Source organism: Haematobia irritans, chromosome 5, assembly GCF_050003625.1.
Source record: "Haematobia irritans isolate KBUSLIRL chromosome 5, ASM5000362v1, whole genome shotgun sequence".
NCBI classification, from domain to species: domain Eukaryota; kingdom Metazoa; phylum Arthropoda; class Insecta; order Diptera; family Muscidae; genus Haematobia; species Haematobia irritans.
Genome location: NC_134401.1, coordinates 124,446,067 through 124,518,155, shown reverse-complemented (window position 1 = coordinate 124,518,155; position 72,089 = coordinate 124,446,067). Strand labels below are relative to the sequence as shown.

Below are 72,089 nucleotides of genomic sequence, written 5' to 3'. Positions count from 1 at the left end.
CATAGAAATATTGCTCTAAGACCCCATAAAGTATATATATATTCTGGGTAGCTGTGAAATTCTGAGTCGATCTAAGCATGTCCGTCCGTCCGTCTGTTGAAATCACGCGAACTTCCGAACGAAACAAGCTATCGACTTGAAACTTGGCACAAGTAGTTTTTATTGAAGTAGGTCGGATGGTTTGCAAATGGGCCATATCGATTCACTTTTACGTATAGCCCCCATATAAACGGACCCCCCAGATTTGGCTTGCGGAGCCTCTAAGAGAAACATATTTCATCCGAACTGGCTAAAATTTGGTACATGGTGTTGGTATATGGTACCTAATAACCATGCAAAAATTGGTCCACATCGGTCCATAATTATATATAGCCCCCATATAAAGCGATCCCCGGATTTGACCTCCGGAGCAGCTTGGAGGAGCAAAATTCATACGATCCGGTTAAAATTTGGTACGAGGTGTAAGTATATGGTATCTAACAACCATGCAAAAATTGGTCCATATCAGTCCATAATTATATATAGGCCCCATATAAACCGACCCCCAGATTTGAACTCCGGTGCCCCTTGGAAGGGCAAAATTCATCCGATCCGGCTGAAATTTGGTACATGATGCATGATGTTGGTATATGGTATCTAACAACCTTGCAAAAATTGGTCCATATCGGTCCATAATTATATATAACTCCCATATAAACCGATCCTCAGATTTGGCTTGCGGAGCTTCTAAGAGCAGCATATTTCATCCAATCTGGCTAAAATTTGGTACATGGTGTTTGTATATGGTCCCTAATAATCATGCAAAAATTGGTCCACATCGGTCCATAATTATAAATAGCCCCCATAAAAACCGATCCCCAGATTTGACCTCCGGAGCCTCTTGGAGGAGCAAAATTCATCCGATTCGGCTGAAATTTGGTACGAGCTGTAAGTATATGGTATCTAACAACCATGCAAAAATTGGTCCATATCAGTCCATAATTATATATAGGCCCCATATAAACCGACCCCCAGATTTGAACTCCGGTGCCCCTTGGAAGGGCAAAATTCATCCGATCCGGCTGAAATTTGGTACATGATGCATGATGTTGGTATATGGTATCTAACAGCCTTGCAAAAATTGGTCCATATCGGTCCATAATTATATATAACTCCCATATAAACCGATCCCCAGATTTGGCTTGCGGAGCCTCATAGAGAAGCAAATTTCATCTGATCCGGCTGAAATTTGGTACATGATGTTGGTATATGGTCTCTAACAGCCATGCAAAAATTGGTCCACATCGGTCTATAATTATATATAGCCCCCATATAAACCGATCCCCAGATTTGGCTTGCGGAGCCTTAAGAGAAGAAAATTTCATCCGATCCGGTAGAAAGTTGGTACGTAGTGTTAGTATATGGTCTCTAACAATCATGCCAGAATTGGTCCATAATTATATATAGCCCTTATATAAACCGATCCCCAGATTTGAGCCGGAGCTCAATTCATCCGATCCGGTTGAAACTTAGTACGTGGTGTTAGTATATGGTCTCTAACAACCATGCAAAAATTGGTCCATATCGGTTCTTAATTATATATAGCCCCCATATAAACCGATGCCCAGATTTGGCCTCCGGAGCCTCTTGAAGGAGCAAAATTCATCCGATGTGGTTGAAATATGGTACATTTCGCTAGTGTATGGCCGATAACAACCATGCCAAAATTGGTCCGCATCGATCTATATTATATATAGCCCCAAATAAACCGATCCCCAAACACAGAAAAATCACGATTACCACTCGGGCCAAAAATAATCTACCAAAATTTTATTGCCATAGAAAATTTTGTCAAAATGTTATTTCTATAGAAAATTTTGTCAAAATTTTATTTGTATAGAAAATGTTGTCAATATTTTATGTCTTTAGGAAATTTTGTCAAAATATAATTTCTATACAAAATTTTGTTAAAAATTTATTTCTATAGAAAATTTTGTCAAAATTTTATTTCTATAGAAAATTTATGAAGCATTTCATAGTTGGAGAGGAACAGTTTGCAAAATCTTCCAAAACATCAAGAATTCTACCAATCTACCAAACAGTAAAAAAATCTGCCATATAAAGCGACCTCGATATTTGAATTCTGGCTCTATAATTACCGCACAAAAGTTCATATCGGTTCGTAATTATTTCTTCCCTATATATACCGGTCAAGAACTGAATATATACGTATTTAATCGACCTTTCTTTTGTCTACTATATATCCCGTACACTCTTAGAAAAATATGTTTTTCATATGTTCTGATATAAACAAAGTGTGTTTCGGGCACAATTTTAAAACACAATATATTTAAGTGCAAACATGTAATGTTCCTAAACTAACACTAAATGTTTGGGACATCTATGTTAATATGTTAGAATATATTATGTTTGGGGCATAAATGTTTCATAAAAATCATATGTGTGAATGCAAACATATATAAATTTACAAATTTCGACTAAACATACATATGTTGTGATATTTTATCCAAAGCGACAGAGAGAGTATAGAGAAAGAAATAGAGATGGAAACCGGGAGAGTTGACGAAAGATATCAACATAACATAGCGAAAGAATCAAAAGAGAATAATTTCTGTGAAACCGCTGGTATGTTGTTTCGGAAAACTGTTTTATGATAAGGCCAAAAATTTGATATGCTAAGTCTAAATATTATTTAATTTTAATAAAGAGAATGGACATTCGGAACCAAGAGAATAGACATTTGAAAAAAAAGCCTGTGTTTTCGCCTTGAGAGCAGCATTTTATGTATGTGTGGACATGTGTTTTGTTTATCATTTTGGCATTATGGGCACAATTTTTTTCTTGGTTCGTTTAAAGAAATCAGGGGTCTTCATAAAAATAACGAAAGGGCACTATACTCTTTTTAGAGTTGGGACAGTAAAATGAAATAAGGAGGAAATAGTGAAAAATTACACAGTAAAATGTATAAAAACAAAGTTTAGTTCCTCTTTATTAATAAGTAGTCCAAGAGGAGTTGACGGACACCTTCAAATATAAAAGCGGGCATTAAGTTCGAGTTTTGCAACTAAAACAATTTAAAAAGTTTATTTTCTTTAAAATGAATTAATTATTAAAGAAAAATAAAAGGCATTTTAGACCGATGGTGTTAAATGCTAGTAAAAAACTGTTCACGTCTAAATAAATTTATGTTTATATTATAAAATTATTTATGTATGTTTATACTCGACTCCACGTTCTTCTTTTGTTAGTTTTTGAATTCCTTCCAAATTTTAAAGTTTTGTACCAAAAACAGTTTTTTGTTACAAAATTGTTATTTTTGCAATAAAAAAATAATATTTTATCCAAAAATCAGTCAATTTCGTTTATATCAAGCACTGTTAATGACTATAAATCTTTAATAACCCACATTTCGAAGTTTCATTATAAAAATTTAATATAGTATAAATATAAATGTGTAAATTAAAAAAAAAGAAAAAAGTGTTCGGTCGGAGCAGGGATTGAACCCACGACCCTTTGCATGCAAGGCAGACATGCTAACCACTGCTCCACGTGGCAAACAAATGTAAGTTTCTGTTAAATAATGTTATGTTTGCATGGGCTCGTGGGCGCTGCAAACTATGCTATATAAATGTAACTTATAACGAGAATTATCTGCTGGTGACCATGACAGCTACGTAGCCCAGTGGATAGTGTGTTGGCTTACAAACTGTATGGTACTCGGTTCGATTCTCCGTGCAGGCGAAAGGTAAAATTTAAAAAAATTATGAAAGTGAATAATTTCTTCAACATTATTTGTATTACAGAAAAAGGTGCCAAGAATTAAAATATTTCGTGGAAGTGAAAATAACGAGTATGTTAGGGAATGAGCACAATCGTCTTTGGGAAAAATTCTTCCAAGCATATAATATTTTTGGGCTCAAAATGCTTCCAAACATATAATATGTTCACATAAAACAAACATATTAATGTTTCGGCAGTATCCAATAATATATGTGCTTCCTGCAAAATATGTTTGGAACATATGTTAAAGAAGCGATTTTTTTTGAGGGTGTATAGACTAACTTACAATTTAGATGATGTTATGCAGTTTTAAGATGCCTTGCCATCGGCTGCAATCCAAGTAATTTAATTGTGGATGACCATCTTTAGTAGAAGTTTCTACGCAATCCATGGTGGATGGTATATAAAATTCGGCCTGGCCGTATATACTTATTTCTTTTTTATTACAAAAGTTTCCATTGTTTTGCCAAAAACATACAAATGAATAGCAAGACATTTTTTTTTCAATTCTTTTTTTTTTCATTGTAATTTCACTCACTGTATATAAAGGGTGGTTAAATTGTAAGGTCCGATGTTGAATGTGAACCACACCTAAATGCCAAGTTTTTTTCCGAATTTTATTTGACATTTCTCTATTTCAGACTTACTCAATTTTAACCATGGAGAGATACACAATCCAACAACGTGTTAAATGGTTCCAAGAAATGGCAACAGTGGATGATCAATTTTCGAAGAAAATCATTTTCAGTGATGAGGCACATTTTCACCTCTGTGGTTTCGTCAATAAACAGAATTGCCGCATTTGGGCGAATGAGAATCCAAGAGTGATTGTCGAAAAACCAATATACCCATAAAGAGTGACTGTTTGGTGCGGTTTATGGGCTGGCGGCATCATCGGGCCGTATTTTTTCCAATATGAGGCCGGTCAGGCAGTTACTGTGAATGGTTTTCGCTATCGTGAGATGATAACGAACTTTTTATGGCCCGAATTGGAAGATATGGATGTGGACGATATATGGTTTCAGCAGGACGGTGCCACTTGCCACACAGCTAACGAAACAAAAGCTCTTTTGCGCAACAAATTCAATGGCCGTGTTATCTCACGTAATGGCGATGTCAATTGGCCGCCAAGATCATGTGATTTGACACCGTTGGACTTTTTTCTTTGGGGTTATTTGAAAGGTGTACGTCGGTAAGCCAGCAACAATTCAAGAGCTAAAGGATGAGATAATTCGGCACACTAGCAGCATAGAACCTCCATTATGCCTCAGCGTCATCGAAAATTTGGACCATCGGATGAAGGTGTGCCACCGAGGTCGCGGCGCGCATTTGGCCGATATTTTGTTCCATACATAATTGAGTAATACCAATATATCATAATAAAATAAAATTACAATAATTTCCTAATTAGTTTGTGTTTTATTCAAAATCAACATCGGCCCAAACCACCCTTTAGTTCTTATATAAACCGATCCCCAGATTGGGCTTGCGGATCCTCTTGAAGGTGCAAATTTCATCCGATCCGGTTTAAATAGGGTACGTGGTGTTAATATACGGCCTCCAAAAGATTTAATATAGCCCTAATATAAACACATCCCCAAATTTGATTTTCCACGCTTCCTGCAAGTGCAAATTTCCTCCGAACCGGTTTATAGGTTCATAATTATTTATAGACTCCTCTATATAAATCGAATCTGCGTCCATATGCATAAAGACCAACCAATTAAATTAATCTATGGTGGAGGGTATATACGGTTCGGTCTGGCCGAACTTACGGCTGTATATATTTGTTTGTAATTTGAAAACTAATATAAACCTCTCTTTCAGGGTCTCTTGGCTGCCATCCCTTTGGCCTATATATTACCCGGCCTGGCGTTCATACAATTGGATCCAAATCCTTTGACAAGTCGTGAAAAGTTACCTGCTTTGGGCCTAGTGGTCTTCGGTGCTTTAGTTACTATTTTAGGAGCTGCTGTACTCCTGCCCAGTCTCAGTGAAGATTGTAGGGCTGATATTGTGATGGGCTATTGTAAACAAGCCACCTCAAGTGATAATGTTACCTTAACGAATTAAAGTATCTGATATTAATATACATATACAATACACAACCACAGACAAACTCATACACATTATAATGATGATATTATTATACATTAAACATGGAGCAGAAAAATATGATTAAGCGAATATTGTCTGTAAGGGGTAAGATATAAAATTTCAAGGAGAATATATAACATCCCCATATCATAGAACTAATTTTCTAACATAATTTACCTAATTATCAAGATCATTTTCAGGGTGATCAAAAAAAAATTATTAGAATGAAATATTCTGTGATTTCCTTTAAAAATGTTTTATTTAAAATTTTATGATAATCCTTATTATTTCCTTCTCTCCTTGTAGCTATTCCCTGTAAAACAAAGAAGCTTTAACATATTTATATTTCAGAAATGTTTAATTTAATTTACAAGAAGATCTTGCAAATAATATAAAAATTTAAAGAAGAAGATTTACTTTTTAGCTAATTAAATTTTTGACTATTCTACTCACTTGAATGGTTTGGTAAATATTTGCAAGTTTTTCAATTAATCATAAAATTGCTCCTGAGTAATCCCATTTACCGATGTAATATTCTAGTCATACATAAATTATGTAGCAACTTGTTATATATGCAATACCAAAAAACCCCAAAATGAGCCAATCAATCAAACCAAAATTTAAAACATCCATAATCTTAAGATTTTACTGTAAAACTCGTAATCAAAACTAAAAGCAAAACTAAATACAGCAATTTGATCAAACCAAAAGGTATAGTTATTAAGGAATTTGCAAAGAATGTTACCTAAAATTAAAGGAGAAACGAAAAAAGTTAACAGGCTGGTATTGTCCAGATCGATAGGCAGGTATCTTTAGGATTTTAAAATGATATGTTTAGGATTTGATGAATAAACTATAATCTAAATAAGGAAAAAAGAAAAATACATGATAATTCATCGTTAAGTATTTAATTTAAGTTAAAATATAAGTAAAAGAGAAAATTTAATTTCGAAGAATTGATTTTTCCCCAGAAGCTGTATAAGCAAATATGATGGCATGGGAAACACAGTGAAAAAAATATTTCATACTCACCAATATTAGTCTCAGACCACATAAAGTATATATATTCTGGGTCGTGGTGAAACTCTGAGTCAATCTAGCGATGTCAGTCTGTGGAAATCACGCTAACATCCGAATGACACAAGCTATCGACCTGAAACTTGGCACAAGTAGTTGTTATTGATATAGGTCGGATATTGCATACGAGCCATATCGAACCACTTTAAGGCATAGCCCCCATAAAAACCGACACCCAGATTTGGCTGCGGATCCTCTTGGAGCAGCAAATTTCATTCGATGCGGTTGAAATTTGGTAGCTTTAGTATATGACCTCTAACACGTATTCAAAACTTGGTCCATATCGGTCCATAATTATATATAGCCCCCATATAAAGCAATCATAAGGTTTGGCTTGCGGAGCCTCTTAAAGGAGAAAGTTTCATCCGATCCGTTTGAAATTTAGTTCGTAGTACTAGGCCTCTAGGTTAGGTTAGGTGGCAGCCCAATGTATCAGGCTCACTTAGACTATTCAGTCCATTGTGATGCCACATTGGTGAACTTCTCTCTCCATGAGCGTAGCTTATTTGTGAAAGAAGAATACATGAGGATTAATCCGTTTTTGAACACATTTCAAATACTATTTCTTCTAAAGGGTGGTTAAAATTTCAAGGGCCGATGTTGATTTTGAATAAAACACAAACTATTTAGGAAATTATTGTAATTTTATTTTATTCTGATATATTGGTATTACTCAATTATGTATGGAACAAAATATCGGCCAAATGGACGCCGCGACCTCGGTGACACTCCTTCATCCGATGGTCCAAATTTTCGATGACGCTGAGGCATAATGGAGGTTCTATGCCGTTAATGTGCCGAATTATCTCATCCTTTAGCTCTTGAATTGTTGCTGGCTTATCGACGTACACATTTTCTTTCAAATAACCCCAAAGAAAAAAGTCCAACGGTGTCAAATCACATGATCTTGGCGGCCAATTGACATCGCCATTACGTGAGATAACACGGCCATTGAATTTGTTGCGCAAAAGAGCCATTGTTTCGTTAGCTGTGTGGCAAGTGTCACCGTCCTGCTGAAACCACATATCGTCCACATCCATATCTTCCAATACGGTCCATAAAAAGTTCGTTATCATTTCACGATAGCGAACACCATTCACAGTAACTGCCTGGCCGGCCTCATTTTTGAAAAAATACGGCCCGATGATGCCGCCAGCCCATAAACCGCTCCAAACAGTCACTCTTTGTGGGTGCATTGGTTTTTCGACAATCACTCTTGGATTCTCAATCGCCCACATGCGGCAATTCTGTTTATTGAAGAATCTACTGAGGTGAAAATGTGCCTCATCACTGAAGATGATTTTCTTCGAAAATTGATCCTCCACTGTTGGCATTTCTTGGAACCATTCTGCCCATTCACGACGTCCATGGTTAAAATTGAGTAAGTCTGAAATAGAGAAATGTCAAATAAAATTCGGAAAAAAACTTGGCGTTTAGGTGTGGTTCACATTCAACATCGGCCCTTACATTTTGAAATGGGTGGTAATTGAGAGCAGGTGCATACTACGAAAAAAAAAATAAGATCCAATGAAACCGCCGAACTATAAAGAAATTCTGAACTATTTGGTGGGAAATAGGAATTTAGTAAATCTTTACGCTTTAGTTCTTTATTTATTTATTATTATCTTATTTAATAATTTCCCCCTTTCAGTTCCATAAAATCATAAAAAACTTTCATCTTATATTGGAGAAATTTCATTTAAAACATAATGATTTCCATGATCTAAAATACAATAAAATTGGCTTTAGAGCCCTGATGGGTTCACTTTTTTGTTCGTGTATCCATTTTTTGTATGAGGCCCATGACATGTATCATAATATTAAGGATAGTTCTTCAAATTCGGTCCCTTCTACGCTTTTGTCGTGTATTCTTTTTTTATAATTTTCTATTGAATCCTTCTTTATTCATTAGTGTAAAATATGAATATAACATAACATTCAACCTAGGTCTTTTTTTATGTTCATAAATCACACAATCATTGGCATATCTAATCTACTTCTGGAAATCTTCTTTTACTTCATATAACAAACCAAAACAATTCAAATTGTCAAACTGTCTTTTAACATTGAAATATTAATTTATTATTTGAAAGATCTCATTTTGTTATAAATAATCCAGTTGTAAAAGAAATATATAAATGCTCATTGAATCTGCACAGATTTATTTATGTTGTTAGTACTTTTCATCTATAAAAAAATAAATAAATTAAATATACACCTGAAATGTATGTATATCTATCCATCTTTACTCTCAGATAAGTTTAATTAAAACAGAATAATAAATTTCACACATACATAGAAAATACAAAAAAACAATACAATCTCAAATACACACAAGTAAATATGAAGATATCTACTTGATATGAACTATGAACACAAATCAAACTGACCAAAACAATGAAGACAACTTTTTGTAAAATATTTAAAGATAAAATAATTTGTAGCAATATAAATGGAATTAAAATTTTGAATATATAATATAAAACAAAAAAACCTGATAAACTAAATTGAATAGAAAATCTTAGACCAGATGAATGACAAAAACGCATTTGGAAAGTCCATAAAGAGTAAGACTTCTTGTTATAAATCTATGTTATAAGTTGGGAGGGCAAATAGAATGAATCTTTAGCAAAATAGATGGATGGAAAATACTTTAAGAAAATAAAAAGAGTTCCTTTATACAAAAAGGACATTGGTAATAGAAAAAAAAAAATAAAATGAATACATTTTGATTTATATGATAAAAGAAAAGCTTGATTCATGATTTAAAGATAGAAGGAGCAAATTTTACAAAAGAGTATAATGTCAAATTTTTTACGATTATTATTATGCATCATTTTTTGACTAACACTGAAAAACAGATTGTCTAGTTCGAAAAAAAAATGTCTTTACGCTAATTAATTTAATATTGATTCCGAGCCATAGCAGTGGCGACTTAAATAAGGATATACCAGGTATACCGGTATGAAATGACCTTTATTTTCATGTGGCACCCATTTTCTGCGCTTTCGGATCTTTCCCAAACACAAAAAAGAGATGTTTCTAATTTAATCACGAAATTAATTGATCCAATTATTTTTATACCCTCCACCATAGGATGGGGGGTATATTAACTTTGTCATTCCGTTTGTAACACATCGAAATATTGCTCTAAGACCCCATAAAGTATATATATTCTGGGTCGTGGTGAAATTCTGAGTCGATCTAAGCATGTCCGTCCGTCTGTTGAAATCACGCTAACTTCCGAACGAAACAAGCTATCGACTTGAAACTTGGCACCAGTAGTTGTTATTGATGTAGGTCGGATGGTATTGAAAATGGGCCATATCGGACCACTTTTACGTATAGCCCCCATATAAACAGACGCTCAGATTTGGCTTCCGGAGCCTCTTGGAGGAGCAAAATTCATCCCATCCGGTTGGTATTTGGTACAGGGTGTTTGTATATGGTCTCTCATAACCATGCAAAAATTGGTCCAAATCGGTCCATAATTATATATAGCCCCCATATAAACCGATCCCAAGATTTGGCTCGCGTAGCCTCTAAGAGAAGTAAATTTTATCCGATCCGGCTAAAATTTGGTACATGGTGCTAGTGTATGGTCTTTAACAAACATGCAAAAATTGGTCCACATCGGTCCATAATTATATATAGCCGCCATATAAACCGATCCCCAGATTTGGCTTGCGGAGCCTCTAAGAGAAGCAAATTTAATCCGATCCGGCTGAAACTTGGTACATGGCGTTAGTATACGGTCTCTAACAACCATGCAAAAATTTGTCCAAATCGGTCCATAATTATATATAGCCCCCATATAAACCGATCCCCAGATTTGGCTTGCGTAACCTCTACGAGAAGCAAATTTTATCCGATCCGGCTGAAATTTGGTATATGGTGTAAGTTCACATCGGACCATAATTATATATAGCCCCCATATAATCCGATCCCCCGATTTGTCTTGCGGTGCCTCTAAGAGAAGCAAATTTTATCCGATCCGGTTGATATTTGGTACAGGGTGTTTGTATATGGTCTCTCATAACCATGCAAAAATTGGTCCAAATCGGTCCATAATAATATATAGCCCCCATATAAACCGATCCCCAGATTTGGTTTGCGTAGCCTCTAAGAGAAGTAAATTTTATCCGATCCGGCTAAAATTTGGTACATGGTGCTAGTGTATGGTCTTTAACAAACATACAAAAATTGGTCCACATCGGTCCATAATTATATATAGCCGCCATATAAACCGATCCCCAGATTTGGCTTGCGGAGCCTCTAAGAGAAGCAAATTTAATCCGATCCGGCTGAAACTTGGTACATGGCGTTAGTATACGGTCTCTAACAACCATGCAAAAATTTGTCCAAATCGGTCCATAATTATATATAGCCCCCATATAAACCGATCCCCAGATTTGGCTTGCGTAACCTCTACGAGAAGCAAATTTTATCCGATCCGGCTGAAATTTGGTATATGGTGTAAGTTCACATCGGACCATAATTATATATAGCCCCCATATAATCCGATCCCCCGATTTGTCTTGCGGTGCCTCTAAGAGAAGCAAATTTTATCCGATCCGGTTGATATTTGGTACAGGGTGTTTGTATATGGTCTCTCATAACCATGCAAAAATTGGTCCAAATCGGTCCATAATTATATATAGCCCCCATATAAACCGATCCCAAGATTTGGCTCGCGTAGCCTCTAAGAGAAGTAAATTTTATCCGATCCGGCTAAAATTTGGTACATGGTGCTAGTGTATGGTCTTTAACAAACATGCAAAAATTGGTCCACATCGGTCCATAATTATATATAGCCGCCATATAAACCGATCCCCAGATTTGGCTTGCGGAGCCTCTAAGAGAAGCAAATTTAATCCGATCCGGCTGAAACTTGGTACATGGCGTTAGTATACGGTCTCTAACAACCATGCAAAAATTTGTCCAAATCGGTCCATAATTATATATAGCCCCCATATAAACCGATCCCCAGATTTGGCTTGCGTAACCTCTACGAGAAGCAAATTTTATCCGATCCGGCTGAAATTTGGTATATGGTGTAAGTTCACATCGGACCATAATTATATATAGCCCCCATATAATCCGATCCCCCGATTTGTCTTGCGGTGCCTCTAAGAGAAGCAAATTTTATCCGATCCGGTTGATATTTGGTACAGGGTGTTTGTATATGATCTCTAACAACTATGCAAAAATTGGTCCAAATCGGTCCATAATTATATATAGCCCCCATATAAACCGATTCCCAGATTTGGCTTGCGTAGCCTCTAAGAGACGCAAATTTTATCCGATCCGGCTAAAATTTGGTACATGTTGTCTCTAACAACCGTGCAAAAATTGGTCCACATCGGTCCATAAGTATTTATAGCCCCCATATAAACCGATCCCCAGATTTGACCTTCGGAGCCCCATGGAAGAATAAAATTCCCCCGATCCGATTGAAATTTGGTACGTGGTGTTAGTATATGGTCTCTAGCAACCATGCATAAATTGGTCCACACCGGTCTTAATATATATATATTTCCCCCATTTAAACCGATCCCCAGATTTGACCTCCGGAGCTATTGGTGGAGCAAAATTCATCCGACCCGGTTGAAATTTGGTACGTGGTGAAATTTGGTATATTGCGCTAGTATATGGCCGCTAACAACCATGGCAAAATTGGTCCATATCGGTCTATAGTTATATATATAACCGATCCCCAAAAATAATCTACCAAAATTTCTATAGAAAATTTTGTCAAATTTTTTTTACTATAGAAAATTTTGTCAAAATTTTATTACTATACCCAACAAAACTTATGATTACTGGTGGTACCTTCAACTGTTGTGGAAGTGGAAAATCTTACTCAGACTTCACATCATTGTTGTTGTTGCCATCAATCCCTATAGTTGCTTTCTTTGCTGTTTTGTGGGTTGTTGAAACTTCGTTTGGCTTAATTTAAAATTGCTGCATTGTTGTTGCTGGGTGTAATTGGAATTCGGTACTTGCTATTCTTTTGGGTACAAAAACTAATAATTTAGCTCATATTTAAGTAGGAAGAATTCCCCGGTCCTTCATTGGATTTTATTTCTATAGCAAATGTTGTCAAAATTTTATTTCTATAGAATTTTTTGTCAAACTGAATTATTTACATATTTTATCGGCCTTTTTTTGTTTAATATATACCGTGTATGGACTAACTTACAACTGAGAAGACGGTGTTAAGAAGTTTTAAGATACCTTGCCATCGGCAAATGTTACCGCAATCCAAGTAATTCGATTGTGGATGACAGTCTTTGGTACAAGTTTCTATGCAATCCATGGTGGAGGGTACATAAGATTCGGCCTGGCCGAACTTACGGCCGCATATACTTGTTTTAATTGAAATGTCTTCAATCACAGAAATGATTGTTTCAAATAAAATATTAATTGATATTAATAATTTTTGTGATTTATGATTTTTGTTTTAATTAAAAAAAATGTTGAATCAATTACATTTTTAATTGAATGTTTTCTAAAACTCAATTAAGACTTTAATTGGAACAATTTCCGTGAAGTAGCTTTTCTGCGCATAGCTTTTAAACGGTCAGAAATTGTTTGTTGTGCAACATTTAACATTGCTGCCATTTGCTTTTGACTCAAAGTGTCATCTCCATCCAATTCGGCGTCTTCAAACTTTTTTGATGCTGGACGACCATCATTCTTTATTTCTCACATCAAAATTATTATTTCTGAACCGTTGAAACCATCTTTTGTGTGTTCTTCTGATTGAGCATGATCACCGTCCCAGCAAAAAAAGCGTCGCCAAAAAAGTAATGAAAATGTTCTTTTTGGATCCGGAAGTGGTGCAAAATTGACGCAGAAGCGATGAATTTAACATGTGCTTGTCATAGGACAGAAGTCCTCCATTTCAACAGCCGTTGCACTGAATTTGCATCAATTCTTTAGGTGTGATCCAAATTCAATGTTTTGGATGTAAAGGGTGATTTGTTAAGAGCTTGATAACTTTTTTTTTTTAAAAAACGCATAAAATTTGCAAAATCTCATCGGTTCTTTATTTGAAACGTTAGATTGGTCCATGACATTTACTTTTTGAAGATAATTTCATTTAAATGTTGACCGCGGCTGCGTCTTAGGTGGTCCATTCGGAAAGTCCAATTTTGGGCAACTTTTTCGAGCATTTCGGCCGGAATAGCCCGAATTTCTTCGGAAATCTTGTCTTCCAAAGCTGGAATAGTTGCTGGCTTATTTCTGTAGACTTTAGACTTGACGTAGCCCCACAAAAAATAGTCTAAAGGCGTCAAATCGCATGATCTTGGTGGCCAACTTACCGGTCCATTTCTTGAGATGAATTGTTCTCCGAAGTTTTCCCTCAAAATGGCCATAGAATCGCGAGCTGTGTGGCATGTAGCGCCATCTTGTTGAAACCACATGTCAACCAAGTTCAGTTCTTCCATTTTTGGCAACAAAAAGTTTGTTAGCATCGAACGATAGCGATCGCCATTCACCGTAACGTTGCGTCCAACAGCATCTTTGAAAAAATACGGTCCAATGATTCCACCAGCGTACAAACCACACCAAACAGTGCATTTTTCGGGATGCATGGGCAGTTCTTGAACGGCTTCTGGTTGCTCTTCACTCCAAATGCGGCAATTTTGCTTATTTACGTAGCCATTCAACCAGAAATGAGCCTCATCGCTGAACAAAATTTGTCGATAAAAAAGCGGATTTTCTGCCAACTTTTCTAGGGCCCATTCACTGAAAATTCGACGTTGTGGCAGATCGTTCGTCTATTCATGATGAAATGTCAAAGCATACTGAGCATCTTTCTCTTTGACACCATGTCTGAAATCCCACGTGATCTGTCAAATACTAATGCATGAAAATCCTAACCTCAAAAGAATCACCCTTTATATTAAAAAATTCTGTGATATTTTGTGAAATAAATAATTTTTATAATTTTTTTATAATTTTAATTGGATTGTAACGCTTGTCGGAAACGTTTGACCTCAAATATTTTCAAAAATTCACAATTTTTTCAGATTGGATTTAGCATTTTTTTCGGCAAAATTTAAATGATTTGTACCATTTTATGAATTCTTACTCTGGTTTTAACCTATTTGAAACAAAAAAAAACTTTAAATTACCTATTAAAAGTATGAAAAGATATAAAAAATTGAATTAAAAGAACTTCCTGGGTAGTTAAAATAAAGAACATCATTGGGAGTGCATCTTCTGGAAGTGCTTTTAAAGTTGTGCATTTGGAAGAACTTCCAAATTTTTTTGCTGGGATATGCATCGACTGGCATTCGATACGATTCTGCAGTACTTTTCTTCAGATGAAAACATAAAATTAATGCTTTCCGCAAATTCGAAATTTTTAACACGATGGAAAAATATGATGTTATCTGTTCAATACTAAATATTATTCACAGATGTCATATCAAACAAACAGTAAAAACAAAAATAAGGATTCGTTCACAACAAACGTTCCCCAGAAAAAAAAAGGATCACCAAAGAAGTAGTGAAAATGTTCTTTTTGGATCCGGAAGTGGATCAAAATTGACGCAGAAGCGATGAATTTAACATGGACTTGTCATAGGACGGATGTTCACCATTTCAACAGCCGTTGCACTGAATTTACATCACTGCTTAAGGTGCGATGCGAATTCAATGTTTTGGATGTGAAATTAAAAATATTGTAATATTTTGCCAAAAAAAAAAAAAATATTTTTTTATGATTTTTAATTTGAATCCAGTGTTGTGGATGTTAATTAAGAAATTTTGTGATATTTTGACGAATAAATAATTTTTTAAATTTTTAATGCATTAAAAAGTTTGTCTGGAACGTTTGACATGAAATATATTCAAATATTCGCAATTTTTCTAGAAAGCATTTTTTCGGCAAAATTTGACAATTTTGCACTATTTAATTCTTAATCTGTTTTTAACCTATTTGAAACAATAAAATATTAAATTTCCTATTAAAAATATTAAAAAAGCGAGTTATACAAAAATTGACTCAAATGAACTTTCTGTGCACTTAAAATAAAGAACATCTTTGGGAGGGTATTTTTGGAAGTGCTTTTAAAGTTGTGCCTTTAGGAGAACTTCCAAATTTTTTTTTGCTGGGTCGCTATCGAGACATTTTTATCTTGACGCTCACTTCATACCGGTATACCTGGTATTTTCTTAAATTTAAATTTTGCGTAAATCATTTGGCTGTAAACTTCTTCCTTATAATAATTGAATTGGTCCATGCTGTAGCTTATTTCAGATTCAGTTGGATCGACCTTTTGATATACACACCTATAATTTTACCATATTCTCAATATTTTCCAAGATTAGGACTTAAAAAAGGAGGTTTGCTCTAAACATTCAAAAAGTTTACCAATTCTATTTGATAAAATTATATTGTACTCTTCATTTGAAAATATTCTCCTTCTAAAGAAAATCTATAGTAATTCCAAAAATGAATTAAATGAAATTTTTAAATATAAATGTAAGTTAATGGACATTAAGATGCAACAAATTTCATTCGCTGGGAAAATATTGCACTATTAAAAAAACAAAAATGTCTCTAAAAAATAACCTTGGCAATATATAAATTTATTTAGTTTACTCTTTGATAAATATATTAAAGCTTTTGTAATAATTTATTTTGACAACAATATTGATTTGTTTTTTAAAAACTTATAGCAAGTTTCATTGAAACTTCTAAAGGGAAAAAAATTAACCAGACAATTTTTATTTTTGAAAAATTTATTATTATATCAAGAAGTTTTTATTTTAGGAAATTTTGCTATAACGATTTTCTAAATATTACTTTTCTATAACGAGCTTAGAACTAAACATATCAAAATATTATCTGTAAAAATCTCTAAACGCAATTGGCAAAGCCTATAATTAAAATCCATTTGAAATTATATGGAATCTGAGGAAATCATTTTGTAAAATGCATTTATTTAACCATACAATTTTGCAATAATTGATATACTGTACACTAATAGAAAAAGTTTCGTTATATTAACGAAATGGGTCGTTAAAAGTCAGTCAATGAAACAAATTCGTTAATACAACGAATTGTTTCGTTAATATAACGAATTTTCTGCCAATCAACGTAACATTTCGTACTATTAACGAATATTTTCATTGTATTAAAGAAATGTTTCGTTATATCAATGAAAAATTTTCGTTGGCTGACTTTTAATGAAATTTTCTTTGCGTGTAAGTCGAACTCATAATATATCAGTTCCAAGGGACTGATCTATTAAAAATTTTAATTGGAACATTTTTGGTTATATTTTTTTCTGTGTACTCGCTCAAAAGTGGAAAACTCCGGTCATTTAGGCGGAGTGGTGGTGGTGTCTACTTAATGAGTTTATATCTCACGAGAATTGCCAACTTTTGAGATTTGATCGGGTTACAGAGTGTACAACCGTTTCACATCTGTGAATATGTTACAAGTAGAGGTGTACACGCTACATAAAGGGTGATATGGTCAAAATTTGGTCAAGGGAAAACGCGTATAAATCGGTGAAATCGTTTATTTAAAAAATCAAATTAAATTTCTTTTTCAAGTTCAATTAGTATAAAATTCAGGAAAAATATTCAGTTATGCTTTCGCTTTTCCAAATCCGAATTGCCGGGCCTCACGCTTGACTCCTGCCATCAGATTTTGTACAGCCACCTTGTCCACCTTCTTCGCCGCAGAAAGCCAGTTTTCCTTGAACTGCTGCTCGTCCTTAGCAGTTTTTGGTCTTCTTTAGGTTCCGCTTGACAATAGCCCAGTATTTCTCAATTGGGCGGAGCTCTGGCGTGTTGGGAGGGTTCTTCTCCTTGGGAACCACCTGCACGTTGTTGGCGGCGTACCACTCCACGGCCGTTTTACCGTAATGGCAAGATGCCAAATCCGGCCAAAACAGTACGGAACAACCGTGTTTCTTCAGGAAAGGCAGCAGACGTTTATTCAAACACTCTTTCACGTAAATTTCTTGGTTGACAGTCCCGGAAGCTATGCAAATGCTGCTTTTCAAGCCACAGGTACAGATGGCTTGCCAAACCAGATATTTCTTTTCGAACTTTGACAGTTTTATGTGCTTGAAAATATCTGCTACCTTTCCCCTTCCTTTTGCCTTATAAAACTCCTGTCCCGGAAGCTGCTTGTAGTCGGCTTTGACGTAGGTTTCGTCGTAGTCAAACTTCGTCAGCATCATCGGGGATCGCGCTTTGGCCGTCGTATTTTGTTTATCATCGCGATTTGGAGTCACTACCTTCTTGTAAGTCGATAGTTGGGCTCGTTTTTTGGCTCGATGCACGGTTGTAGACGATACACCCAGCTTATTTACGGCATCTCGGAGAGAGAGGTTAGGGTTTCGCTTGAAACTACCGGCAACTCTCTTTGTCGTCTCAGCGGCTTCCTGTTTTCGATTCCCCCCCCCCCTGGCTGTCGACAAACGTTCCCCAAACACTTTAATTACATTTGTAACGGTTGATTTGGCAACTTTTAGCGATTTTGCCAGCTTTGCGTGCGAGTAGCTCGGATTTTCGCGATGCGCGAGCAAAATTTTGATACGCTGCTCTTCTTGCTTGGACGGCATTTTGACAACTGAAGAGTGAATTCCAAAATCAAAATAGGAGCAACATTCTACACACACACACACCTTCAAAATGTGTCGCTCTTGAATAAATTCCCAGCAAAAAAGCGTTGCCAAAAAACAATGAGAATGTTCTTTTTGGTTCTGGAAGCGGTGGCAAATTGGCTCAGAAGCGTTAATTTTCCATGGGCTTGTCAAAAGGCGGAACTCATTTTTTTAGTATCCTCTTCATTCATTTCGCATTAGGATAAACTTAACCCTTAAATGTGCAAGGTCACCCATTCCTCCGAAAACAAAGAAATAACATAATATACAAATTGGTAAATAAAGAACATCTGCATACCACATTTAAAAACAATTTTTTTTAAATAGTGGTTGTGTCTTAAAAAATACGGTGCGAATTAAACTAAGTTTTTTCTTAATAAACAATTTAATTTTAGTAGATATGTTGGAGATATGTTTACATTACACAGCTTTTTTTCCAACATTATTTTTATCCCTGGTAAAAATTAATTAATTTCCAATGTGTAGTTTTTTTATACCCTCCACCATAGGATGTGGGTATATTAACTTTGTTATTCCGTTTGTAACACATGGAAATATTGCTCTAAGACCCCATAAAGTATATATATTCTGGGTCGTGGTGAAATTCTGAGTCGATCTGAGCATGTCCGTCCGTCCGTCTGTTGAAATCACGCTAACTTCCGAACGAAACAAGCTATCGACTTGAAACTTGGCACAAGTAGTTGTTATTGATGTAGGTCGGATGGTATTGCAAATGGGCCATATCGGTCCACTTTTACGTATAGCCCCCATATAAACGGACCCCCAAAATTGGCTTGCGATTGCTCTAAGAGAAGCAAATTTCATCCGATCCGGCTGAAATTTGATACAAGGTGTTAGTATATGGTCTCTAACAACCATGCAAAAATTGGTCCATATCGGTCCACTTTTACGTATAGCCCTCATATAAACGAACCCCCAAATTTGGCTTGCGATTGCTCTAAGAGAAGCAAATTTCATCCGATCCGGCTGAAATTTGGTACATGGTGTTAGTATAGGGTCTCTAACAACCATGAAAAAATTGGTCCATATCGGTCCATAATTACATATAGCCCCCATATAAACCGATCCCCCGATTTTGCTTGCGGAGCCTCTAAGAGAACCAAATTTCCTCCGATCCGGCTGAAATTTGGTACTTAGTGTTAGTATATGGTCTCTAATAAGCATGCAAAAATTGGTCCACATCGGTCCATAATTATATATAGCTCCCATATAAACCGATCCCCCGATTTGGCTTGCGGAGCCTCTAAGAGAAGCAAATTTCATCCGATCCGGCTGAAATTTGGTGCATGGTGTTGGTATATGTTCTCTAATGACCATGCAAAAATTGGTCCACATCGGCCCATAATTACATATAGCCCCCATATAAACCGATCCCCAGATTTGACCTCCGGAGCCTCTTAGAGGAGCAAAATTCATCCGATCCGGTTGAAATTTGGTACGTGGTGTTATTATACGGTCTCTAACAACCACGCAAGAATTGGTCCATATCGGTCCATAAGTATATATAGCCCCCATATAAACCGCAGATTTGTCTTCCGGAGCCTCTTGGAGGAGCATGTGAATATGTTACAAGTAGAGGTGTACACGCTACAAGCAGAGAAGGAATATGATCACCTCAAACATGTTTCAAGAGCAAAATGTTATTTTTATATGGTGATCATGTAAAATTCATCCGGTTGAAATTTGCAACGTGGTGTTAGTATTAAGGCCGCTAATCAGACGTTATATATAGCCGATCCCCAATCACACAAAAATTGGTCCATATCGGTTCATAATCATGGTTGCCACTCGAGCCAAAAATAATCTACCATTAGAAGTTTATACGCAATCCATGGCGGAGGGTACATAAGCTTCGGCCTGGCCGAACTTACGGCCGTATATACTTGTTAATATGTTATTTGGTCAAATTTTTTTAATTCTGACTGCAGATTACTCAGAAGTACAAGGAATTTTCTCAAAAAAACATATTTTTATAAATAGCGCTATGGTGCATTAAATAGATCAAACTAGATTTCATAGAATTCGATCAACATTTTTAGACGTAAGAATTTTTTCTGGTTGTATCTCAAAAGATACAGTGCGCATTTAAGAACAGTGCGCTAGAAGAACATTTTGGAATGTACTTTAAAGTAATGGCTTACGAAGAACTTCCCAATTTTTTCCTTGGTTATTATTTTTATTGTCAAAATGTTAATTGGGCGAATAGGGTTGGTGTCTAAATGTTAAATGGTTGCCATAAAAAATTCTCAATCATATTAAATTGCTCTACGAATTACATAAAATTATTCTCCGTGTTTATAGGCATATTACAAAGATATCCTCAGATTCTAAGCTGTGAACTTCATAAACTTTATACTCTATACTGTCAAAACAATGTGCTCAAAATTAATGATAATCAGTATTTGGTTCAAAAATGTCATGGAAATTTGAAAACCAATACAAAATACATATTTTTTTCAGTTTTTATACCCTTTTTAATATGATTTTAGAAAATATAACATTTTGTTTTGTAGAAACAAAACAACGGCAAACATATAAAAATTAAATTTAACTATGGTAATACTATTTAGGGAAATTGTTTAAACAAAAAAACACTAAAGTACTTTATCTACACGCAAACACATGAAGGCAAGATATGTATGTGTATGATGGACATCATAAAACCAAAGATATTACTAACAGGCATACATTGTGACAGCCAATGATAAGGAAAACCACAACACTACAAAAACAAAAAACCAAGAACAACAACTATATATACAAAAATACATATTTATGATAAATTTATTTTGACAAATTATTGTTATGACAAAACAAACAAAGCATATAAATTAAAACAAAATAAAAAATCTTAAATTTATAAATATGTATGAAATAGTTGTAATAAATTATAATTTATGCCATAAATCGAATCAAAAACAAAGAAAAATAAAATAAACAAAAGCAAAAGCAAAAAAAGCAAGTACGAAACAAGGAACATAACCAAAGAAATCTCTATTTATTAAATTCATATAATCAAAAACTTATGATTACAGCAAAAGCAGACAAAGAAAAAATAATGTTACATAAAAAAATCAATATTACATACAAACACAATATTATATAAAAAGATTATATATACTAAAATTATAAAAAAGGAACTATATTTACCATATATGAATGTATGTTATAAGTAGCGGAATGTTATTGTAATTAATTAAATAAAATTATTATAAAAAGAAATCTACTTTAAAAGCTGTGTTTAAGTGAGATGATCTAGTAGGACGAAGTGGCTAGTATTTATAAGGAAGTTATCTATTATTTCTGATAATCTGATCTCTAAAAGAAGTGATTAGAATTGGGATATAGGAAGATTGTGGACGAAGCAATTGACTTGGTGGACACTAATTCGTTTAGTGTGTGTGTACTGTATTTTTGGGTAGTTGGGAGGGACAACACTTCGACAACCTTTTGGAGCGTTTGAGATGCAAAATTTAATTACAGATTTTCTGTGATTAAGTCAACCAAGAAACATACATGTTTTAAAGTTGATGATGTACAATAATATGATTGGGAAATTAAACAATAATTCAACAGTGACTTAAACGTTTGTATTAATATTATAATTCACAATAATTCAGTTCAATTTCAAGTGAAATCAAGAGCTTCCCAAATAGTTTAGATCACCAATTTGTGATTTTCTAATTTTGACAAAATTTTCTATACAAATTTTATTTCTATAGACAATTTTGTCAAAATTTTATTTCTATAGAAACTTTTGTCAATATTTTATTTCTGTAGAAAATTTTGTCAACATTTTATTTCTATAGAAAATTTTGTAAAAATTTTATTTCTGTAGAAAATTTTGTCAAAATTTTACTTCTATAGAAAAATTTGTCAAAATTCCATTTCTATAGAAAATTTTGTAAAGAATTCACTTCCATTCAAAATTTTTGTAAAAGTTTATTTCCATAGCTAATGTTTCCAAAATGTAATTTCTATAAAAAATTTTGTCAAAATTTTATTTCTATAAAAAACTTTGTCAAAATTTAATTTCTATAGAAAATTTTGTCAAAATTTTATTTCTATAGAAAATTTTGTAAAAATTTTATTTCTGTAGAAAATTTTGTCAAAATTTTACTTCTATAGAAAAATTTGTCAAAATTCCATTTCTATAGAAAATTTTGTAAAGAATTCACTTCCATTGAAAATTTTTGTAAAAGTTTATTTCCATAGCTAATGTTTCCAAAATGTAATTTCTATAAAAAATTTTGTCAAAATTTTATTTCTATAAAAAACTTTGTCAAAATGTTATTTCTATAGAAAATTTTGTCAAAATTTTATTTCTATAGAAAATTTTGTCAACATTTTATGTCTATAGAAAATTTTGCAAAATTTTATTTATAGAAAATTTTGCCAAAATTTTATTTCTATAGAAAATTTTGTCAACATTTTATTTCTATAGAAAATTTTGTCAAAATTTTATTTCTATAGAAAATTTTGTAAAAAGTTTATTTCTATAGAAAATTTTGTCAAAATTTTATTTCTATAGAAAATGTTGTCAAAATTTTATTTCTATAGAAAATAACCAAAATTTTATTTCTATAGAAAATTTTGCAAAATTTTGTTTATGGAAAATTTTGCCAAAATTTTATATCTATCGATAATTTTGTCAAAATTTTATTTCTATTGAAAATTTTTGTAAAAAAATGCATTTCTATAAAAAATTTAAAAGTTTATTTCTATAGAAAATTTTGTTAAAATTTTTTTTCTATAGAAAAATTTGTTATTCTTTTTTTCTATAGAAAATTTTGTTTTTTTTTTTTTTTCTATAGTAAATTTTGTCAAAATTTTATTTCTATAGAAAATTTTGTTAAAATTTTATTTCTGTTGAAAATTTTGTAAAAATTTTTTTCTATAGAAAATTTTGTCAACATTTTATTTGTATAGAAAATATTGTCAAAATTTTATTTCTATAGAAAATTTTGTCAAAATTTTATTTCTATAGAAAATTTTGTCAAAATTTTATTTCTATCGAAAATTTTGTCAAAATTTTATTTCTATAGAAAAATGTTTCAACATTTTATTTTTATAGAAAATGTTTTCAAAATTTCATTTCTATAGACAATTTTGTGAAGAATTCATTTCCATTGAACATTTTTGCAAAAGTTTATTTCTATAGCTAATGTTTTCAAAATTTAATTTCTATAGAAAAATTTGTCAACATTTTATTTCTATAGAAAATTTTTTCAAAATTTCATTTCTATAGAAAATTTTGTAAAAAACTCATTTCTACTGAAATTTTTTTCAAAATTTTATTTCTATAGCTAATGTTTTCAAAATTTTATTTCTATAAAAAATTTGTTAATTATATTTCATGTTAGCCTGATACCAAAACAGGCAATTGACGTCCAAATGCATTATATCTAATTATACAAATATTTTTCGAGCTTTATGGACAGATATAGATTAAGGAACGTGGTTATGGAGAAAATTTGTTAAAATTTTCTTTCTGTAGAAAATTTTGTCAAAATTTTATTTCTGTAGAAAATTTTGTTAAAATTTTTTCTATAGAAAATTTGTTAAAATTTCATTTCTATAGAAAAATTTGTCAACATTTCATTTCTATAGAAAATTTTGTCAAAATTTAATTTTTATTGAAAATTTTGCCAAAATTTAATTTCTAAAGAAAATTTTGTAGAAATTTCATTGCGTTTGAAAATATTTTCAAAACTTTATTTCTATAGCTAATGTTTTCTATAGCAACATTTTTGTTTTCTATAGCAAATTTTGTCAAAACTGTATTTCTATAGAAAATTTATGGGTCTGTTGGCACCATAAAAGAACGCCTTAGCTCAACCCGCCACAAACGCCATTGAACACGATGCATCGAAACGTCAATTCAAATGTTTGTGTAATGATCGCATTATGACACTACAGCATAACATTATAGCTATTGTTGTTGTTGTAACAGTTTATTGTGATTTCATCCATTTTTATGTTATACGCTTTGGTACTTCAGCTTGTGGCCAGATCGAGGAACTCTGCGACTAAGGTGGGTGCGTCCAGAGTGACCTGGCGGTAAGTCGGGTTGGTTTAGCTGGGCAAGAGAAAAGATGACGCGTGTCGTGTGGCCCTTAGTTGCAAATTGGACATACGTCAGCTACACTGCTATCAATCACTGATAAATAGGAATTGAGGCGGCTGTACTTGCCTGATCTTAACTGGACTAAAACTAGTCTGCCGTGGGAGGTCTCTTTCCTCCGGTGCTATGGGCGGTGGACGGACTCCGAGAACAGGATTAACCTTGTAGCTTCTCACCGCTTCAGCTACAGTATCCTCATGAATCCTGTTCAAACCTGCCTGGTACGCTGCTTGATCTAGAGGTTTTCTTTTGTAGCGCTGGATCTCGCGCTCTAGATTATGTATATCAACCCTTACGTTCCTGGGTGGTGGTTGTGCATCCATGAGATGGTGATTTGGATGATTACTGCGATAACAACCCAGGAGATACTGCTTTGACAACATGTAGTTGTGTCTTCGCACAGGGATGATCTTTGTCTCCACATAAAGGTGATCCAGAGGTGTGCTGCGGAGACACCCAGTCGCAGTTCTAAGGGCACTAGTCTGCGGTGTCCACACTGGCGCTGCATAGTTTACCACTGACCGGCCAATTGCCTTATAGGAAGTTAACAAGGTTTCTTTGTCCGCACCCCAAGTACTGCCGGCAAGTGACTTGAGGACCTTGTTTCTTCTGTTGTATAGCTATTGCTCGATACGTTTCCTTGAATCTCCTTCTTGCTTAGTACACATACAAAAACAGCATGCCCGGTTCCAATGAGTTTGCCTTCACACTAAAGATTTTGGTATTAATTCCGAACCAAAGATGAGGAGAATTGAAGTAAGGGTACATTTAAGTCACAATCATATTTAAAATTTTTGCGTACTTGAACATCTTTTGATTTATTCGTTTTTTAACTTTTATACCCTAAACCACATAGTGGTCAGGGTATAATAAGTTTGATCGGCCAAAAAAATGTGCCTACCAGAAATATTGATTTTAGACCCCATCAAATATATACCGATCGACTCAGAATCACCTCCTGAGTCGATCTAGCGCTTGGTGTCCGTCCGTCCGTCCGTCCGTCTGTCCATGTATTTGTTGTTCACAGGATTCCGGTCGCAATTATTAACCGATTTTGATGAAATTTGGTACTGGGAGTTTTTTTGGGCACAAGGACGAACGCTATTGAATTTGGAAGAAATCGGATCAAATTTAGATATAGCTCCCATATATATGTATCGCCCGATTTCGACAAATGGGGTTACGTTGCGCTTTTTTTCAAACGGATCGTCACCAAATTTGGCAATAGGTAATCTTTTCCATCGCCCTTCAAGTCTGCAAAATTTCATCCAAATCGGTTCAGATTTAGATATGACTCTCATATATATGTATCGCCCGATTTCCCCAAATTTGACCACGAAACCTTTATTTATCAACCGATCTTACTCAAAGTTGACTAGATATAATCTTCTATAGCACTAACTATATGTGCAAAAAATCATTAGAATCGGTTCAGATTTAGCTATAGCTCCCATATATATGTACCGCCCGATTTTTCTAAATTTGGCCATAAAACCCTTATTTATCAACCGATAAATGTAATTTTCTACACCGAAAGAATTTTCTTCGTAAAAAGAACGAAAAATTTCGTTAAAAGTACGAAATTTGTCATTGTTTTACAACCAAAGAAAGTTTTCATTAAAAGTACGAAATATTTCGTACTTTTTACGAAAAAAGTTCTTCCAAAATTTTCGTAGTTTGTACGAAAAAAATTCGTACTTTTTATGAAGAATCTTCGTAATTTTTATGAAAAATCTTCGTACTTTTTATGAAACAATTTCGTTCTTTTTATAAAAATGTTTCGTACTTTTTATGAAAAATTTTCGTAGTTTTTATGAAAAATTTTCGTACTTTTTATGAAAAACTTTCGTACTTTTTTTCAAAAATGTTTGAACTTTTAGAAAAAAAAATTATAGTCGAAAGTGCATTTGGTTATAGTTACAAGTGTGAAAAATGACATCACTATTTTACATCTTAAGTTTTTGAATAATTTTTAGTTTTATTGCTTCACTTTTTTTCATAGCGCGCTATCACCCAAATGAGAAGTAGCATAGACTTGAATAAAAAATAGAATAAAGGAATACACTCAAGCACATTATAAAATACAATTTAATGCCGCGAACGGAAATTTTACAACTTCAATGAAACTTCTTCGTTATTTCTAAGAAAATGTTTCGTACTTTTTATGAAGACATTTCAACGCAGAATGTTTCGTAAAATATTCGTAAAAACTTCTTCACAAAATTCATGAAATTTGAAGAGAGTTTCGCTAAAAGTACGAACTTTTTACGAAGAAAAGTTAATGTAGAATATTTCGTAGAAGTTTCGTATATTCGTAAAATATTCTTCGTAAAATTTACGAAAATGAATGAAAATTTCGTTATTTTAATGAAGAATTCACGAAGAATAGTTAATGAAGAATTCTTCGTAAAATTAACGAAGAGAATTCTTTCGGTGTATAGCACTAACTATATGTGCAAAAAATCATTGCAATCGGTTCGGATTTAGATATAGCTCTCATATATATGTATAGCCAGATTTTCCCAAATTTGGCCATAGAACCCTTATTTATTAACCGATCTTACTAAAAGTTGGCTAGATCCAGTCCTCTATAGTACTAACTATATGTGCAAAATTTCATCGGTTCAGATGTAGATATAGCTCCCATATATGTATCACCCGATTTTGAAAAATTCGCTCCCAATAACCTTATGTTTGACCATACAGACCTCATTTCTTAACTGATCTTACTCAAATCTTGCACAAGGTAACCTTTTGTGGTATTAATCAAACCCGCAAAATATTATGCAAATTGGTTCGGATTTAGATACAGCTTCCATATATATGCATCGCTCGATTTTCCCAAATTTTAGCCATAGTACTCTTATTTATTAACGAATGTTACTCAAATTTCAAATTTTGATGTACTAGCCGATCGTATTTATACGTACTTGTAGTTCTTACATAAGAATATTGCTCGATTTTTACAAATTTGTATTTATAACCCACACTAATTTAACGATTTTCTCTTTTTTAATAATGGGCTCAATATTAGTGGCATACTAACTCCGTAGGTGCAATATCAATACAGCCAGTGTTGCTAGAAGTAGGGGAAATTCCCTATATATAGGGTTTTTCTAAAATTTAGCGTCTTATAGAGACGTAGGGCCACAATGTAGGACATTTTCACTCAACACAATTTGTAATAATTTTTACATTTTGGTGGCTCTAGAGGAGGAAATTAGAAGCCGGCAAGGCTTGATCTTTAACAATGTGTGGTAAACTTTATTCCTGTAGAAAATTTTGTCAACATTTTATTTCTATAGAACATTTTGTCAAAATTGTATTTCTATAGAAATTTTTTTCAAAATATTATTTGCATAAAAAATTTTCCAAAATTTTATTTCTGTGGAATTTTTTCTACGTATGGGAAAGTAGGGAACTTTTTTTTGTCCTTGTAGGGTAAACCGAATATTTTCCCTGGCAACATTGACTATGAGCTATAGTCAGATTGATACAAAGCACCCATAGACATGTACCCCTTAATTTTCTTCAATATGCAACTGCGGTTTATCTCCCAGACCTATATGTTACCCCACAAATGCTTATGATTACTAATTCTGTAGTGGTGGTTTAGGGTATGATATAGTCGGCCCCGCCCGACTTTCTACTTTACTTACTTGTTTTCTTTATGTGATATCAAAGTCGCCCAGCAAAAAAAGCGTCGCCAAAAAAAGTAGAGAAAATGTTATTTTTGTATCCGGAAGTGGTGCAAAATTGACGCAGAGGTGATGAATTTAACATGGGCTTGTCATAGGACGGAAGTCCTCCATTTCAACAGCCGTTGCACTGAATTTACATCACTTCTTTAGGTGTGATCCGAATTCAATGTTTTTGATGTAACTTAACAAATTCTATGATATTTTGTCAAATAAATAATTTTTATATTTTTTAATGGATTTTAACGCTTGTGAGAAACGTTTGATCTCAAATAATTTCAAAAATTCACAATTTTTTCAGATCGAAACAAAAAAAGTTAAAATTACCCATTACAAGTATGAAAAAAACAAGTTATAAAAAATTGAATTAAAAGAACTACCTGGGTAGTTAAAATAAAGAACATCATTGGGAGTACATCTTCTGGAAATGCTTTTAAAGTTGTGCCTTTGGAAGAACTTCCAAAGTTTTTTGCTGGGCCTTTAAAAACTACAACTTTAATTTCCAAATTCGGGCTCGACTTCAAGTAGAAGTTATGCTACGTTAAAAAAACGTCTTTAAAATAAAGAACTTAAAAACGTCTCATTATTAAACGTTTTTTTTTTTTGTAACCAAGACGCAAAAAGTCAAAAAATTTAAAGATGATTTCCTTATTTTTTAAGAATTTTTTAGAATTATTCAAAACACATTTTTATTTCATGTAAAGATACACATTTTTAAGTCGAATAACTTAAGTGTAATGGCAAAACTACTTCATTGCAAAGTTTATCGACTTTTCGATAAGGAAAAAAACTTTACGTCACAGAAATGCTTCTTCTATGCTAACCAAAATTCCCATTTGTATTTTAAGGACATGAAATCTTTGGCCTCACGACTATATTTCTTTCAATGTGGTTCTGAGTATAAACAGTTTTGTTTTTGCATACGGAAAGCGGCTCTCATCCTTCGGCTCTCATCCTTCACTGGGCACAAATATTAGACAAGGAGCTTTATTTTGACAGGCCTTGTGAAAATATAGTGGACCATGTTTATATGGAACTGAAGATTGAGAGAAATTTGCACTGAAAAAATACTGCAGTGAGTCCAAAGATTTCTTGGCATTAAAGTACGAATGTGCTTTTAGCTTAGCATAGAAGACGCATATATATCATATGCAGTTTTTTCCTCATCCAGAAGTCAATACACATTTTTACAAAGTCGTTATGGTTATGTTTGATTTGATTTAAAACTGGGAATCTTTACCTGAAAGAAATTTTTGGGTCAAATTGGCTTTATTAATTTTAAACAAGTATATACGGCCGTAAGTTCGGCCAGGCCGAAGCTTATGTACCCTCCACCATGGATTGCGTTGAAACTTCTTCTAAACACTGTCATCCACAATCGAATTACTTGGGTTGCGGTAACGCTTGCCGATGGCTAGGTATCTTAAAACCTCCTAACACCGTAAGTAAGCCCATACGTGGTACATATACAACGATTATATCGACCTTCCAATTTTTTGATACCATTTTGGTAGTACTTCTTCGGTTTTGCCTCAAAATAGACCTTAGTTTCGGCGATCACCTCTTCATTGCAGACAAATTTTTTCCCTGCCAGCATCCTTTTGAGGTCTGAGAACAAGAAAAAGTAGCTGGGGCCAGATCTGTAGAATACGGTGGGTAGGGAAGCAATTCGATGCCCAATTCATGAATTTTTGCCATCGTTCTCAATGACTTGTGGCACGATGCGTTGTCTTGGTGGAACAACACGTTTTTCTTCTTCATATGGGGCCGTTTTGCCGCGATTTCGACCTTCAAACGCTCCAATAACGCCATATAATAGTCACTGTTGATGGTATTTCCCTTCTCGAGATAATCGATAAAAATTATTCCATGCGCATCCCAAAAAACAGAGGCCATTACTTTGCCAGCGGACTTTTGAGTCTTTCCACGCTTCGGAGACGGTTCACCGGTCACTGTCCACTCAGCCGACTGTCGATTGGACTCAGGAGTGTAGTAACGGAGCCATATTTCATCCATTGTCACATATCGACGGAAAAACTAGGGTGTATTATGAGTGAATAGCTGCAAACACCGCTCAGAATCATCAACACGTTGTTGTTTTTGGTCAAATGTGAGCTCGCGCGGCACCCATTTTGCACAGAGCTTCCGCATATCCAAATATTGATGAATGATATGACCCACACGTTCCTTTGATATCTTTAAGACCTCTGCTACCTCGATCAACTTCATTTTATGGTCATTCAAAATCATTTTGTGGATTTTTTTTTGATGTTTTCGTCGGTAACCACCTCTTTCGGGCCTCCACTGCGGTCACCGTCCTCCGTGCTCATTTCACCACGATTGAATTTTACATACCAATCAATTATTGTTGATTTCCCTGGGGCAGAGTCCGGAAACTCATTATCAAGCCAAGTTTTTGCTTCCACCGTATTTTTTCCCTTGAGAAAACAGTATTTTATCAAAACACGAAATTCCTTTTTTTTCATTTTTTCACAATAACAAAAGTTGCTTCACAAAAGACGCTCTATCTCACAAAACTAATTGATTTACAGACGTCAAATTTTGACACGAATCATTTGAAGGTTGGTACTATATATACATTTAATACTAGCGACGCCATCTATGTGTCGGACCGGGGACTTATCAGCCGACCTGTTAGAAGTTAAATTTTAACCAAATTTTCTATAGAAATAAAAATTTGATAAAATTGCCTATAGAAATAAAATTTTGGTAGATTATTTTTTAGGTTCGAGCGGGAACCATGAGTATGAACCGATATGGACCAATATATGTGTGATTGGAGATCGGCTATATATAACTATAAACCGATATGGACCAATTTTGGTATGGTTATTAGCGGCCATATACTAACACCTCGTTCCAAATTTGAACCGGATCGGATGAATTTTGCTCGTCCAAGTGGATCCGGAGGTCAAATCTGGAGAACGGTTTATATGGGGGCTATATGTAATTATGGACCAATATGGACCAATTCTGGCACGGTTGTTAGATACCATTTGCTTATCTTAGTGGCTTCGCAAGCCAAATCTGGGGAATCGGTTTATATGGGGGCTACATATAATTATGAACCAATTTTTGCATGGTTGTTAGAGACCATATACTAACACCATGTACCAAATTTCAACCGGATCGGATGAATTTTGCTCCTCCAAGAGGCTCCGGAGGTCAAATCTGGGAATCGGTTTATATGGGGGCTATATATAATTATGGACCGATATGGATCAATTGTTGCATGGTTGTTAGAGACCATATACTAGCACCATGTACCAAATTTCAACCGGATCGGATGAATTTTGCTCCTCCAAGAGGCTCCGGAGGTCAAATCTGGGAATCGGTTTATATGGGGGCTATATATAATTATAGACCGATATGGACCAATTTTTGCATGGTTGTTAGAGACCACATACTAACACCATGTGCCAAATTGTAGCCGGATCGGATGAAATTTGCTTCTCTTTGAGGCTCCGCAAGCCAATGCAGAGAGCGACAGAGAGAGAGAGAGAGAGAGTATAGAGAAAGAAATAGAGATGGAAACCGGGAGGGTTGACGAAACATATCAACATAACACAGCGAGAGAATGAAAAGAGAGCAATTTCTGTGAAACCGCTTGTATGTTGTTTCGGAAAACTGTTTTATGATAACGCCAAAAATTTGATATGCTTAAGTCTAAATATTATTTAATTTAAATATTAGAATGAGTATTCGGAGTAAAGAGAATAGACATTCGGAACCAAGAGAATAGATATTTGAAAAAAAAAAACAGCATGTGATTTCGCCTTGAGAGCAGCATTTTATGTATGTGGTGGCATGTGTTTTGTTTATAATTTTGGCAATATGGGCACAATTTTTTTCTTGGTTCGTTAAAAGAAATCGGAACGTATGCTAACCACTGCTCCACGTGGCCATGTATGTTTCTGTTAAATAATGTTATGTTTGCATGGGCTCGTGGGCGCTGCAAACTATGCTATATAAATGTAACTTATAACGATAATTGTCTATTGGTGACTATAACAGCTACGTAGCCCAGTTGTAGTGTGTTGGCTTACAAACTGCATGGTTCCCGGTTCGATTCTCCGACCAGGCGAAAGGTAAAATTTAAAAAAAAGTATAAAATTGGATAATTTCTTCAATATTATTTGTATTACAGAAAAAGGTGCCAAGAACTAAAAATTTCGTGGAAGTGAAAATTATGTGAGGGAATGAGCACAATCTTCTTGGGGAGAAAATTCTTCCAAGCATATAATATTTTTGGGCTCAAAATGCTTCCAAACATATAATGTTCACATAAAACAAACATAATAATGTTTCAGCAATATCCAATAATATATGTGCTTCCTGCAAAATATGTTTGGAACATATGCTAGAGAAGCGATTTTTTTTAGGGTGTAGTTATAGACCGATGTGGACCATTTTTTGCATGGTTGTTAGAGACCATATACCAACATCATGTGTCAAATTGTAGCCGAATCGTACGAAATATGCTTCTCTGAGAGGCTCCGCAAGGGTCCATTTATATGTAGGCTATACGTAAAAGTGAACCCATATGGCCCATTTGCAATACCATCCGACCTACATTACTAACAACTACTTGTTTCAAGTCGATAGCTTGTTTCGTTCGGAAGTTAGTTGCCTTTTCGTATCAAGTATTCAAAACTCAAATTCAAAAAAAATTTGTATCTTAATTGCATCCTTATTTCAATGATCCGCTTCATTGGCTCGTAAACAATACCAAAACCATAATGGAACTGGGCATGCTTTTTTCAATGTGGGTTCATAAGATAAATCCCTGTTCTATATAGTCTCTTTAAAAATCCTCTTGACTAAAGATAATATAAATTGGATGAAGCAGGCACAAAATAACAATTCATTAGCTAAGATACACTAATGAACTTATCCAAAACTGAAGTTTCCCCGAAAATTTGCAAAAACCTTTAATTAATATAAAAAAAAATATTGGGAGACTTTCAATTCCTTTATGTTATCATCGAAAATATTTTGTATGCTTTATCTATGAATTTTTGGGTTAGGTGTCGATTTTTGATTGTGACCACGAAACAAAAATTTTTGACAACTAACCGCATGGGATAATAGATTTTCGTATATCTAAGTGGGGTTTTGCAAATAAACTTAAAAAAAAACTCTGTAGATAATGCATAATCCAGCCGAAATTTGGGTATAAATAAGCTAGAATTGGTGCAAACATCAACAGTTCCTCCACAGTGTGGAAAAGCATAAACAATTCCAAATTTAGGGAATTTTTGAACAAATTTCTTAAAGTTTTTTTTCTGTTTAAAAAAAGTTTAATTTTATAAAAACAACCTAAAATGGCCAATAGAAAGAATCTCTTGCTGTTGTTTGATCGCCCCACTGAACCTGTGTTCATGGAAAAGGGCAAAACCTCAACTGTTTTCGATATCCCTGATAAGTTTTTGACCGATCGCTACAGACCTATTGGAAATGAGGTGCAAAGTCGTTTTGGCGAGAAGGCAGAACAACGTATCCCCGTTAAAGAAATCGCTTTGCCTGATTTACGTATCCCCATGTCCTTGGATCGTGAGGAACAATTCTCGTTGTTTGTTCCCCGCCATCGTCGTATTGCAGGACGTTTGATTGATATCTTCATGGGTATGCGTTCCATTGAGGATTTGCAAAGTGTTGCCGTCTATGCCCGTGATCGTGTAAATCCCTATCTCTTCAATTATGCCTTGTCGGTGGCCCTATTACATCGTCCCGATACTAAAGGCTTGGATTTGCCCTCTTTCGCCATGAATTTCCCCGATAAATTCGTTGATTCATCTGTCTTCCGTATGGTGAGAGAAGAAGTCACCGTTGTTCCTGAAGGTTCACGCATGCCCATAGTAGTACCTCGTGATTATACTGCCTCTGATTTGGAACCCGAACATCGCCTATGGTATTTCCGTGAAGATATGGGTATTAATCTACATCACTGGCATTGGCATTTGGTTTATCCCTTCGAAGCTAGCGATCGCAATATTGTGGCCAAGGATCGTCGTGGTGAATTGTTCTTCTACATGCACAATCAAGTGCTTGCCCGTTACAATATGGAGCGTTTCAGTAACAACTTGCCTCGTGTGGTACGATACAATAACTTCCGTGAACCCATCGCCGAGGGTTACTTCCCCAAAATGGATTCCCTAGTAGCCAGTCGTGCTTGGCCTCCACGTTTTGCCAACACCAAGCTGAGCGACTTGAACCGGGAATTGGATCAAATCAATTTGGACATTGCTGATATGGAGAGATGGCGTGATCGCATTTTTGAAGCCATCCATCAAGGTTTTGTTGTGGATGGCAGTGGTAATCAGATACCCTTGGATGAGGTTCGTGGTATTGATATTTTGGGTAACATGATGGAAGCCTCGGTTATCTCACCTAACCAGTCGGTATATGGTGATTTCCATAATATGGGTCATGTCTTCATATCCTATGCCCATGATCCTGATCATCGTCATTTGGAATCTTTTGGTGTTATGGGTGATTCGGCTACTGCCATGCGCGATCCTGTCTTCTATAGATGGCATGCCTATATCGATGATATTTTCCAGGAACACAAGACTCGTTTGCCACCCTATAATTTGCCTCAACTCCAATATGATGGTGTTTCCATTGCTGGCATCGAAGTGGCTTCCGAAGGGGGTCAACCTAACATTTTGTCCACATTCTGGCAACAATCCGATGTTGATCTATCTCGTGGTATGGACTTTGTACCACGTGGTAATGTCTTTGCCCGTTTCACACATTTGCAACATACTCCCTTCACCTATACCATCAATGTGAATAATGATAGTGGCGCCCAACGTTTTGGCACAGTACGAATCTTTTTGGGACCCAAAACCGATGAACGTGGTCAACCATGGTTGTTGAGGGATCAACGTTTGATGATGGTTGAATTGGATAAATTTGTTGTACAATGTAAGTAGAGAATTTATTTGGAAATGGTATTGGTATTAAGATTTTGCTTTGGTAATTTTAGTGAACCCTGGTCAAAATACCATTCGTCGCCGTTCCACTGAGTCCAGTGTTACCATACCCTTCGAACGTACTTTCCGCAACTTGGATAGCAATCGTCCTGGAGAAGGTTCTCCCGAAGAATTGGAATTCAATTTCTGCGGATGTGGCTGGCCTCAGCATATGTTAATCCCCAAGGGTCTACCCGAGGGTATGCGTTGCGAATTATTCGTTATGGTCTCCAATTATGAAGATGATCGCGTAAGTATTTGTAGCAAAAACAAAAAAAAGGAAATTGATTATTTTACAACTATTCAATCATTCCTGTAGGTTGATCAAGATTTGGTTGGAGCTTGCAGTGATGCTGCTTCTTATTGTGGTGTTCGCGATCGCCTGTATCCCGATCGCCGTCCCATGGGTTATCCATTCGATCGTTTGCCTCGTCAAGGCGCTGATCGTTTGGCCGCCTTCCTTACTCCCAACATGAGCATTGTTGATGTGACCATACGCCATGATCCCAACCGAATTGTTATGAGACAATAAACAGTTATGGAAACAAGTGTGTGATAACATTCAACGGCATTGACTCCTATTCGAAAATGATTAAATCCTTTAGTAAATTTTAAGAAAATTATAATAATAATTTTGCGGTAGCTACATACAAATATATTGTTATAATCAAAAATATATAGGCCATTATATTTCTCAATAAATATGCAATAAAAAATGAATGTCACACAATCGTTGTCATTGAATGCAAGCACTCTATAGAAGGGATGGTAAAACAAAGAGAGACCTCATGACCTCATATGAAGAAATTTTAATCCGTTTTTTTATAAATTATTTAATTGAAATCCAATTGTTAGCTTCAATTTAATGCCAAATGTTAGCTGCACTCTGAGGTTCCAATTCCTATGGCAAAAAAATATCAAAGTACATAACATATATCAATGGTGGTTAAGCTAATCTGGCGAAATTTTTGAGATTATAAGCTTGGTAAAATTAGGATGATTGGCTTTGCCAAATATTATATTTATTCGCTTTTCCAATTTGTGCCATAAACAGAACTGATAATGGAATGAAAATCAAAAAAAAAAAACGGAGAAAAAAAGATTTATTTTAACCCTTTCACAACCGACTAAAACCTGTGGACATCGCTTAATGGACTTTTGGAAGTTTTGTCAAATAAAGTCTAAATCTCTACATTAACTAAAAGTCGACTCAACATCGACTAACCTATGAGACAATAATACATTAGTCATCATCTTGGTTAGGTTAGGTTAGGTATAGTGGCAGCACGATATTTCACGCTCACTTAGACTATTCAGATACCACAGTGGTGAACTTCTCTCTTATCACTGAGTGCTGCCCGATTCTATGTTAAGCTCAATGACAAGCGACCTCCTTTTTATAGCCGAGTTCGAACGGCTTTCCGAATAGCAGTGAAACCAGTTAGAGAAGCTTTGAAACCCTTAGAAATGTCACCAGCATTACTGAGGTGGGATAATACACCGCTGAAAAACTTTTTGGTGTTTGGTCGAAACTGGGTTTGAACCCACGACCCTGTGTATGCAAGGCGGGCATGCTAACCATTGCACCACAGTGGCTCCCACAACGACTAAAGTTGACTTGAAATAACTGCAACTACACCCATGAACGGCATGCACATTTTAAAACGATCCGTTCATGAAAGGGAATCGACACACATGTGGTGTCAAACGGAGAAAAGATGGGTCAATCTGTCAACAATAAAATGACAACATGCGTTGTTAAAACAACAACCAGTGTTCATTATCTGAAAACGAAATTGTTACGAATTTATATAAAAATGCGCTACCGTGACTCGAACCAGGATTGTGTGCTTCATACGCGTTAACAGTCATCTTAGCAGATTTCACCACTGACGGAGTTGACATAAGAACGTCTAACGAATATTTCAAGATTTTTCATGGCCAAAGAAAAACGAAAGCACTTCATGAAATCGTGAACGTTTCCGTTTCATTTTGTTACCGTCCGTTCACGATTTTGGAATATATTTTTTTTTCTATTAGTGTGGTTCAAGATATTAACAAGTATATACGGCCGTAAGTTCGACCAGGCCGAATCTTATGTACCCTCCACCATGGATTGCATAAAAACTTGTACTAAAGACTGTCATCTACAATCGAATTACTTCGGTAACACTTGTCGATGGCAAGGTATCTTAAAACTTCTTAACACCATCTTCTCAATTGTAAAATAGTCCGTACGGGATATATATTAACAAAAAAGTCGATTAAATACATATAATACATTCAGTTCAAAATTTTCTATAGTAATAAAATTTTGACAAAATATTCTATAATAATAACATTTTTACAAAATTGTCTATAGAAATAAAATTTTGGTAGATTATTTTTGGAGATCGGCTATATATAACTATAGACCGATATGGACCAATTTTGGCATGATTGTTAGCGGCCATATACTAGCGCAATGTACCAAATTTCACCACGTACCAAATTTCAACCGGATCGGATGAAATTCGCTCCTCCAAGAGCTCCGGAGGTCGAATATTGGGATAGGTTTAAATGGGGGTTATATATAATTATGGACCAATTCCTGCATGGTTGTTAGAGACCATATACTAACACCACGTACCAAATTTCAACCGGATCGGGCGAATTTTGCTCTTCAAATGGGCTCCGGATTTCAAATCTGGGGATCGGTTTATATGGGGGCTACATAAAATTATGAACCGATATGGACCAATTCCTGCATGGTTGTAAGAGACCATATACTAACACCATGTACCAAAATTCAGCCGGATCGGATGAAATTTGCCTCTCTTAGGGGCTCCGCAAACCAAATCGGGGGATCGGTTTATATGGGGGATATATATAATTATGGACCGATGTGGACCAAATTTTGCACAATTATTAGAGGCCATATACTGATACCATGTACTAAATTTCAGCCGGAACGGATGAAAGTTGCTTCTCTCAGAGGCTCCGCAAACCAAATTTGCGGATCGGTTTATATGGGGGCTGTATATAATTATGGACCGATGTGGACCAATTTTTGCATGGTTGTTAGAGATCATATACTAATACCATGTACCAAATTTCAGTCGAATCGGACGAAATTTGCTTCTCTTAGAGGCTCCGCAAACCAAATCGGGGGATCGGTTTATATGGGGGATATATATAATTATGGACCGATGTAGACCAATTTTTTCATGGTTGTTAGAGACCATATTCTAACACCATGTACCAAATTTCAACCGGATCGGATGAATTTTGCTCCCCCAAGAGGCTCCGCAAGCCAAATCTGAGCATCGGTTTATATGGGGGCTATACGTAAAAGTGGTCCGATATGGCCCATTTGCAATACCATCCGACCTACATCAATAACAACACTTGTGCCAAGTTTCAAGTCGATAGCTTGTTTCGTTCGGAAGTTAGCGTGATTTCAACAGACGGACGGACATGCTTAGATCGACTCAGAATTTCACCACGATCCAGAATATATATATTTTATGGGGTCTTAGAGCAATATTTCGATGTGTTACAAACGGAATGACAAAGTTAATATACCTCCCATCCTATGGTGGAGGGTATAAAAAAAATATTTTGCTCTTGACGGTGTTCATATAACTTCTCTGCATGAGGTGAAAACGAACATAGTACCGGTCATACTACAGGGACTCTACCAAGGATCTATATAATGCTATAAACAATTGCAAATGCTGATACAGGAAATTAAAATTGGCTGCCGGAGAAATTCTTGTATGCGATCCAAAGTAAGCGTTTGGTTAGGTTAAGTATATTGGCAGCCCATTATTTTAAGCTTGCATTGACTATTGAATTGGTGAACTTTTCTCTTATAAATGAGTGCTGGCCAATTCTGTGTGTTGACAAGGGACCTGCTGTTTGAAGCCGAGTTTCCACTCTGGGGTTAAATCAGAGACACTTCTGCGAGGGGACAATCCAATGCTGAAAAACTTTTGTTGGTGTTTTGTCGAAACTGGGAGGGAACCCATGACCCTGTGTATATAAGATCCATAAAGGGTGATACGGTCAAAATTTGGTCAATATGAACTTGACGTATTTCTTTCAATTTTGCATTTAAAAACCTGAACACCCCTCATTTTGAAGGTGTGTGTGTGTAGAATGTTGCTCCTATTTTGATTTTGGAATTCACTCTTCAGTTGTCAAAATGCCGTCCAAGCAAGAAGAGCAGCGTATCAAAATTTTGCTCGCGCATCGCGAAAATCCGAGCTACTCGCACGCAAAGCTGGCAAAATCGCTAAAAGTTGCCAAATCAACCGTTACAAATGTAATTAAAGTGTTTGGGGAACGTTTGTCGACAGCCAGGAAGTCTGGATCGGGGGGAAATCGAAAAGGGGAAGCCGCTGAGACGACAAAGAGAGTTGCCGGTAGTTTCAAGCGAAACCCTAATTTCTCTCTCCGAGATGCCGCAAATAAGCTGGGTGTATCGTCTACAACCGTGCATCGAGCCATAAAACGAGCCGGACTATCGACTTACAAGAAGGTAGTGACTCCAAATCGCGATGATAAACAAAATACGACGGCCAAAGCGCGATCCCCGACGATGCTGACGAAGTTTGACTGCGTGGTAATGGACGACGAAACCTACGTCAAAGCCGACTACAAGCAGCTTCCGGGCCATGCGTTTTTATACGGCAAAAGGAAGGGGAAAGGTAGCAGATATTTTCAAGCACATAAAACTGTCAAAGTTCGCAAAGAAATATCTGGTTTGGCAAGCCATCTGTACCTGTGGCTTGAAAAGCAGCATTTTCATAGCTTCCGGGACTGTCAACCAAGAAATTTACGCGAAAGAGTGTTTGAATAAACGTCTGCTGCCTTTCCTGAAGAAACACGGTTGTTCCGAACTGTTTTGGCCGGATTTGGCATCTTGCCATTACGGTAAAAAGGCCATGGAGTGGTACGCTGCCAACAACGTGCAGGTGGTTCCCAAGGACAAGAACCCTCCCAACACGCCAGAGCTCCGCCTAATTGAGAAATACTGGACTATTGTCAAGCGGAACCTAAAGAAGACCAAAAAAACTGCTAAGGACGAGCAGCAGTTCAAGGCAAACTGGCTTTCTGCGGCGAAGAAGGTGACAAGGTGGCTGTACAAAATCTGATGGCAGGTGTCAAGCGTGAGGCCCGGCAATTCGGATTTGGAAAAGCGAAAGCCTAACTGAATATTTTTCCTGAATTGTAAAAAAACTGCTAAGGACGGGCAGCAGTTCAAGGCAAACTGGCTTTCTGCGGCGAAGAAGGTGGACAAGGTGGCTGTACAAAATCTGATGGCAGGTGTCAAGCGTGAGGCTCGGCAATTCGGATTTGGAAAAGCGAAAGCCTAACTGAATATTTTTCCTGAATTTTATACTAATTGAACTTGAAAAGGAAATTTAAATTGATTTTTTAAATAAACGATTTCACCGATTTACACGCGTTTTCCCTTGACCAAATTTTGACCGTATCACCCTTTACTTATAAAAATGTCTTCCATATTTACCTGTTTAACATAAAGATTTAGAGCATATTATAGTCGATTACATTCGATTTCGTCTTTATTACATTAACCTTCAATGAAAACGCTTTTGTTATCAGTGAGTTACAGTTGCAATATTGCGAATGTCCATGTACCAATAGGCAATCAGTCGCCAGTTAACATTCAAAGTAAACGGTATCGCAAATATGTTTACTTAATTATTTTTGTTGTTTACAATATAGCGTAAATCATATAGAATGTTAGCGAAAGTTTTGATATTTGTCCTGCTCTGGAAGGTAAGACAGATCGAAATCAATATATACATAATTCATAGTTATTTTTCTCTCAGTTCTCCTTGGCTATAACCTTTTACGAAGTAAATGCTCAGTCATTTACCGAGCAGGCCAGTAAACGATATTTCCAACTCTTTGATAAATTATCTGCTGAAACTTATGAACTCACCGAGGAGGAGGATTTTTCAAAATTATATGATAGAGTGGCTACTGTGAAGCTAATAGCTGAAGAATTGGTAGACATTTCGGTGGAAGCTCAAAAATTCAATCAGAGTCTAATTCAAAATAATAATCTAAAAATTGCTCTTCGTCGCCTAAGCCACGTTAGTGGACTTTTTGTATTGGGCGATGAATATTTTGAGTCTATCTTGATTTCTTTGAATGCCTTGAAAAATCTTTCGATTGACAAAGATATAAAACCATATGCGGCTTCGGGTATGAGTGAACCTATTGCCTATAATCCTGATATAAAAAGGATTTATGAAACCAGCAAAGATACCAACGAATTGAAATATTACTGGGAAATATGGAGAGAGAAAAATGCTGTTTGGGCAGCTTTAAATTATCACAATATTGTGGATTCAATACAAAGAGCGGCAAAATTATTGGGTAAGTATTTGTATGCGGATTTTTCAAGGGTACTTGCAGTTGAGATAAGTTCTGAATATGTAAAAGATAGGACCTGTAAACCTTAGAGTATTTAACTCTCACTTGGAAGATGAGGCAAAAAATTAACTTTTCTCATATCAATAAGTAAATACCGTTTCTCTTGTTATCACTTTGAGAAATGGCCTACATTTACAACTGAGTCTGAGTAGCATTGCCCGTGATGTTAGATGATATCTAAATACTCGGAAATGTCATCAGCTTCACAGAGATGTTAAACCATCTTCGCACCGTTTTGCTCGAATTTGATTGTGATCTCAGAACTTTAGTCTGAAATTCATTCTATCTGTTCCCCTACAGGGAATCCTATTATGATAATTTCCTTGTAACTTGATGACTGTTATATATATATATATATATATATATATATATATATATATATATATATATATATATATATATATATATATATATATATATATATATATATATATATATATATATATATATATATATATATATATATATATATATATATTATATATATATATATATATATATATATATATATATATATATATTATATATATTATATATATATATATATATATATATATATATATATATATATATATATTATATATATATATATATATATATATATATATATATATATATATATATATATATATATATATATATATATATATATATATATATATTATACTTTCATCCTTCTGTAAAACAATAAGTGAAGAGTTTATCTAATGTCTAGGTATGCCGACTCTTATAAGCCAATCGTGGTATTGAGGTAGAACTCATCTGCCTTCAAGATGGACATCTCAGTTACCCCAGTAGGTGTCATATTCAGCACAATGTGTGTATGAAAAAAGTGGTAGCCACCAAGTGATCTACATCGACTACTATAGCGTGGTCAATATCTGATGAGAGCAAGCTTTTCGGAAGTTGTCGAAGTGGAATCTTGGAAGCGACTGTCTTCACTGAGATGAATATGATCGGAAATTGATGGTCGGAATATGTTGGTTTACAGATGATTAGTGGTTGCTAAAGTTAATTCACTGATGAGAACCGAACCGAATGGTTCGTTGATCGGTAGTCGATAAGACCTTCGGTTTGTTGATGATGGAAAATTGATGGGAGATTCGGTTAGTAGATTATCAGTAGTTTATGAGAACTTCGGTTCGTTGGTAACCTGTTGTGTTCGTTGATAAGTAGACGGATGGTCGTTGCTGATTACTTCAGTTCATTGATGATCGCGAAGCTGTGTATTCATAGATTTGTAGTTGTCCCTAATATCAAGATCTGATAAGAGCAAGCATGACGGATGTCATCGATTTCTAAATGATCGGGTACTTTTTTGCAGAGATGAAGCTTATCGCAAGTTTATGGTCGAAATACGTTTGTTTACATATTATTGTTGGTTGATTAAGTTATTTCGTTAATGAGCAATCCGGTTCGTAGGTAATCAGAAAGAGATGACAACGTCGTTTATCGGTAGTTGATGAAAACGGTCTCGGAGATGGTCTGGCCCTTTCTTCGGTACCGATAGTAGAGCGATGGTAGTTTTAAAATCAGCAGTAGCTTTAGGTCGGTAGTCGGTCACAGTCAGTTTTAGTATAGCTGTCGACTATCATGCAATCTGCTTTACTAGCCAATCTACGTGGGAATTGTAGATCTGAAGATCCCAGTCGTGGAACTACAAATCCGAAGATCTCAGTGGTGAAAATGTAGGCCTGATGGGCCTCAGTGGTGGAACTTTAGCCCCGAAATTCTCTGTAGTAGAACTTTAGACCCTAAGGTGTTAGAGGTGGAACTGTAGCCCCGAAATTATTCTGGCCCTTTCTTCGGTATCGGTAGTAGAGCGGTGGTAGTTTCAGAATCTGCAGTAGATTTAGGTCGGTAGTCGGTCACAGTCAGTTTTAGTATTGCTGACGACAATCATGCAATCTACTTTACTAGCCTATCTACGTGGGAATTGTAGATCTGAAGATCCCAGTCGTGGAACTGCAAATCCGAAGATCTCAGTGAAAATGTAGGCCTGATGGGCCTCAGTGGTGGAACTTTAGCCCCGAAATTCTCTGTAGTGGAACTTTAGGCCCTAAGGTCTCATTGGTGGAACTGTAACCCCGGAATTTTTGTAGTATAACTGTAGGCTCTAAGGTCTCAGGTCTTGATCTCTTTCGATTTTTATACCCTTCACCATTTTTTATACCCTTTGCCATTCCGTTTGTAACACATCGAAATATTGGTCTAAGACCCCATAAAGTATATATATTCTGAGTCGTGGTGAAATTCTGAGCCATCGGTCCGCCTGTGGAAATCACGCTAACTTCCGAACGAAACAAGCTATTGACTTGAGACTTGGCACAAATAGTTGTTGTTGATGTAGGTCGGATGGTATTGCAAATGGGCAATATCGAACCACGTTTACGTATAGCCCCCATATAAACCGACCCCCAGATTTGGCTTGCGGATTCTCCAGGAGGAGCAAATTTCATCACATCTGTTAGTTAGTATACAACCTCTAATCCCCAGATTTGACTTCCGGAGCCTCTTGGAGAAGCAAATTTCGTCCGATTCGGTTAACATTTTGCACGTTATATTAGTATATGGTCTCTAACTCATGCAAAAATTGGTCCATATCAGTCATTATTATATATAGGCCCCATATAAGCCTCGGGAGCCTCTTGGAAGAGCAAATTTCTTGGAGGCGCAAATTTCATCCGATTCGTCTGAAATTTGGCACGTTGTGTTAGTATAAGGTCGCAACAAACCATGCAGGAATTGGTCCATATAGGTCCATAGTTATATATAGCGCCCACATAACCCGATCACCAGATTTTACTTCTTCCTGCACTCAACAAAAAGTTTACTTGGATCCAAAGATTTTGACCTTCCTTTAAGGATTTTGGTATTGATTCCGAGCCAAAGATGCGGGTTCTTTAAAATAGGGAAATTTTTTGTGGCCTATCTGGCTTTAAATCTAGGATCTATAAAATTAAAAGTAGGATACAGATCTCATTTATCGAATTTTCCTTCTATTTTTCCGCTATATTGATAAAGCTATTCACGTACAAACGAATGCCAGTTTAAAAAATCCAAGTTATGACAGATACTTCGAAGTAAAAGATATTTTCTTAATTCCAAAAAAAACTTTAAAACCAATATGCTAAGTCCTTAAAATAAGTCTTAACCTATATCTGAAGCGTTTTTATCTTAAATCTAAAGATTCAATATTTCAGCTAATTTAAGGACTATTTCTTTAAATAAAAAATGTGGTTATTTACTTTAAGGAAAATTTGCCTTAGTTTAAAGACATGCAGCTTTAACGAAGGGACGCAAATTTTCCAAATGTGTGTCTTAAATTTAATGAAAAAAATTTTGGAAGCAAAGATTATAAACTTTCTTTTAATTAAAATTTCATTATTTTAAAGTAAGTGAGCTAGCTTACCCCAGTAGGTGTCATATTCAGCACAATGTGTGTATGAAAAAAGTGGTAGCCACCAAGTGATCCACATCGACTACTATAGCGTGGTCAAGATCTGATGAGAGCAAGCATTTGGGAAGTTGTCGAAGTGGTATCTTAAAGAAATTTGTCCTTAATAGTGTGTATATCGCGCATCCTAAAATTGAAGTTGCGTAATCTATTTTTTTTTCAGTGTGGATAAGCAAATTTCTTTTGATCTTGCTAAAATTTGGTACTAATAACACAAAAATTCGACCATGTATGTTCATAATAACCATATCATAACCATATAGGTTCAATATAGCCCCCATATAAACCGACCCCCATATTTCACTTCTGCCTCTCTTTACCGCGCAAAAATTCATACTGATTAAGAAGTGAATTATATAGGTTTTCACTATGTGTTTTTTGCCTAATTATACCTTACTTTCAATTTAGAAGATGATGTTAAGGAGCAGAGAATGAAGCCGCCGAATCGCGCCGCTAATTTTAGCCGCCGCCGTTCAGTTTTTGCAAGTCGACGTCGCCGCCAATTAATCAAAAATATTAATTCCAAATTTTGTGCCAAAATTTTGAACTTTTCACTCACAATTGATCAGTACCAAATTGATATAATAATTTTGCAAAAATTTAGCTTCAAAAATTTGAAAGAAATGTAAATTTGATTGTACAATTAATCTCATTACCATTTGGATGTCATCGAATTGATTTTATAATGGATAATTGTGCGCGGCCGAATGGACAAATTTATATCGGCTTAGCCGTCAATCCGCCGCCGCCGGAGTCAAAAATTTAGTGTCAGCCTCCGCCGACAAAAATGGGTCGGCTTCATTCTCTGTTAAGGAGTATTAAGATACCTTGCCATTGGCAAGTATTAACACAACCCCAGTAATTCGATTGTGGTTAACAGTCTTTAGTAGAAGTTTCTACGCAATCCATGGTGGAGGGTAAATAAGATTCGCCCTGGCTGAACTTACGGCCACATATACTTGTTTTTAATCTTTTATTTTTATACTTTCAGATCTTCCTGTATTAGATTTCTACTATAGAGACTATGATGGATCTCAGGAAATTATAAAAGAAATTAACGAAGTTATGGTGGAACTTAAGCCATCCTATTTACAATTACATGCCTTTGTACGCCATCAATTAAAACGTAAATATCCTAATGAAGACATCCTTAATAATGGCCTCATACCAGCTCATTTATTCGAGCAAGTTATAGCCCAATCATGGAAAAATGATAGTATGATAGAGGAATATTTTCCTTTTGAAATACTACCACCATATGATAGCTTCATGGAAGGATTTACTAGCGAAAAACTAATTTTCGAAGCTCAGAAATTTTATAAGTCGTTGGGATTTGCAGACTTAAAGGATGACTTTGTAAGCCAAAGACTACAACAATTAAGTCCCACGGAAACTTTGGCAGATTGCCAAGCCAATATTTTTGATCTAACACCCAAAGTTCGAATGCAATACTGTGCAAATGTAGATTTTAAGAAATTTATACAAATGCATGGTTATCTGGGAAGGCTACATTATGCTTGGGAAAAACAAAATTTACCTTCGTATTTTTTTGCCTCCTATAATTTGGAATATGCTGTAGGAGAAGCTGTTATTTTAGCAGCTTCTACAGCACAACATCTAAATACCATAGGGATGACAAAAGATTTTCGATTTTCCGAAGAGGCTTATAGGAATCCCCATATTCGTATGGCCATTCATACTATTTTAAATATCCCCCAATATTATATACATATCAAAGTAATGAATGCAATGCTCGAGAATAAAGTTAAAATGGATGGTGTTAATCAGCTTTATTGGAAGTTAATGCAGGAATATGCTGGTGTGGAGCCACCTTTAGATCGGAAAGAACTTTCTATAGATTTCCCCTATAAATTCTATATTGATTTGGAATCTAATCATCAAACCAAGTGAGAAAAAAAAAACAATAGAAACTCAATCTTGAATAATTTAATATTTTATAAATTTAGGAAATTTGTATCGGTAATTTTGGGTTATCAACTATACAAGGCTTTTTGTCAAATGGCCAATGCTCAAGGTAGTCCTTTGAATACTTGTGATTTTTATGGCAACCGTAAAGTTGGTAATGTTATGAAGTAAGTCCATGAAATAAAAAAAAAATTGAAGATATGCTTTAATTGGAATTCTAAATTGCTCTTATATAGGTCTATGATGTCGTTGGGATCTTCTAAGCCATGGAATGAGACTTTATTCACAATTTTGCCCCAAAATCCTTCATTAAGTGCCGATGCTTTATTGGAATACTATGAGCCCATTATGACTTGGATAAGAGAATTTAATAAACAAAATGAAGTCCCCGTTGGATGGAGTGATATGACCAAGACTAAGCCGATATTGTGAAATTATGGAATAGGGATAACTTTTGGACAATTAAATGTCGTCAAGAAGAATAGAACATCTATAAAGAAGTAAAAAAATATCAAAATAAATTTGAAGATTTCTCCCCAGCTAGGATTTGAACTTACGTAGTTGTCCACTTCCATGAAAATCTTTTGAGAGGATTTCCATTTAGGAGGACATTCGAAAACTACACGCTCACAAAAAATCGCTTCTGTAACATATACTCCCAAACATATTTTGCTTCAAGCATATATATTTTTGGGTATTGCCCAAACATTTATATGTTTGATCTCTTCCAATATATAATATGTTTGAAAGCATATTGGTCTAAACAATATATGTTTGGGTAGTCTAAGTTCCAAACATTTTGTATTTTTGCATCCAAATTCAATAATGTTGTCTTCCAAAAAAACAATATGTTATTATGTGAACATATAATATGTTTGGAAGCATTTTGCACCCAAAAATATTATATGCTCAAAAAAAATTCTCCCAAACAATATTGTGCTCAAAATTTTATTTATTTATATATTTACAATCATAATGAATTATGAAAAAAACAGGTAATATAGGTGCTAACAACATAGGTTTTCGACCTGAATGCTCAAAATTTTGTTTCTGCCCAATTGTATATTCCCCCACATCTTTCTCACTTCCACGAGATTTTTTAGTTCTTAGCGCCTTTTTCTGTAATACAAACATTGTAGAAGAAATTATTCAATTGTATGTTTTTTTTATTTTAATTTTACCTTTTGCCGGACGGGGATTCGAACAGCGGACCACACAGTTTGTAAGGATCAAAGAAGTAGCTGATCAATTGCCCAAGGAAAAATAAAATGTTAATTTTGTAATAACAAGCAACAACCACCAACTTAATTGAATATCGCTCCCTGTTAAATAGCGCTCCAAGCTACTAAACACATATATGCTTATAGGCTATTTCTAAATTAATATATGTTTGCATCCAAGCATATTATATTTACAAACATTTTATGTCCCAAACATAATATGTTCTAACATATTAACATATATGTCCCAAACATGTTATGCTAGTTTATGAACATTATATGCTTGCACTCAAAAATATTGTGTTTAAAAATTTGTGTTCCAAACATATAATGTTTATAGCCAAACATATGAAAAACAGTTTTTTCATCCGTGTACAACAAACTCTATTTCCCCAAAAAGTTTCGATTTATTTTTTGATATTATTTAAAAAAAGCCTTTAATCTAAATAAGCTATAAATATTTCCCATATTGGTAAGCTTAGTGCTTACATTTTTTGAGTAAATGCGAAATTTTGAGGCTATTACAACAACTATAGTCTATAGCCTATAGAATGGTGATGAGGGTATAATAAGTTTGTCATTCCGTTTGTAAAACATCGAAATATCGATTTCGGATTATATAAAGTATATACGAGGGCAGTTCGGAAACTTCTTAGCCTAGCACAAAAAGCGCGGTGTAAACAGAAAAAAAATTAAGTGTATTGGAAACTTTCATATCTGTTATGAACACATGTTAAAATTTTGTTGCGATCTGTTTCATATAGAAACAGGTGTTCAAAAAAGACGCATCCGCAATTTTTTTACAATGGAAAAAATTAGAAATGCGTGCTGTCATTAAATATATATATAAAAAAGGTTTATCTGGACAAGAAATTCATTATGTTATGGTGAATGTGTTAGGTGAAAGTGCTCCTTCATATGCAACAGTAAAAAATTGGGTTGCTGAATTTGAACGTGGTCGTACAAGCATTGAAGATGAATCACGTAGTGGACGTCCAAAAACAGCAACAACAACAGAAATTGTAGCCAAAGTGCATGATATGGTATTAAATAATCGACGAATAAATGTGCGTGAAATTGATAATATCATGGGCATCTCAAATGATCGAGTCCATTCAATTTTGCATGAAGAACTACAGATGAAAAATCTTTCTGCAAGATGGGTGCCGCATTTCTTAACAGTCGATCAAAAACGCATAAAAATGAACATTTCTCAAGCTTGTTTAGATCGTTTTAAGCGAAATAAAATGGATTTTAAGCGTCGTTTCATAACTGTTCATGAGACATGGATCCACCACTATATTCCAGAGACAAAAGAACAATCCAAACAATGGACTGAAGATGGAGGAAGTGCCCCAAAGAGGGCAAAAACAATTCAATCGGGCTGGTAAGGTTATGGCAACGGTTTTTTTTGGGACTTCAAAGGTATTTTTATTGATTGACTATCTGCAAAATAAATTCAGAGTACTATTGCAACCTTTTGGATCAATTAAATTCGAGAAAAACGTCCTGGCTTACAACACAAAAAATAATTTTTCATCAAGACAACGCACCAGCGCACAAGAGTGTTTTAACAATGGCTAAAATCAACGAATTAAAGTACGAGTTGCTTGACCACCCACCTTATTTTCCTGATTTAGTTCCAAGTGACTAAAAAAAATCCTTGCTGGCAAGCGTTTTACCTCAAATGAAGATGCAATTACAGTTGTAAACTACTATTTTGAAGACCTTGAGGAAAACTATTTTAATCAAGGGATAGAATTTCTAGAAAAGCGTTGGACTAATTGTATTGAAGTTTCAGGTGATTATATTGAAAAATAAAAATATTTTTGTAAAACTAACTATTCTCTTTCATTGATAGGCTAAGAAGTTTCCGAACCGCCCTCGTATATTCTTCATCAGGGAGAAATTCTAAGACGATATAAGCATGTCCGTCTGTTGTAGTCACGCTATAGCCTCCAATAATGGCGCTATCGTTCTGAAATTTGGCACAGATTCGTTTTTTGTTTGCAGGCAGGTCAAGTTTGAAGATGGGCTATATTGGTCCAAATTTTGATTTAGTTCCCATATAAACCGACTTCCCGATTTGCGGTCTTGGGCTTATAAAAACCGTAGGTTTTATCCAATTTCACTGAAAATGGAAATCTAGAGGTACTTGTGGACCAAAAAATGTGTGCCGAAACTGGTGCCCATCGGTCCAGGTTTTGATATAGTCCCCATATAAACCGACCTCCCGATTTGAGGTCTTGTAGAAACTGTAGTTTTTGTCCAATTGGCCTGAAATTGGAAATCTAGAGGTATTTTAGCGCCGTAAAGAGGTATGCCAAAAATGGTGAGTATCGGTCCATGTTTTGGTATAGCTCCCATATAGACCGAACTCCCGATTTTACTTCTTGGGCTTAGGTTAGGTAGCAGTCCGATATTTCAGGCTCACGTAGACTATTCAGTCTATTGTAATACCACATTGGTGAATTTCTCTCTTATCACTGAGTGCTGCCCGATTCCATGTTAAGCTTAATGACAAGGGACCTCCTTTTTATAGCCGAGTCCGAACGGCGTTCCACATTGCAGTGGAACCACTTAGAGAAACTTTGAAACCCTTAGAAATATCACCAGCATTACTGAGGTGGGATAATCCACCGCTAAAAAACTTTTTGGTGTTCGGTCGAAGCAGGAATCGGACCCACGACCTTGTGTATGCAAGGCTTCTAGAGTTCGTAGTTTTTATCCAATTTGCCTGAAATTGGAAATCTAGAGGTATTTTAGGACCATAAAGAGGTATGCCGAAAATGGTGAGTATCGGTCCATGTTTTCGTATAGCCCCCATATAGCCCGATCTCCCGATTTTACTTCTTGATCTTTTAGAATCCGTAATTTTTACCCAATTTGCCTGAAATGTTAAATCTAAAGATATTCTAGGGCCGTAAAGAGGTGTGCCGAAAATTGTGATTATCGGACCATGTTTTGATATAGCCCTCATATAGACCGATCTCCCGATTTTACTTCTTGGACTTATAGAATCTATAGTTTTTATCCAATTTGCCTGAAATTGGAAATCTAGAGGTATTCTAGGACCATAAAGAAGTGCGCCGGATTATATTGTGTATTGGAACAGGTTTTGATATAGCCCCCTTATAAACCGGCCCTACGATTTGGGGTCTAGATTGAAAACACAAACAAAAATTGTTCTTATAAATCGAGAATCTGATCTAGTCTTCATAGGTAAAATCTTTAAATTCATCTTCGGGAAGTGTACTGGTTGAACTGCTCTGAACTGCGATTTCCGTCTGTCGAAACATCCAAACGAAACAAGCTATCGACTTATTTATGTAGGTAGGATGGTTTTTCAAATGGACCGTATCGGACCACTTTTAGGTATTGCACCTAATACAAACCGATTTGACCTAGATTTGATTTCTGGAGGCTCTTGGAAGAGCAAATTTCAAGCGATTCAGTCAAAATTTGGTACGTGATGTTAGTATATGCTTTCTAACAATCGAGCAAAAATTGGTCATTATCGGTCCATAACCACGTAAACCCATCCCCAGATTTGAGTTCCGAAGCCTCTTGGATGAACAAATTGCATCTCATCCGGTAATTCGATTGTGGATGATAGTTTTTAGTAGAACTTTGTACGCAATCCATTGTGGAGGGTAGAAAACGAGGTTCCAATAATATTTCATTGATTGCCTTTGTTGTTGCAAAAACAATGGCATTGCCGGAAACTTGGAATAGTAAACAAAAACTTATTAATGTTTTTTTTTTTCACTTTTTGATCTGATTATAATTTTTTTAAGTTACAATAAAAATATAAATAAACTAAATTCTGCAATGATGACATTAGAATTAATCAATAATTTCAATTTCATTTGAAAAGCTCTAAATAAAGTGATAAGCCTTATCAATTTAAAAGGTCTCTAAGATTATTGCATTGTCGATTATCATAATCAAATATTTAGTCTTCCCACAGAATCCTACGGAGTAGGTTCTAAATTCGAGAGTGTTTTTTATATTGTTACAAAATATATTAGGGGTAAAATGAAGCTTTTACAAGCCTTCATCATTGCCCTTGTGTGCAAGGTGAGCAATTTAGTGAAAAAATAAATAAAATAAAAATGGTCGAACAATAAACAAAGAAAAAGTAAAAAAAAAAAAAGATTTCCATGTGTGTAAAGGACATCGCCCGTTGTTCAAGTTTACTGGCCTCAAAGGACAGTCTTCAGACTTCAGGCAAAGTGCACAAAAGTTGAAACTGTCAATATCACAAAAAATATAATCCTCATCCTCGATGTAACATACTTAAGGACAAATATTACTTGAACTGTAAGAAATAATGTGGTTTTCTGCCTTTGCAGCTCTAAAACATTTTCCATATTCCAAGTTTAAGGATTATCAGATTAAAATTATGATTGTAGGCACTTAAAAATAAACTCAGTGTCAATATTGACATCCAATATGACACAGATGTGATAAAATATTTCATCTAGAAAGAGAAAAAAATACAATTGTAGGAAATATTTTGTTTAATGGGGAGTTTTCAGACACGGTCCCAGGAAAATTTATCATTAACAATTAGTATGCATATTTTAGCCGTAATGAAATAAACACCGAAGACAGTTAACATTATGGTGGCTCAAAAGAGGGATTATTACCGTGGAAAACATTAAAGAAAAATAAAATATTTTTAATGAAATTCACGTCCCCTACTGATATCATGTGAAAGTGTTCAACATGTTATTCATGATTATTTGTGTAAGAGAAAGTAAAGGGTGATACGGTCAAAATTTGGTCAATATAAACTTACGTATTTCTTTCAATTTTGCATTTAAAAAACACCCCTCATTTTGAAGGTGTGCGTGTGTAGAATGTTGCTCCTATTTTGATTTTGGAATTCACTCTTCAGTTGTCAAAATGCCGTCCAAGCAAGAAGAGCAGCGTATCAAAATTTTGCTCGCGCATCGCGGAAATCCGAGCTACTCGCACGCAAAGCTGGCAAAATCGCTAAAAGTTGCCAAATCAACCACTACGAATGTAATTAAAGTGTTTGGGGAACGTTTGTCGACAGCCAGGAAGTCTGGATCGGGGGGAAATCGAAAACCGGAAGCCGCTGAGACGACAAAGAGAGTTGCCGGTAGTTTCAAGCGAAACCCTAACCTCTCTCTCCGAGATGCCGCAAATAAGCTGGGTGTATCGTCTACCACCGTGCATCGAGCCAAAAAACGAGCCGGACTATCGACTTACAAGAAGGTAGTGACTCCAAATCGCGATGATAAACAAAATACGACGGCCAAAGTGCGATCCCGGAGGCTGTACACGACGATGCTGACGAAGTTTGACTGCGTGGTAATGGACGACGAAACCTACGTCAAAGCCGACTACAAGCAGCTTCCGGGACAGGAGTTTTATACGGCAAAAGGAAGGGGAAAGGTAGCAGATATTTTCAAGCACATAAAACTGTCAAAGTTCGCAAAGAAATATCTGGTTTGGCAAGCCATCTGTACCTGTGGCTTGAAAAGCAGCATTTTCATAGCTTCCGGGACTGTCAACCAAGAAATTTACGTGACTTTAAAATTTTTTGAACAACCATCAATTACAATTGAATGACATGCAGGCATCAACGGAACGTGCATTTAATATCATTTACAAACGCTTGGATTCAGAAAGTACAGTGTAAAGTGACCGTAGCGGCCATTGTACCCGCGAAAAACACTAAAAGTTCCTTAATATATTTTAAATGACCATCAACTGAAACCCTAAAGGTATTAACTGAACGTATACATACACTGTTAGAAAAATATGTTTTTCATATGTTCCGATATAAACAAAATGTGTTTCGGGCACAGTTTTTAAACACAATATATTTAAGTGCCAACATGTAATGTTCCTAAACTAACACTAAATGTTTGGGACACATATGTTAATATGTTGTAATATATTATGTTTGGGGCATGAATGTTTCATAAAAATAATATGTGTGAATGTAAACATATATAAATTTCCAAATTTCGAGTAAACATATATATGTTTACAATTTCTGTGAAACAGTTGTTTGTTGTATCCGAAAACTGCTTTATGATAAGGCCAACAATTTGATATGCTTAAGTCTAAATATTATATAATTTGAATATTAGAATGAGTATTCTGAGTAAAGAGAATAGACATTCGGAACCAAGAGCATAGAGATTTTAAAAAAATAGCGTGTGTTTTCGCCTTGCGAGAAGAATTTTATGTATGTGTGGACAAGTGTTTTGTTTATCATTTTGGCATTATGGACACACATTTTGAACTGAATTACAGAAAAAGGTACCAAAAACTAAAAAAATCGTGGAAATGAAAATTATGTTAGGGAATGAGCACAATTTTCTTTGGGGAAAATTCTTCCAAGCATATAATATTTTTGGGCTCAAAATGCTTCCAAACATATAATATGTTCACATAAAACAAACATATTAATGTTTCGGCAGTATCCAATAATATATGTGCTTCCTGCAAAATATGTTTGGAACATATGTTAGAGAAGCGATTTTTTTTGAGGGTGTACGCAGTGAATATTCCAATTGGGGTTGTGACCAGGGATGTGGAGTCGAGTCAATTGTGCTCGACTCCGGCTCCGACTCGAGCATTTCTTATTAGTCTCGACTCCGGCTCCGGATTCGACTCCAGGTGGTGTACCTAAATCTAATTTTAACAATATTCCAATTGTAATTTTAAGGTGTAGTGTTCCAAATCTCAGAATTTTAGGGATGTAAAGAACATTACATTTTAATGTTAGCCCAATATCACATCAAAATATGGGTAGATAACAACAATCTCCAGAATATGAACATAAAAATACAAAGTTTCAAAAATAATTAGGCTTCCAGAAGTTTCAGAAGTAAAATCCTGGTATTGGTTTATATAGGGATTTTATAAAAAATAAATCTATATAAAAAACCATACAAAACCATACATTACCATACAACAGATGACAGGAATAGCTGGACAGTTACGAATATTGTTTCTATAGAAGTAAAATGGTGAAACATCGATTTATAAATGGTTTATCAGTTATGGACATTAGAGGCCAATAATTTAATGTACAGAATTTCGAGGGGCTTTGATGAAACAAATTTTCTCCCAAAAGACCGGCACGTTGGCAGAGGTTTAATTTAAAATTACAGCTTCCATGGACATCGGGAGTATAAGAAGATTTCTCAAGTAATTATCTCTAGGCCGACGGAAAATTCCGCCTACGGACATAAAACGCTTACGAGTTGAATTCATTTACAACTTTAGTGACACCTGGGATGTAAAGAGTTTTATAACGCTCTCCATTTTTATCATGCTCATGTTTTTAGACACGTCCCGAAGGTAAATTACACAAAAAATTATTCGTGAGCCACGGCATTTTTCGTGAGTCTTAAAATTGTACTTTTATCAAGAGTATATATAGAGTCAAAAATCAATAGTTTAATATGTTAAAAATGGATAATACAATTGATCAATTCAACCCATATTCTAGTAAAACCTACTTTTTATATCATCATGAAATTTCACTCATATTAATACACTTTGAGTGGCCATAAAATCCAGTACTTCGTTTTTCGTTGTTCGATTAAAAGCCCTAATGGAATCTAATTTGTCGAAATATTTCTTTAGTTACAAAGATATGAAGTGTTTTTATACCCTCCATGGAGGATGGGGGGTGCCCAGCAAGAAAAGCGTCGCTAAAAAAGTAATACAAATGTTCTTTTTGGATCCGGAAGTGGTGCAAAATTGACGCAGAAGCGATGAATTTAACATGGGCTTGTCATAGGCCGGAAGTCCTCCCTTTCATCGGCCGTTGCACTGAATTTGCATCACTTCTTTAGGTGTGACCCGAGTTCAATGTTTTGGATGTAAATAAAAAAATTCTGTGATTGTCAAATAAATATTTTTTATAATTTTTAATGGATTCTAACGCTTGTCGGAAATGTTTGACCTCAAATATTTTCAAAAATGCACATTTTTTTCAGATTCGATTTAGTATTTTTTTTTTTCGAAAAAATTTAAATGATTTGTACCATTTTATGAATTTATACTCTGTTTTTAACCTCTTTGAAACAAAAAAAAGTTAAAAATACCCATTAATAGTATCAAAAAACCAAGTTATAAAAAATTGAATTAAAAGAACTTCCTGGGAAGTTTCTTCTGGAAGTGCTTTTAAAGTTGTGCCTTTGGAAGAACTTCTAAATTTTTTTGCTGGGTATATTAACTTTATCATTCCCTTTGTAACACATCGAAATATTGCTCTAAGACCCCATAAAGTATATATATTCTGGGTCGTGGCGAAATTCTGAGTCGATCTGAGCATGTCCGTCCGTCTGTTGAAATCACGCTAACTTCCGAACGAAACAAGCTATCGACTTGAAACTTGGCACAAGTAGTTGTTATTGATGTAAGTCGTACGGTATTGCAAATGGACCATATCGGTCCACTTTTACGTATAGCCCCATATAAACGGACCCCTAAATTTGGCTTGCGGAGCTTCTAAGAGAAGCAAATTTCATCCGATCTAGCTGAAATTTGGTACATGGTGTTAGTATATGGTCTCTAACAACCATGCAAAAATTGGTCCACATCGGTCCATAGTTATATATAGCCCCCATATAAACCGATCCCCCGATTTGGCTTGCGGAGCCTCTAAGAGAAGCAAATTTCATCCGATCTGGCTGAAATTTGGTACATGGTGTTAATATATGGTCTCTAATGACCATGCAAAAATTGGTCTACATTGGTCCACTTTTACTTATAGCCCCCATATAAGCGGACCCCCAAATTTGGCTTGCGAATCCTCTAAGAGAAGCAAATTTCATCCGATCCGGTTGAAATTTGGTGCATGGTGTTAGTATATGGTCTCTAACAACCATGCAAAAATTGGACCACATCGGTCCATAATTATATATAGCCCCCATATAAACCGATCCCCAGATTTGTCTTGCGGAGCCTCTAAGAGAAGCAAATTTCATTCGATCCGTCTGTAATTTGGTACATGGTGTCAGCATATGATCTATAACAACCGTGCAAAAATTGGTCCACATCGGTCCATAATTATATATATCCCTCATATAAACCGATCCCCAGATTTGGCTTGCGGAGCCTCTAAGAGAAGCAAATTTCATCCGATCCGACTGAAATTTGGTACATGGTGTCAGCATATGATCTATAACAACCACGCAAAATTGGTCCACATCGATACATAATTATATATAGCCCCCATAAAAACCGATCCCCAGATTTGTCTTGCGCCTCTAAGAGAAGCAAATTTCATTCGATCCGTCTATAATTTGGTACATGGTGTCAGCATATGATCTATAACAACCGTGCAAAAATTGGTCCACATCGGTCCATAATTATATATAGCCCCCATATAAACCGATCCCCCGATTTGGCTTGCGGAGCCTCTAAGAGAAGCAAAGTTCATCCGATCCGGCTGAAATTTGGTACGTGATGTAAGTATATGGTCTCTAACAATTGTGCAAAAGCCTCTAAGAGAAGCAAATTTCGATCTGGCTGAAATTTGGTACATGGTGTTAGTATATGGTCTCTAATGACCATGCAAAAATTGGTCCACATCGGTCCATAATTATATATAGTCTCCATATAAACCGATCACCAGATTTGACCTCCGGAGCCTCTTGGAAAACCAAAATTCATCTGATTCAATGACAGTCTTTAGTAGAAGTTTCTACGCAATCCATGGTGATTCGGCCTGGCCGAACTTACGGCCACATATACTTGTTCAAATTTTGTTTCGCCGGAGTCGGAGTCGAGCAAAATTTCTCCGACTCTAGCAAAACTTTCAGACTCCGAACCCATGACTCCGACTCCACAAATATTTATTTGAATGGTCATAAATTGAAACTGTAATGACATCAAGTGAATATGCACAAAGTTAAAGCAATGGCTCTTCCATGGGGTTTAGGAGCAAGGAAAATATTACTAAAACTTGTAAAATATTTTGAGTGGCCATAAATTACAATTGAATGGTATACAGGCATCAACTGAATGCGTACATCACAACATTCACGATTATTTGAGAGTAAGAAAGTACAATGCAAAGTGACCGCAGTGGATGCTGCTTAAAGTGCCGTTGTGCCCGAGGAAAAAACTCGAAATTCTTCAAAATATTTTGAATGATCATAATTTGAAAACCTAAAGGCATCAACAGAACATGTACATGATGTCATTCACGAATATGTGGATAATATTAATATTGTGTGAATTGAAGGATGCGGATGTTCCAAGGAAATTGTGACTGCAGAGCACAATTCAAAAACCTTTAAAAGGCAGACCATAAATTGAAATTGAACGGCATATAAGCATCAACTGTACGCATACATAGATAAGAAGCATATTTTAGTATGATAAATTATTGTGCAAATTTAAGTTACGAGTAGTGGCTGTTCCAGGGAAGTTGTGACCCAGTATAAAACTAAAATATGTTTAAAATGTTTCGAGTGACCCTAATTTGAAATTTAGTGCCATACATTTTTAAAAAATTTTAAGTGGCCCTAAAAAGATATAGAATAACACTAAGGCATCAACTGAACGCATACATCATATCACTCACGAGTATTTGAGTGTGGGGTGAGTACTGTGCAAAGTGACTACAGTGGATGCTCAAAATGAATTTTTGGAATGAGCATAAATTGAAACCACATAGGCATAAACTGAACGTGTACCATGTAATCATAATTGACTGGAAAGTAATCGCATTGGATACCGAAAAATGCGGTTTGCCCGAGGGAAATCCCAGCAAGTCCTTAAAGTATTTTGAATGGCCATAAATTGAAACCTTAAAAGCTTCAACTGAACATGTACTGATGTACATTCATTCGTGATTATTTGGACATGAGATATTGTGTCAGTTCACTTTGAACCCAAAGTAACGAAAAATGAATTATTCGGAAGAGAAGATTTTGGATTTCATGAATTCAGATCCGAATTGTTTTCGCATCCAGATCTATCCAAATGGAACTGTTCTCACTGATCGAACTCAAAAGAATGTTCGCAGATAATAAAGTAATGCCAGATGAAAAAGAGATCACTAAAACTGATGTCTACTTTAAAAAAGATGATAAATGTTAGTAAACAAAAATGTTATCAAAAAAATGGAGGGTCCTTATAATAAGGTTAATTATTTACTTTTTATACCCTCCACCATAGGGTGGGGGGTATATTAACTTTGTCATTCCGTTTGTAACACATCGAAATATTGCTCTAAGACCCAATAAAGTATAAATATTCTGGGTCGTGGCGAAATTCTGAGTCGATCTGAGCATGTCCGTCCGTCCGTCCCTCTGTTGAAATCACGCTAACTTCCGAACGAAACAAGCTATCGACTTGAAACTTGGCACAAGTAGTTGTTATGGTATTGCAAATGGGCCATATCGGTCCACTTTTACGTATAGTCCCCATATAAACGGACCCCCAAATTTGGCTTGCGGATCCTCTAAGAGAGGCAAATTTCATCCGATCCGGCTGAAATTTTGTACATTGTGTTAGTATATGGTCTCTAACAACCATGCAAAAATTGATCCACATCGGTCCATAATTATATATAGCCCCCATATAAACCGATTACCCGATTTGGCTTGCCGATCCTCTAAGAGAAGCAAATGTCATCCGATCGGGCTGAAACTTGGTACATGGTGTTGGTATATGGTCTCTAACAACCATGCAAAAATTGGTCTACATCGGTCCATAATTATATATAGCCCCCATATAAACCGATCCCCAGATTTGGCTTGCGGAGCCTCTAAGAGAAGCAAATTTCATCCGATCCGATTGAAATTAGGTACATGGTGTCAGCATATGATCTGGCAATCCATGGTGGAGGGTACATAAGATTCACCATGGCCGAACTAACGGCCGTATATACTTGTTAATATTTAAAAAATTAATATTTATTAATGTCTTTCGTATTTTCTTATCTTTAGCTTTCTTTGGCTGCCACAAATACTGAATTAGATGCTAAAAACTATTTGGCCAAAACCAGTGAAAGATATTACAATCTTTATGACAAGATTGCTGCTGAATTTTTCAATCTAGACCAGGATGATGATATGGATACATCCTCTAGAAAATTGTCTACCATGAAAACAATTGCATCTGAATTAGTGGATTTCTCTAATGAGGCAAGTGAATTCGATTTGGAAAAAATCAATGATCCAGAGACAAAAAGAGCTCTTAATAATATCCGTGAGTCGGCGGACTTATTCATATTGGGCGATGAATATTTTACAACATTTGCAATGGCTTTAGTAGCTCTTGAAACATTAGCCTCCGATAAGGATATAGAGCCCTATATGGGCGGAGCTAATATGCCAAATCAAGATGATAGTGAAATTGCCTATTATCCCGATATACAAAGGATAGTGGCTACTACCAATGATCCGGCTGAATTGAAATACTACTGGGATGCATGGAGGGAGAAAAATACGGTATGGTCTGCAGTGAATTTCTATACAATCATTGAGGCCATGAAAAAATCAGCAGAACTATTGGGTAAGTGAAGGATGTGATACTGCTGGAGATGTAGTTCTTAATATTCCCCCATTTTCAGATCGTCCTGTTTTGGATTTGTATTATTCGGGTTATAATGTTGAGGAATTTCTGAAAGAAATGGATCGAGTAATGGAAGAACTTAAACCCACCTATCAACAAATGCATGCCTTTATACGCCGTGAATTGCACAAGAAATATGGAAGTGATGTCATCGATGAGAATGGTCCTATACCCCATCATTTGTTCGAGCAAGTTTTAGCCCAGGCCTGGAAGGAGGGCAGTATTATTGAAGACTATTTCCCCTTTAAGGAATTGCCTGCCTATGATGGATTTGTGAAGAATTTCAATAGCAAAAAAATGCTTAATGATTCCCAAGACTTTTACAAATCCTTAGGTTTCTCAGATCTAGATGAAGATTTCCTCAAGAATCGTATCAAAGAAGAGGATGAATCGGAAAGTTTAAATGGCTGTCGTGATAACATCGTGGATATTACACCCAAAGTTTACATGGAATATTGCCGAAAGGTGGACTTTAGGAAATTCATGCAAATGCATGGTTATGTGGGACGCATTCACTATGCCCAGGAGAAGAAGAATTTGCCTGCATTCTTTTTCCATGCTTACGATCTTGAGTATCCAGTGGGTGAGGCGGTAATTCTATCAGCCAGTACACCAAAACATTTGCAAACCATTGGCTTGGCCAAAGATTTCAAATTTACCGAAAAGACCCTCATGAATCGTCTATTCCGCATGGGTATCCATACCATCTTGAATATTCCCGAGTTCTATGTTCAAAGTAAAATTGTTAGTGAACTATTGAAGGGAACCGTCGATATGGATACTGTGAACAAACGTTATTGGAAATTAATGGAAGACTATGCTGGTGTAGAACCTCCATCGGATCGTGAAGAAGGTTCCATTGATTTCCCTTACAAATTCTATTTGGACGTTGAAGAAAATCATCAAACTAAGTAAGAAGTCTATTGGGACTCATGCGATTATTTTGAATATTCTGATGATTCTTCTTTTTTCATTTTGTAGGAAATTCGTATCAGAGATATTGGGTTATCAGTTCTATAAGGCCTTATGTCAAAAGTCTGGAGATCAGGGCCAGTTGCATAATTGTGATTTCTATGGCAATAAAGATGTGGGCAATGTTCTAAAGTAAGTTGGAAAGAAAGAAATATTTAAGTGGTATTTTTATAATCTCAACAAAGGTAGAGAAAATTAAAAAAAAATGTGAATATTCTTTTCCATTAACGTAAATGGAATACAACATTCAATGTATCTGAATATGCTGTGAGGAGTAATGTCTGATATTGAAAATGTAACATCAAGTTTGCAGATTTCTTCAAACAACATAATTTGAGAATGTCCATCCGTCCGTCTTTGGTGGGTTAACTTTATCAAAATTCGCTTTTTGTTGTTAAAAAATCTCGTCGCCATATTAAACACTATTAACATTTGACTTTAATATTGATGAAAATGTACCATCACGTTGGCAGATTTCTCTAAAATCGATCTTAATCGAAATTGGAGAATGTCCGTCTGTCTTTCCTATTAGTAGAGTTGAGGGGCAATTCCCAATGGAATATAAAAATTGTGATAACATAGTGATGAACTTCTCCCTTATCACTGAGTGCTACCCTATTCAATGTTTAGCTTAATCAGTATTGCCAGTATTTTTCTGACTCTTGTTCCCAAATTTTGACGCTTTCGCGACCAAAAATCCCTCCCCCCCCCCCACAAATTTAAACTAAAATTCATCATAAGAATCCCCAATAATTTTTTTTATGGAAAAACATAAAGAAATAGTTTCGCTGTAGTAAAATTAGTAATAATGTAATTTTTGCCAGCTGCAAAAAGAGCAAGATTTCGAAACACAAAACAAGGAGATCGGTGATTGTCTTCCAAATGCTCGTGAAATGAAAATAAGATTTCGATCCCTATGTATTTATGAACAAACTGAGATTGAACCCATGACCTTTTGTGTGTGTGCAAGGTGGGTATGCTAATAATTGCTCTCATGTTCGTTATTCTGTTATAATCATGCTACAGCCTTCAATAATGACTCAATCCTCCTGGAATATGGAACAGATTCGTTTTTTTGTCTGCAAGCAGGTCTAGTTCGACGGACAATATTGGTCTAGGTTTTGATATAGCTCTTATATAAACCAACCCTCTACCGATGTGGGCTTTCCGTGAAATTGGAAGTCTAGATGTAGTTTCAGTCCAAACATGGATGTCCCTATTTGGCATAGCTCCCATATAGACCAATTTCACCTCTTGGGCTTCTAAAACTGCAGCTTTTATCCGATTTGTCTAATTGTACGTCCATAAGTTGGTGTGCTGAATATTGTGTGTATCGGTCCATGTTTTGGTATAGCCCTCATATAGACCACGGGAGCCACCGTGGTGCAATGGTTAGCATGCCCGCCTTGCATACACAAGGTCGTGGGTTCGATTCCTGCTTCGACCGAACACCAAAAAGTTTTTCAGCGGTGGATTATCCCATCTCAGTAATGCTGGTGACATTTCTGAGGGTTTCAAAGCTTCTCTAAGTGGTTTCACTGCAATGTGGAACGCCGTTCGGACTCGGCTATAAAAAGGAGGTCCCTTGTCATTGAGCTTAACATGGAATCGGGCAGCACTCAGTGATAAGAGAGAAGTTCACCAATGTGGTATCACAATGGACTGAATAGTCTAAGTGAGCCTGATACATCAGGCTGCCACCTAACCTAACCTAACCTAACCTAGACCAATCTTCCGATTTAGCTTCTAGAAACCGCAAACATGTGTATCGGTCCATGTTTTGGTATAGCCCCCATATAGACCAATCTAGAAACCACAATTTTTTAGGTCCAAAAAGACCTGTGTCGAATTTGGTTTTTATAGGTCGGTATATTGGGAGCCACCGTGGTGCAATGGTTAGCATGTCCGCTTTGCATACACAAGGTTGTGTTGTGTTTTTCGGTGGATTATCGCACCTCAGTAATGCTGGTGACATTTCTGAGAGTTTCAAAGCTTCTCTAAGTGGTTTCACTGGAATGTGGAACGCCGTTCGGACTCGGCTATAAAAAGGAGGTCCCTTGTCATTGAGCTTAACATGGAATCGGGCGGGCACTGTGGTATCACAATGGACTGAATAGTCTAAGTGAGCCTGATACATCGGGCTGCCACCTTTGAAGCTTCGAAACCCTCAGAAATGTCACCAGCATTACTGAGGTGGGATAATCCAACGCTGAAAAACTTTTTGGTGTTCGGTCGAAGCAGGAATCGAACCCACGACCTTGTGTATGCAAGGCGGGCATGCTAACCATTGCACCACGGTGGCTCCGATGTAGGTCGGATGGTATTGCAAATGGGCCATATCGGTCCACTTTTACGTATAGCCTCCATATAAACCGATCCCCAGATTTGGCTTGCGGAGCCTCTAAGAGAAGCAAATTTCATCCGATCCGGCTGAAATTTGGCACATGGTGTTAGTATATGGTCTCTAACAACCATGCAAAAATTGATCCACATCGGTTCATAATTATATATAGCCCTCATATAAACCGATCCCCAGATTTGGCTTGCGGAGCCTCTAAGAGAAGCAAATTTCATCCGATCCGACTGAAATTTGGTACATGGTGTCAGCATATGACCTCTAACAACCGTGCAAAAATTGGTCCACATCGGTTCATAATTATATATAGCCCCTATATAAACCGATCCCCCGATTTGGCTTGCGGAGCCTCTAAGAGAAGCAAATTTCATCCGATCCGGCTGAAATTTGGTACATGATGTAAGTATATGGTCTCTAACAATTGTGCAAAAATTGGTCCACATCGGTCAATAATTATATAACAGGTTGGCTGATAAGTCCCCGGTCTGACACATATGTTAGATGGCGTCGCTAGTATTAAATGCATGTTATTTTTATGTAGTACCAACCTGCAAATGATTCGTGTCAAAATTTGACGTCTGTAAGTCAATTAGTTTGTGAGATAGAGCGTCTTTTGTGAAGCAACTTTTGTTATTGTGAAAAAAATTGAAAAAAGGAATTTCGTGTTTTGATAAAATACTGTTTTCTGAAGGGAAAAAATACGGTGGAAGCAAAAACTTGGCTTGATAATGAATTTCCGGACTCTGCCTGGCCGAACTTATGGCCACATATACTTTTTGTTATTACAAAATCTAGTTGCCACATAAAACAATACGACTATTTGCGTTTAATATTGGAAACTTAGCATTACGTTGGCGAATTTCTCTTAACACCGACCTAAGTCGAAGCTCGTTATTTCAGACCATTGTGGTACTCCCTTATCACTGAGTGCTACCCTATCCAATGTTTAGCTTAATCAGTATTGCCAGTATTTTTCTGACTCTTGTTCCCAAATTTTGACGCTTTCGCGACCAAAAATCCCCCCCCCCCCAAATTTTAACTAAAATTCATCATAAAAATCCCTAATACATTTTTGAGAAGTTTTTATGGGGAAAAAATATGGCTGTAGTAAAATTAGTGATAATGTAATTTTTGCCAGCTGCAATAAGAGCAAGATTTCTAAACACAAAACAAAGAGAACGGTGATTGTCTTCCAAATGCTCGTGAAAAGAAAATAAGATTTCGATCCCTATGTATTTATGAACAAATATTGACTCCTAAATATTCGAGTAATAACAATATGTGGTAGATTACTATGACGGTGAACCTTATTTATCAGTTCTTTATTTATGGGATATATTGTCCTATTTATTGATCAATTTTTAAAAATACCCAGTAAAATCTCCAAAATTTATGGAAATTCAAAATATACCCAAATTTGGAGCAAAATCTCCAATATTGCCAACACTAAGCTCAATGACAAGGAACCTCCGAGATCGAACGGCTTTTCACCTTAATGTGAAACCACTTAGAAAAGCCTTGAAATGTCACTAGCATTACTGAGATGGAATAATCTACCGCAGAAAACTGAGCTTGAAGCCATGACCTTTTGTTCGTTAGTCTGTTATAATCGTGCTACAGCCTTCAATAATGACACGATCCTCCTGGAATATGGCACAGAATCGTTTTTTTTTTTGTCTGCAAGCAGGTCTAGTTCGAAGACGGACAATATCGGTCTAGGTTTTGATATAGCTCCTATATAAACCAACCCTCTACCGATGTGGGCTTTCCGTAAAATTGGAAGTCTAGCTCCTATACAAACCAACCCTCTACCGATGTGGGTTTCAGTCCAAAAATGGGTATCCCTATTTGGTATAGCTCCCATATAGACCAATTTCACTGCTTGAGCTTCTAAAACTGCAGCTGTTATCCGATTTGTCTAATTGTACGTCAATAGGTTGGTGTGCCGAATATCGTGTGTATCGGTCCATGTATAGACTAATCTTCCGATTTGGCTTCTAGAAACCGCAAACATGTGTATCGGTTCATGTTTTAGTATAGCCCCCATATAGACCAATCTAGAAACCGCAATTTTTTAGGTCCAAAAAGACCTGTGTCGAATTTGGTTTTTATAGGTCGATATATTGGTTTAGCCCCCATATAGACCAATCTCCCTATTTTACTTCTTGGTCTTCTAGACACTAATATCTTTATACCCTGTGCATATTTAACACACATGTGGAGACGAGGTAGACACATGTTACTCTCGACTGACCCCTGAGACGTCTAGCCATGTCCATCCGTCTGTCTGTGAACACATTCTTATGATCAAAGCCTAAGACACAGTTTTGGCCAAATCGACTTCAAATTTGTCACAAGTACAGTTTTTGGTCAGAATATTATCAAAATGATTTTGGATATTTAATTATTTCCCATATCTTTTTGCTAATATTGAGCTCTGCCCGAGAACATTAACCGATTAAATTTTAAGCCTAGACTTCCACAAAACTTTGTCCAAATCGGTTCAGATTTAAATATATGTATATGGAAAGATTAATCTTTATGTACACAACCCAAAAAAATTAAAGGATTTGAGACAGTATCGAAAATGTTTATCTCCAATGTGGTGCATGGTATAATATAATCGGCGCCGACTATCCTTAATTGTTTAAACTTAAGTTCGGGAAGCATACCACTTGATCCGATCTGCTTGGGAGAGTATCTGTCATCAAATTCACATACTATTCTATATGTTTCCCAGTAACGATGAGCTTTCAGAGGAAACTAGTGTACTTGATGCATGGTGGTTGGTATTAAACATTCGGTAAGGCCATATATACTTGTTATTTTTATACCCTCCACCATAGGATGGGGGTATATTAACTTTGTCATTCCGTTTGTAACACATCGAAATATTGCTCTAAGACCCCATAAAGTATATATGTGGGTCGTGGTGATATTCTAAGTCGATCTAAGCATGTCCGTCCGTACGTTCGTCTGTTGAAATCACGCTAACTTCCGAACGAAACAAGCTATCGACTTGAAACATGGCACAAGTAGTTGTTATTGATGTAGGTTAGGTTAGGTTAGGTGGCAGCCCGATGTTTCAGGCTCACTTAGACTATTCAGTCCATTGTGATACCACATTGGCGAACTTCTCTCTTATCACTGAGTGCTGCCCGATTCTATGTTAAGCTCAATGACAAGGGACCTCCTTTTTATAGCCGAGTCCGAACGGCGTTCCACATTGCAGTGAAACCACTTAGAGAAGCTTTGAAACCCTCAGAAATATTACCAGCATTACTGAGGTGGGATAATCCACCGCTGAAAAACTTTTGGTTTGCGGTCGAAACAGGAATCGAACCCACGACCTTGTGTATACAAGGCGGGCATGCTAACCATTGCACCACGGTGGCTCCGATGTAGGTCGGATGGTATTGCAAATGAGCCATATCGGTCCACTTCTACGTATAGCCTCCATATAAACCGATCCCCAGATTTGGCTTGCGGAGCCTCTAAGAGAAGCAAATTTCGTCCGAGCCGTCTGAAATTTGATACATGGTGTTAGTATATCGTCTCTAACTACTGTGCAAAAATTAGTCCACATCGGTCTATAATTATATATAGCCCCCATATAAACCAATCCCCAGATTTTGCTTGCGGAGCCTCTAAGAGAAGCAAGTTTCATCCGATCCGGCTGAAATTTGGTACATGGTGTTAGTATATGGTCTCTAACAACCATGCAAAAATTTGTCCACATCGGTCCATAATTATATAGCCCCCATATAAACCGATCCCCAGATTTGACTTCCGGAGCCCCTTGGAAGAGCAAAATTCATCCGATTCGGTTGAAATTTGTTACGTGATGTTAGTATATGGTCTCTAACAAGCATGCAGGAATTGGTCCATATCGGTCTATAATTATAAGTGAACCCCATATTTCAATTCTGGCTCTATACACGCAAAAAAATAATTCTTTCCTCCCAAACGAAATTTTAGACAAACAAAGTTCGTTTCTTATTTGCTTTTCGCTGTAAGGAAGTGTATTTGGAAGAAAAGTATATACTTTTTGTGATAAACATTTATTCTTTTCCAGGATGTAACAACAATTTCATAAAGACTAACTAAAAAAAAAATTGTTTCTTGCTAATTGCATTTTCCCTCACATCTTTCTCACATCCACGAGTTTTTTAGTTCTTAACACCTTTTCCTGTAATACCAACAATGTAGAAGAAATTATACGAATTTATAAATTTTTAAATTTTTTTTTACCTTTCGCCTGGACGGAGAATCGAACCGCGGACCATGCACTTTGTAAGCCAACACACTAAGCACTGAGCTATGTACCTGTTATGGTCATCAATAGATAATTATCCATATAAGTTATATTTATATAGCATAGCTTGTGGCGCCCACGAACTGAATAAACAAAGTTTATTTAACAGAAACAAACATTTAGTTTGGTACCGTGGAGCAGTGGTTGCTACGTCTGACTCTCATGCCAAGGGTTCGATCCCTGCTTCGACCAAAGTTTTTTTTTTTTTTTTTTTACATACATTCCACATATGTTCGGAAGATTCCGAAAAAATGTTCAACATTACATTGTACTATATTAAATTTTGAACTGAAAAAGGTGTTTTATTAAAGACCAAAAGTCAGAAAAGAACAGTGTTTGATATAAACGAAATGGACTCTGTTGTTGTTTCAAAAATAACTTTTTTTATTGAAAAAATAAAAACTTTGTAACAAACGATTTTTTTTTGGTGATAAAAGTTTAAAATTTTCGAAGCAATTCAAAAAACTCTAACAAAAGAAAAACGTTTTCGGTACACGTTTTCCAAACGTTTTTTTTCTTTGCGTGTAAGTGCAAAAGTCCATTTCGATTCGTAATTATTTGTAGACTTACCTATACATACCTTTTTTGTCTAATATATATCACGTATGGACTAACCTACAATTAAGAAGACGATGTTAAGAATTTTTAAGTATTACCACAACCCAAGTAATTCGATTGTGGATGCCAGTCTTTCGTAGAAGTTTCTACATAATCCATGGTGGAGGGTACATAAGATTCGGCCTGGCCGAACTTACTGCCGTATATACTTGTTGTTTTTGGTTTTAAGTAGATATGTAAACACTCCTTTCGTAATAACAATAAATGTTTAATAAGATCGTATATATAATAGCTTCAATTGAAGGTATTTTGAAACAATTGCTTATGTACACTTTATTATGAGACACCCTGTATTTGCTCAGAAACTCCCAATATTCGATTTTTCGTCTGTGGTATTCATGTATATTTTGATAAACCTTTTTTTCTTTTAGGTCCATGATGTCTTTAGGATCCACCAAGTCATTTAAAGATGTTATTTCCAAGATTTTAACAGACAACACATCTCTGTGTGCTAATCCCTTGGTGGAATACTATACTCCTATTTTGGATTGGGTGAAAACCTTGAATGAACAAAATAAAGTTAAAATTGGATGGAATCCATCGCAAAATAGTAAGTAAACATCGTTATATGTATAGAAACATTATTTAATATTATCTGTCTGCTTCTAATTACAGAGGTTGTCTAAACTAGAAATTAGCAAAAAGGCGATATTGTAATCAAAGGGTGATATATAAAATATATGGAAATTCCTTAACAAACATTTTATGGAAATGTCAAAAATATTATTAAAAAATAAAATAGTAAGTTTTTTGGGATGCTTTATTTTAGTTTTAATAATTGTTTGTACTGAGGACAAATTTTTGACTCCGGCGGCGGATTGGCGGCTAAGCCGATGTGAATTAGTCTATTCGGCGGCGGGCAATTATCCATTATAAAATTAATTTGAAGTTACGCGAATGGCAATCAGATTGGTTGTGCAACCAATCTTACAATCAAATTTCCATTTCATTCAAATTTTCTGAGCTAAATTTTTGCAAAAGTTTTTGATTGATTTTGGGTGAAGAGTTCAAAATTTTAGCCAAAAATAAAAAAGTGATTAATAAATTTTGCTGATTTAAATCAATGTTTTTGATTTATTGACGGCTAAATTTAAGTTGAGATTAGTCGACATATTCGGCGGGGTCGCCGACTTGCATAAAATGGTCGGCGGCGGCTAAAATCAGCGGCGCGACTTGGCGACTTCATTCTCTGCTGATGACATCAGTGTTGCCAGGTGACTTTTGAATCTTCCCCCCAAATCGTAAGAAAAAAACCACTAAATTAGTCTAGAGTTTTTTCAAAAACCCCCAAAAATTTAAGAATTTAAAAAGTAGAAAATTAAAAATTAAATTGAATAAAAATATATATTAACATAATATAAATTTAAAAAGCAGGTAAAACAAAATAATTTAATGTTTAAATCTTTTAAATCAAAAATCGGTTTATAAAGTAGAAAAATAAACGAAATTTAGTAAATATATACATTATTCGTTACAAAGAGTCTAAAATTTTAAATCGTCTGCCGTAGCGTGTACAAATCGTAGGTGTTACATTATAAGACCCATAGGTTAGGTTAGGTGGCACATTGTAGTGAAAACACTTAGAGAAGCTTTGAAACACACAGAAGTGTCACCAGCATTACTGAGGTGGGATAATCCACCGCTCAAAAACTCTTTGGTGTTCGGTCGAAGCAGGAATCGAACCCGCGACCTTGTGTATGCAAGGCATCACTGTGGCTCCCTAAGACCCACAATCTTAAAATGTTTTCTTAATTTGTTTTTAACTGTGTTAAATGTTAAAAATGCCCTTTCAAAAGAAGAAGTTGAAAAGGATAATGAAAATAATGGTAATGCAAACACCCAAAAAAAAAAAAATTAACCCACCGTGGAAGAAATTGTAGTTTTATTTTAGAAAATTTTAACTAAAATATGTACAGTTCCGAGACGGCTCAGACTGGAATGGACTGTATTTGTTAATTTGTTTGCTCCCAGAACAGAAAAAAGCAGGTTTTCAGTTTAAATTGTCCAATAGGAATTTTCTAATTGCAACATGTTACAAATAAGTTAATAATTTTTGTCAAATTGAAGATTTTTTTTTTTAATAATTAATTTTTTCTGTTGTTTAAGAAAATTTGATATGTTGAAAAAAAATTGGATTTAAAAATTGTTAAAATGGCTTTAGCGCTGTACGAAGTTCGAGACTAAAACTTACTAATTTGAGAGACTTATGAACTCAGTTTAAGCAAACTTCTGCCATTTTAGGAAAATATGAACTATTTTATTATACCCTCCACCATAGGATGGGGGGGTATATTAACTTTGTCATTCCGTTTGTAACACATCGAAATATTGCTCTAAGACCCCATAAAGTATATATATTCTGGGTCGTGGTGAAATTCTGAGTCGATCTGAGCATGTCCGTCCGTCCGTCCGTCCGTCTATTGAAATCACGCTAACTTCCGAACGAAACAAGCTATCGACTTGAAACTTGGCACAAGTAGTTGTTATTGATGTAGGTCAGATGGTATTGCAAATGGGCCATATCGGTCCACTTTTACGTATAGCCCCCATATAAACGGACCCCCAAATTTGGCTTGCGAGGCCTCTAAGAGAAGCAAATTTCATCCGATCTGGCTAAAATTTGGTACATGGTGTTAGTATATGGTCTCTAACAACCATGCAAAAATTGGTCCACATCGGTCCATAATTATATATAGCCCCCATATAAACCGATCCCCCGATTTGGCTTGCGAGGCCTCTAAGAGAAGCAAATT

General features: G+C 35.6%; 4 protein-coding genes across 4 annotated transcripts in view; all 4 read left to right on the top strand.

Moving 5' to 3' along the window:
• Positions 1-5,888, top strand: part of LOC142240036 (putative sodium-coupled neutral amino acid transporter 11) — a 143,394-nt gene extending 137,506 nt beyond the window's left edge. Inside the window, exon 11 of the mRNA XM_075311758.1 lies at positions 5,608-5,888. Within this exon, the coding sequence (XP_075167873.1) occupies positions 5,608-5,853 (246 nt within the window). The 3' untranslated portion in view covers positions 5,854-5,888. The remainder of the gene's footprint in view (positions 1-5,607) is intronic.
• A 27,881-nt stretch (positions 5,889-33,769) lies between these two features.
• LOC142238487 (phenoloxidase 2-like) lies at positions 33,770-35,966 on the top strand. The gene is made up of 3 exons (XM_075310142.1): positions 33,770-35,387; positions 35,449-35,684; positions 35,754-35,966. Exons 1-3 carry the CDS (start codon positions 33,782-33,784, stop codon positions 35,964-35,966), a joined length of 2,055 nt encoding a protein of 684 aa, XP_075166257.1. The 5' UTR covers positions 33,770-33,781.
• Positions 35,967-41,102: 5,136 nt separating this feature from the next.
• On the top strand, positions 41,103-47,819 carry LOC142238647 (angiotensin-converting enzyme-like). The gene is made up of 5 exons (XM_075310346.1): positions 41,103-41,221; positions 41,275-41,827; positions 46,333-47,248; positions 47,309-47,434; positions 47,504-47,819. Exons 1-5 carry the CDS (start codon positions 41,183-41,185, stop codon positions 47,697-47,699), a joined length of 1,830 nt encoding a protein of 609 aa, XP_075166461.1. The 5' UTR covers positions 41,103-41,182; the 3' UTR covers positions 47,700-47,819.
• A 4,620-nt stretch (positions 47,820-52,439) lies between these two features.
• Positions 52,440-70,092, top strand: LOC142240239 (angiotensin-converting enzyme-like). Its single transcript, XM_075311932.1, has 6 exons — positions 52,440-52,567; positions 60,448-61,015; positions 61,074-61,986; positions 62,057-62,179; positions 69,708-69,886; positions 69,952-70,092. Exons 1-6 carry the CDS (start codon positions 52,526-52,528, stop codon positions 69,960-69,962), a joined length of 1,836 nt encoding a protein of 611 aa, XP_075168047.1. The 5' UTR covers positions 52,440-52,525; the 3' UTR covers positions 69,963-70,092.
• The last annotated feature ends 1,997 nt before the right edge of the window (positions 70,093-72,089 follow it).

Coding starts and splice junctions, on each gene's coding strand:
- LOC142240239 (XM_075311932.1), top strand. CDS start 52,526: ATGAAGCTTTTACAAGCCTTCATCATTGCCCTTGTGTGCAAG. Junction 61,016..61,073: donor AAAATCAGCAGAACTATTGG/GTAAGTGAAGGA, acceptor CCCCATTTTCAG/ATCGTCCTGTTTTGGATTTG. Junction 62,180..69,707: donor GATGTGGGCAATGTTCTAAA/GTAAGTTGGAAA, acceptor TTTTTCTTTTAG/GTCCATGATGTCTTTAGGAT.
- LOC142238487 (XM_075310142.1), top strand. CDS start 33,782: ATGGCCAATAGAAAGAATCTCTTGCTGTTGTTTGATCGCCCCACTGAA. Junction 35,388..35,448: donor GGATAAATTTGTTGTACAAT/GTAAGTAGAGAA, acceptor TGGTAATTTTAG/TGAACCCTGGTCAAAATACC. Junction 35,685..35,753: donor CCAATTATGAAGATGATCGC/GTAAGTATTTGT, acceptor TCATTCCTGTAG/GTTGATCAAGATTTGGTTGG.
- LOC142238647 (XM_075310346.1), top strand. CDS start 41,183: ATGTTAGCGAAAGTTTTGATATTTGTCCTGCTCTGGAAG. Junction 41,222..41,274: donor TATTTGTCCTGCTCTGGAAG/GTAAGACAGATC, acceptor TTTTTCTCTCAG/TTCTCCTTGGCTATAACCTT. Junction 47,249..47,308: donor GAATCTAATCATCAAACCAA/GTGAGAAAAAAA, acceptor TTATAAATTTAG/GAAATTTGTATCGGTAATTT.